This window comes from Haliotis asinina, chromosome 13 (genome assembly GCF_037392515.1).
Source record: "Haliotis asinina isolate JCU_RB_2024 chromosome 13, JCU_Hal_asi_v2, whole genome shotgun sequence".
Taxonomy (NCBI): Eukaryota; Metazoa; Mollusca; class Gastropoda; order Lepetellida; family Haliotidae; genus Haliotis; species Haliotis asinina.
In genome coordinates this window covers 38,991,141-39,057,260 of record NC_090292.1, presented here as the reverse complement: position 1 = coordinate 39,057,260, position 66,120 = coordinate 38,991,141, and the positions used below count along the sequence as shown (strand labels likewise).

General features: G+C 40.6%; 3 protein-coding genes across 5 annotated transcripts; all 3 read right to left on the bottom strand.

Moving 5' to 3' along the window:
- Positions 1-6,809: 6,809 nt before the first annotated feature.
- LOC137259895 (short-chain collagen C4-like) lies at positions 6,810-13,218 on the bottom strand. The gene is made up of 3 exons (XM_067797541.1): positions 13,143-13,218; positions 7,749-7,826; positions 6,810-7,346 (listed from the first exon to the last, which is right to left on the bottom strand). The coding sequence occupies exons 1-3, from the start codon at positions 13,210-13,212 to the stop codon at positions 6,874-6,876; spliced, it is 621 nt and encodes a 206-aa protein (XP_067653642.1). The 5' UTR covers positions 13,213-13,218; the 3' UTR covers positions 6,810-6,873.
- Positions 13,219-22,469: 9,251 nt separating this feature from the next.
- On the bottom strand, positions 22,470-28,462 carry LOC137260461 (uncharacterized). The gene is made up of 5 exons (XM_067798123.1): positions 28,138-28,462; positions 24,092-24,267; positions 23,858-23,943; positions 23,315-23,510; positions 22,470-23,044 (listed from the first exon to the last, which is right to left on the bottom strand). Exons 1-5 carry the CDS (start codon positions 28,433-28,435, stop codon positions 22,928-22,930), a joined length of 873 nt encoding a protein of 290 aa, XP_067654224.1. The 5' UTR covers positions 28,436-28,462; the 3' UTR covers positions 22,470-22,927.
- Positions 28,463-33,229: 4,767 nt separating this feature from the next.
- LOC137260241 (atrial natriuretic peptide receptor 1-like) lies at positions 33,230-51,178 on the bottom strand. 3 transcript variants are annotated; one of them, XM_067797934.1, is made up of 8 exons: positions 50,854-51,178; positions 49,254-50,011; positions 45,847-45,958; positions 45,248-45,446; positions 42,525-42,660; positions 40,639-40,730; positions 37,975-38,128; positions 33,230-37,447 (listed from the first exon to the last, which is right to left on the bottom strand). In XM_067797934.1, exons 2-8 carry the CDS (start codon positions 49,921-49,923, stop codon positions 37,320-37,322), a joined length of 1,491 nt encoding a protein of 496 aa, XP_067654035.1. In that variant the 5' UTR covers positions 49,924-50,011; positions 50,854-51,178; the 3' UTR covers positions 33,230-37,319. The 3 variants fall into 3 exon arrangements, with proteins under 3 accessions (XP_067654035.1, XP_067654036.1, XP_067654037.1); XM_067797935.1 differs by having other exon boundaries at positions 50,895-51,178; XM_067797936.1 differs by having other exon boundaries at positions 50,936-51,178.
- Between the last annotated feature and the right edge of the window lie 14,942 nt (positions 51,179-66,120).

The window sequence follows — 66,120 nt, the reverse complement described above, 5'->3', positions numbered from 1 at the left end:
AGTCTCCAGGAAGTTGGCAGGGTGAGGGTGAGCAAAACGTGGTATACGCACTAGCGGAAAGGGATAAGGGACTGATAAAAGCTGTATTTAATAACTAAATCTTTACGAAGGCTTTTGTCAAAAGTGATCTCATACCACGATTGTATTCACTACCAATGCTGACAATCACAACAATACATATGTTCATCCGTGTGTCGAATTTCCGTCATCACTGTTGAAACTAAATCTATTTAATGTACATTTAAATATGTTTAATGCATTTCCTTATTTTTGGCGGGGTTTCATGTTGTCTTTTACCGAAGAGTATAGATACTGAAACATTCCACACATATACTGGACCAAAAATATTTAGGGATATACACAAATGTTGAAATTTTGAATAGTGATGTATTTATTCATTGGCACTCTGATAAATTGTCAGTTATAAAAAATGTCAATATCCCTAACATATTTTGTCTAGTATAGCATGATATTCACATAGAGCATATATTTGAGCATACAGTGTTTCCTGTATGGTAGGCAAGGCAAGGACATCACCACGGACATCTTCAACAAGATACAAGAGTAGTAGGTTTGCCCCGTGGTAGGTAAATACGGCCTGAAAAAAATAAATTATTTTAAAAATTATATGAAATGCACGTTTCACACTGTGATTTGTGACTGCATTAGTGCAGTATCACTGTGTTTTGCATGGGTTAATGGGGACCCTCCGGAACCAGTTTACATGTCTCCTGGTACACCAGAGGTGTGAACACTCAGCCTCAAATGTGCAATGAACTACTTGAATCAAGTTGTGTTGCAGTGGATACGTACGTTGTAGCTAAAAGGGAACTGAAGTCGGTGTGGTAAATCCAGAAGTTGTTTTATCACAAGATACTTCTAAGTGATGTCACTAAAATTGTTAAACCCAACTCACTCACTCACCCACTAACGCACTGAGGCGCGCACGCAGGCACGCAGGCACGCAGGCACGCAGGCACGCAGGCACGCACTCACTAACAATAATCATTCGTGATAGTGAAAATAATTTGCGAGGAGTGGTGTTGCGGTAAACGTTTCTCTTTGCATTACACACCCACGTACAAACAAAAATAATTGTTGAAGGTGTATAGTGAAACGAAGAAAATCGGTGAACTGAATATAATTTGTGATGAAAACGTGTACCTTTTGAACAACACTTTCTGTTTATTAACAATGATTTACTTACTTTGCTAGAAATGCATTGTCAACATGTGTGCATGCGTGGGAATACCTCATACACACACACCACAACTAAAGGAGCGTAGTTATGTGTATACTTGTGTCTCCTTTATAATTTCATTCTCAGTCTAATAATGTATCCACATTTTACGTTTCATAAACCACACTTGTATAGCCTAATCCAGAAGGCAGTTTGTCATGAACAGGGCCAGAATGCTATGATAATAATTAAAACAGTCCACATTTCTTTGATGCACCCGAAACGGTTTTATTCACGTGCATGACAGTGAAGCATCACATCTGTGCTTTATTTCGAGCACACAGTGCATGTCAACTCCCAGTGATTCTTGTAAGGAGGACATGGCAGAGAACCACAGACACCTTCAACAAGATACAAGAGTTGCCCGTTCTTGTTTTCATGGCCACTTCTATCCGCCTCTGCATCTCCATTATTACTCCAAAAGCGACATTGATCTCGCGCAGATGAACATCATGGTGGATGCCAAAGAAGGTACCCACTTTCAAACACGATTTATCAATGTCTTTAAAGAATATGCTTACGGTCATGAAAGTTAAAACAGTGCTCACTTGGTGCGACAACCGATGCAATTCTGGCAGAGTCTGGTCAACTTTGCCATGTGGTGACGTGATGTTGAAGACTTGTATGAACTGAGTTGGTCCGTGTTCATTTTTACGCTTACTACCAGAAGAGATGTATCCTGAAAGAGATCGGTGCACCGCTAATGTAGGACAAGGGATGGGACATGGTAAACAACCCTTATGATCGGCGTGTGTATGAACGCATTAGCTGCGAAATCGATCTACAAATGGTCAGTTGGCGTTTGTCAGGTCCAAACATGGTTTGGGCATTCCCGTCGTTCACAACGAGACTCTGGTAAAAGCCAACAAAAAGCTGGTGATAGATCGGGTTTACAAATCATATAATTATCTCACGACAAACGAGTGTAACAACGATTACATGGATTTTGACAACAGTAAGGATTACTGCATTTGCTGACACTTCGAAGGTGTTTACTCACATCGGCACCATCCCTTTGAATGATTCGATTCGTACGTGCTGTATGCTCAGTTGCAAATGTGTTCTGTTATCCTCAGTCAGGGAAAGGCTTGCATCGCACAGAAACAGTTTGTGGTGAGCATCGAGGATGGCATCTCTATACCAGTGGATTTACCAACAGCCATCTAACGATACCAAGACACCTTGCAATATGCTCAGTCTAAAGTCAACTACATGTTCAGCGTGGGACTGACAATAAATCATCATCATGGTCGGTGATTGAAACCAATGTGTGAACTCCAAAATCAATGTCCTGAAGACGGCTGTGACCAGGCAAAGTGGGAATCAATTCACCACTGCCAGAAGTACACCCATGATGTTGGCAGCCACCGCATCCTCGACATTCTCCACAGGCAATCAATCAGTGGCACGTCGATCGCAAAACAGTATGGTGGTCAGTTGGATTATGGTAGGGCTCATGTAGTTAAAATTCCAGAGCAGTGACACACACAGCGACTACAAAAAGCCATAGGCTTTAACCAAGCCGTACCATCCTAGGATTCCTGGAAGTGGTCTGGCGGTTTTGCTTGCAAGGTTGCCCAAAGCTTAGCCCGACTATTGCAGGCTTTTTTATATTTTCATCCAGTCTCTGGGGTCATCTTTGCCTCCTTGTGTTGTTAGCACTGGGACTAGCACTGGCGTTGTTGCTGGTGCTGGTGCTGGTGCTGGTGCTGGTGCTGGTGCTGGTGCTGGTGCTGGTGCTGGTGCTGGTGCTGCTACTGGTGCTGGTGCTGGTGCTGGTGCTGCCACTGGTGCTGACGTCGTTGCTCCCCCTCCTCTCATCAGGGATATGACCAAGGTCAATGATTTGGGAACAAAGGGTTGCTTTGTTGGTGGAAGCAGCTTTCATTCAGGCCGTAATTCCTCATGCAAGTCACGCAACCTTTTCTTTATATGGCGTCTGCTGATCCCATCTTTGTTGTCGTCTGCTTGTTCGAGTTTCATTTTCTTGCATGTGATGCGATCATCAAACGCATTCAGTTTGGCGAGGTTGTTGACCAGCATGATTTACATGGTTTTGTCCATCCCCACAGTTTATGAAGGTCTTAAGGGGCGGTTTTGTTCATCAAGTACAATATGTCGTTTAGTCTGTCCAATGCTTCATGAACGCATTGCAGAATGTCTCTCAAATTGTCTCGATCCAGCACGCTTGCCTTGGCACTGAGTTGAGATATGCATGGATTGCAGGGCATCAGCGGTCTTCTCGGAAAGACCTTCATGGTTGAAATCTTGGAAATTCAATTTGTCTCAGATGAAGCTGAAGCCCAGCCAGTGATGGCAAAGCCAGGGGTTTTCCTGAGTAGGCACTCATGAAAACATCGTTTCAGTGCAGTGTAACAATAGATCAACACTAAAGGCGTTGCCAATGAACTAGGTGTCTGCAGACACTCCCTTTCTACGCCATCCATCAGAGGCTGTACATGGAGGGTGTGCCCAGCCAGCTGTTCAGCCAAGGTTGTCGGCCTGTTCAAAAGTTGCCGGCGACCGAACGTGCTCTGGAAACCAACTCGGTGGCCAAGGCTCTTGATCTTGTGTCAATCGGGAGTACCTGACCACCAAGTACACCCTGAGGCTGGCATATGATCCACCAACAATGACATCACATCAACCATGGCAGCGAGGGTTGCACTGTCCAAATCACCAGGGAGCCTCAACCCGAGGGTCAAATGAATTTATAATTGCATATGATTAGGGAAGCGCCACTCAACACAGACAGTGCAAGATTCACGCAAACAATCTATTGATCTGCTTCACTTTCCTAACTGAGCGATCGTGTGTGGTCAGACCAGAGGTGGCAAAACGTCATTTATGCAGGACCTGCTGGAAAGTTACTATTGGGACGCTTTCGACCACTTCATTATCTCTTTTAGAATAAAACTGCAGCATGCAATCTATAAAACATCCAGCCAACTCAAAGTCGCACCTACCTCCCGCGATGGAACAACATCAACGACAGCAAAAACAAGCTGTTCATCAGTGGTGTCTGCAACTACATAACTAACAGTTACTACAGCATATGCTCACTAAGCAATGACGTCTTCAAACTCGTGGGAGCTGAACTCAAAATGAATCATTCAACAGCACAGTCGTGTTAACCAACAACAGAATAAACTCATCGAAACCCACAACCACTGTCAAGGGTTCAAAATTACCCGACCTCGTTCCGAACCATGAACTGTCCATTCACTTTGAACAGCTGAATACGACAGACAAAATTCAAGGGGCATGCCTTTTCATGCTGCTGAAAGCCATACCGGTGAAAACAGAAAAGTATAACGGCAGAACCAAATCGTTTTCATTGTGGCAGTACAAGAAATTAATGCGAGGCACCGCCTTTGAATTGAAGGTATCAGTTTTAGATGTAAAACGTAATTCTGTGAATATAGGATACCTCAGTGGGATGCTGCGCATAGATGGCAAACTGTATGCCTTGCAACTGAAAAACAACATTTACAAACCCTATCAAAGTCCCCGTACCCCCAAGTGACATCGTCGATACCTCAGGAGCAGACAACGACACTTGACAACGACCAATGAGGAGGACGAATGTACCATATACCCGGCCTTTGGTGGCAGACTGGTAGACCTACACAATATCAAGCAGATTTAAGATGATTTAGCCAGCATCCTAGAAAAGGTGCCTGCGTATTCCACGATGGTCATCCACGTCTACCTCGGAAAACCATCGTCCTCATTGTACGAAGTCAAAATAATGACAGGTATCAAACACCGGTGGGACAGACAACATGTACGTGCAAATTACATCGTAAAGCATTGAAACACAATTAAATTCGAATTCTAGCCGAAAGCAAAGTTAACACAATAGGTTACCACATTTCCACCGCACTCTCGGACAGTAAAATCGTAGAGGAAGAGTTTTGTTTAGTACTCTCTGAACTTGGAAAATATCACAGAATAAAGCAAGAGATTCCAACCAAGTCTCGGAAAAACCAAACCATCGGTGAAGACGAGGAAGCACAACAAGTCTTCATTGTGAAAAACAAAGAAATCATAGGCAGTTCACATTAAATTGTTTCGCTGAGACCAACATAATCCAGTGACCCGGAAGCTGATTTTCGGTCGTCATAGTCTCCAGGAAGTTGGCAGGGTGAGGGTGAGCAAAACGTGGTATACGCACTAGCGGAAAGGGATAAGGGACTGATAAAAGCTGTATTTAATAACTAAATCTTTACGAAGGCTTTTGTCAAAAGTGATCTCATACCACGATTGTATTCACTACCAATGCTGACAATCACAACAATACATATGTTCATCCGTGTGTCGAATTTCCGTCATCACTGTTGAAACTAAATCTATTTAATGTACATTTAAATATGTTTAATGCATTTCCTTATTTTTGGCGGGGTTTCATGTTGTCTTTTACCGAAGAGTATAGATACTGAAACATTCCACACATATACTGGACCAAAAATATTTAGGGATATACACAAATGTTGAAATTTTGAATAGTGATGTATTTATTCATTGGCACTCTGATAAATTGTCAGTTATAAAAAATGTCAATATCCCTAACATATTTTGTCTAGTATAGCATGATATTCACATAGAGCATATATTTGAGCATACAGTGTTTCCTGTATGGTAGGCAAGGCAAGGACATCACCACGGACATCTTCAACAAGATACAAGAGTAGTAGGTTTGCCCCGTGGTAGGTAAATACGGCCTGAAAAAAATAAATTATTTTAAAAATTATATGAAATGCACGTTTCACACTGTGATTTGTGACTGCATTAGTGCAGTATCACTGTGTTTTGCATGGGTTAATGGGGACCCTCCGGAACCAGTTTACATGTCTCCTGGTACACCAGAGGTGTGAACACTCAGCCTCAAATGTGCAATGAACTACTTGAATCAAGTTGTGTTGCAGTGGATACGTACGTTGTAGCTAAAAGGGAACTGAAGTCGGTGTGGTAAATCCAGAAGTTGTTTTATCACAAGATACTTCTAAGTGATGTCACTAAAATTGTTAAACCCAACTCACTCACTCACCCACTAACGCACTGAGGCGCGCACGCAGGCACGCAGGCACGCAGGCACGCAGGCACGCAGGCACGCACTCACTAACAATAATCATTCGTGATAGTGAAAATAATTTGCGAGGAGTGGTGTTGCGGTAAACGTTTCTCTTTGCATTACACACCCACGTACAAACAAAAATAATTGTTGAAGGTGTATAGTGAAACGAAGAAAATCGGTGAACTGAATATAATTTGTGATGAAAACGTGTACCTTTTGAACAACACTTTCTGTTTATTAACAATGATTTACTTACTTTGCTAGAAATGCATTGTCAACATGTGTGCATGCGTGGGAATACCTCATACACACACATCACAACTAAAGGAGCGTAGTTATGTGTATACTTGTGTCTCCTTTATAATTTCATTCTCAGTCTAATAATGTATCCACATTTTACGTTTCATAAACCACACTTGCATAGCCTAATCCAGAAGGCAGTTTGTCATGAACAGGGCCAGAATGCTATGATAATAATTAAAACAGTCCACATTTCTTTGATGCACCCGAAACGGTTTTATTCACGTGCATGACAGTGAAGCATCACATCTGTGCTTTATTTCGAGCACACAGTGCATGTCAACTCCCAGTGATTCTTGTAAGGAGGACATGGCAGAGAACCACAGACACCTTCAACAAGATACAAGAGTTGCCCGTTCTTGTTTTCATGGCCACTTCTATCCGCCTCTGCATCTCCATCAACACAAAGATACTCACTAGCAGCGTAGTTATAATGGCCACCCATCAGATACCCTGTGTACTCTACATGCCATCCAGGAAAGCAGGACAACCTGGCAGGCACCATGATGACGCTTGTCTTGGTACTACTTCTACAAACGGCACAGGGAACGTCTTGGTTGTGAAGGTGTTTAAAACTAAACGAATGCTCCTTGGTTTCATATTCTGTACCATAGATGGCACCATCAGTTTGAAATCCTGGAGTGTAGTTTCCATATTCAGGGTTGTCTGGCAGGCACAGGATATTGGCAGGTCCGGCCTTATGACTGTAATGAGTTCCTCCAGCTATACCTGTGGTAATAACACAGCGAGTATAAATGATCCACGGACATGTCCATGGATATTGGAAAAAAGACCCTTGATATAAGACATGCGGTAATGCTTACAGCATGGATAGAAGTATATACAAATCCCCCTTCCTCTGTCACCACGTCCAATGTGACGTCCAACTCAGCAATGCATGACGCACATAATACACCTCAGTTTTTAATTCCCTTGGTTTTCAGTGGTCTATGATGTTTTATTAACTTATGTAAGCAAATCTGTAATTATCAAACGAAAAGCAAAACGCCCAACACTGTAACAGTAACTTACAGAGAATAATTTTATTTTATAACTTGAATACACAGCTTCTCCTCATTTGATCTATGTAAACTACGTATGTAAGAAATGGAGGATCTTGGATTGTATTACCTTTGTATACAAGTTGAGCTCCTGACGGACATTTAGTTTTTCCCCATCGGGTGTAGACAGCTCCGCCCTTAAACCTCACTGTAACACAGATCAAGGCACAAATGGGTATACACTTAGAGTGTGGTTATTTAGAGTTTGTGTTAAACTTTGAAGAAGAATTTGATGTAATATAGAGCAGTGCACGTAAAACACATACACCCACACACTTGGTAAATAGCCGTTACAAACCTGCATGTAAGTTTTATAATGGGTCGTGCTTATAAAAAAACGTATATTGATATGTATACGGTAATGTTTTGAGTAATAATATGACACTATTTACATCACTGACATATATACTCAGTGTCATTAATGAAGCATCAAGCTCTTGGTAACAGTATTTCTTAAAAGTTATACAACCGTCGTTTTTGCTCGAAATATAAACCAGTGTGAAGACAAACAACATCAGATAGGTGAAATGTCACTATTGCGCATTATAACGTCCAATACATTCTGATACAAGTGGCACACGTTTTATACAAATTTTCAGTATGGAAGTCCACCTGTCAGTTAATGTGCGCAAGTTCGTCCTCAATGGAGGACAATACGCGTACATGGATTAATGCACTGCGTTCGCTATTCACTTTTGCCTGTTTGAAATCTCAGGTTAAAATGACACGGTTTGTTTTGCTCTTGTGTTGTTGTGACACATAGCGACAAATTTCTGACCACTTGATCTCCCAGGACGTAAATAGAAGCATGCAAACAAGGTCCACCTGTGTCTTGGACATGTGAGTAGGGTGCACAGAAAATTGAATGACCGCTTCATGTTTTCATTTTAGGTGGTTGGTCTACACAAATAGTACTGATGTTTGCTAGTGCTAAAACGTGTTATCTGTATGTCACGATGTGTCACATTTGTCACCATATCAAACACCATGATAACACTCTCAGTTCTATCATTTTATTTTTGTATATATTTTTTTTACTTTGTTGCATTTTTGGACATTTTTCAGAAACAAGTAACAATGAAAATCTGGAATACATAATGGGCAATCCACTAGTTTCAGCAGAATAGATCACCAGACTACCAGAACCCGTAGAAAGCATTGATGTTACATCTAATTATAGACGAAGTCGTTGTTAGCATATAGAATTCGAACAGGTTATGTTGAAAAACGTGGAAAGGTGTCATACTGTTGTTAAACTTATTTGGAAATATTAGTTCCTTGAACAAAATTAAGATAAGATTTATTGGATCTTTATTTTTGTCTGAATACTCAAACATTGCATGTTTCTCTTCAGTTTTGTGTTTTATTTGTGTTTTAACATATAGCCAGTTCTCATGTTTTTTTGTTTTTTTTCCATACAGGGTTTACCTTGGTGTAAGACAAGAATAGATGGATAATTGTTTCTCTATCTTCGGAGCAGAAACTACAATTACTAGTGTCTTTAAATCCGATCTTTTCTTTAAAAAAGTTTGTTGGCATGATATGATGTAATGGTCTGTAATGGAGCCATTGTAATCCAGTAGCTTTCTTTAGCATTGTTATAAAGGTAAAGTTCTTAGACATATTGTTGTCGTATATAATATTTAGTTCCCATTTCGATGCATGTTGACTTTTTAAACATACACCTGAAATCAAAGTTTTGTATGGGTATTGGGTCCCCTTTAATTCTTACAAAGGTGGTGCATACATCGAGGTAGAACAGGGCTTGGTTTGCGGGTTATTGTCGCTAAATCTGTATTGGTCTTTTGAAAGTATTTTCGACAGATGGAAAAAACCCATGATATTTGAGAAAATTTGTTTTTATATCATATTATTTTAGAAACGTTTCGAATTGAAGGAAATTACCATTATTATCAATTAAATCATTAATCCAATGAACCCCATGTTCATACTATATGCTAAATAGATACAGAGTGATGGCACGATATCACGTCAGACATAAGCCGCTATTTGTCCAGTGAAGCCTTTGAAGCTCCTTTTTATTTTCTCCTTTTCGACGACCACTTTTCGTTTCGTCTTAAATTTACTGGTTGATATAGAAAGATTTAAAAAATATTAAAAGGGTCTGTTTGTAGTCACAGTTCCCAAAGGGAGAATTAGAAATGCCCGGTAAGAGTCACGGCTCGGGGTCGACTATGACACAGATTTACACTGGCATAGAGTCGTACTTTCTGCCTATTCCCCAGGAACGCCAACTGTTGGAAGACCTACAGAAGGATCCGTTTATTGAACATGATTCTAGCTCCATTATATGATGAAGGTGTACAATATACACTGGAGAATACAAAAAGTTGGAGTTAAAGGAAAGAAAAGATATTGGAGAAAGCGATGGAGAAGTGTTCAGTGATTCGGCACGCTTGACATAAGCAGGCAGTAAATATCAAAGCAATGATGCAGAATAGGCAAAGGTCCTCGACCACCGGAGACATGTCTGACTTTAGTGACTTCAAGTAAGTGCTGTTTCTATCATTTTAGACATTTTGCAATGGTGTGCAGCGTGAGAAGTTCAGACAGATACTCTGGAGCTTGACTGTGGTGAAATTTATATACATGGCACAGTTTTTTAGGTTCACATGGTACTTAACAAAACAAGGAGCCAATGTAGGAAAGTGAGATATGGAGTGATGTGATCTCCCTTTGAGTTCAGACATACAATACCGAATTGTTCGTGTCTCTGTATATGCGTGGAGGCAATCCAGCATGTAGTCTACTGCAATAGGTTTGTCTAGATAGCAGGTGCAATAGTCAAGTCTAGAGATCTTACTAAGGCGTGGGCATATTCCGTGGTGGTGTACTGGCGGATTGAGCTGATGATTCTGTTTGTGGTTTGGGATGGTAGATTTTACTAGATGGTTAATGTGGGCATCACGTTGGTTAGATTAGAGTCTATGTACAGACCAAGGTCTTTGGCAACAGGGAAGGTTGAATGACAGATGATGTCACCTTGACACCAGATACTGATAGCTGCTGCTGCCTGTGGGTGCGGGCCATGAAAAGTTCAGTCTTTGAGCAGCAGTTTTCTAGACGCCATTCATCTCTTCATGCCAGACACATAGTCATCAACAATCTGAAGGGGTGCCAGAAGTGAGCTCCGTCCAAAGATAGTAGTGAGTTGGGTGTCAGTGTGCTTGCTGATAACTGCTGGTGGTCAGTTCACATTATGTAGGAACAGAATTAGTCCAAGGATTCTAAGCCAGGTTATACCCTTAACTGACACTTCTTGGTGCCGTTCCATTCCAGAACATTTCTCAAATTATCTACCAATATCAGAAGTTTCTGTGTGGAATGATGTGAACTATATTAAAACTGGGATCTACTGAGTTCATAATTGAGTGGCAGATTTTCTGACACAGGCGTTTCAGTGAGTTTTGATTGAAATGATTAAGTAAGCACATTTGGGTACATTTGAGTTTTAGTTCTCAACAGTCCAATTTGTTGTTTTTAATCACAGGCTAGATTGACGTTATATTTCTTTTAAAGTCACGATGCATTTCTGTGAGCATCTTGGATAGTTCATTATGTACATGTAAGTTAAACGAATCATCTTATGTTGATGCTCAATTCACGTGTATTGTAAACATATTACCTTAAAATCAATTTGGACATGTTTATTATTATGCCCTTTATATTTGCGTTTTCTACTGAAGGGATTTATGTCTAAACACAAATCCACACCAAGTCATGAATGTTGTATTACTGTGGGAAAGATAATCTGTCGATATATACATGTATACATCATATCTATTTAGAAAAAAAAAACAATATCAAAAATAGGTCTACCTTTCAAGCACTTTCTTTCCATTTGCAATGATAAAAAAAGAAACATAAACAACGTCTTGATCTTGTTTCTTTTGATTTCCACGATTGTTTCTTATCTCGGTCAGTTGTTTTCAGTTATATATATATATATATATATTCATAGAATGCAGCTTCGGAAAGTAAAAAGAGATCATTGTAGAACTGAGATACGTGACTTTTCCTCTAGACTCAATGTTTTCAGTTGTTTAGGGTTGGTTTATATTCCTGTTTTCGTGTTGAAATACTATTTGACTATGATTTACTTTCGCGAAGATTCGTTTTAGACCTGGTCTTCCAGAAAACAGTGTTTGTCGTAAGAAGGGATTAACGACTGGGCTTGCTGACTCGGTTCACATGCCATCGTGTCCCAGTTAGGTAGTTCAATGTTCATGCTGTTAATCGCTGGGTCGACTGGCAAAGGCTCGATTAATTACAGAGAGACGACACACTGCTTTAGTATTGCTGAGCGCAGCGTAAAACTAAACTCACTCACTCTATGTTAGTCTCACATACTTGTTAACATGACACAAGGATAAACTGCAATGGGCATTGTAACTAGACTCGTCCTTCCTTGTGGTCCACCTCTCACGTCTTTTTCCTGAAGAACCGAGCTTGATTACGTACGCTCGATTGTATGTGCACGAAAATATTGAACTGGTGGACTTGAATACCATATGGAGAAACCCGAACAATGATAAACATCAACAACTAATGACGACAGAAGTTTTATACATTTGGTAAACGGGACATATAGTACATAATTTAAAATACACATTGCCCTACCCTAATACTTTTAGTACATCGTAGCTTATGAGAGAAATGGTGACAGCTGGAAGTATGTACATACAGTCACTTTGAAATGGACACCTAGTGCAGCATTGCTAGAGTTTACGAGATCGGTTGAAATAGAAATATTGATTATTGCAGCTCGGAAAACATTTTCAGTGCACATTTGTTGTTTGTGTTTGTTCGGTGAGTCGTATGCTTCAGAATGAGATATCACCTGCCAGGTCTTGTAATTGGTGACAAAACCGAGGCTATTTCTGAAGAATTTACTATTACATACGTTAATGTGTATGTTCTAACATTTCAGTACATGGAATAGACAACAGACATTAATTAACTCCTCAGGCCCAGATTAGATCATTTGTACCATAATGTATACCTATCAATGTAATCGAACGCCTTTTTGAAGTCTGTGAAGGCGCTCATTAACCATTCATTAGACGTAAAACTGTTATCAGTTAACGAAAATAGTGTAGTAACACTTGGCGAGACCTGGAACTATTCGTATTGACATGTACGGATGCCCACGATATGGGTCTCCAATGATGACTGATGTAATCAAACTCCACGATAGTTATTATAGTAAGTATCACCCCCTGAATTATGTTACTCAAGAACAAGCAACGGTCCAACATATCACTTGAAATGTATTTGAATTATCCTGTCTTAAAAGCGCAATGCGACAAAGGTCTTCAGTTCCTTCGAATGGTTTGAATATAAGTCCTATGCATGCATTAATTCCAGCAGATCAATGCCGAAAAGGGGGAGCAAAGACCACTAGAAAGATATATTCCATACATTCCAATTTTGGGCAACTTACCCGAAGATACTGTAGTCAGGGAAGCGAGCAAGATGAAGGCTGTCAGTGTTGATATTCGCATTGTCGCCATGCTTGTTTAGTCAAATCAGCTAAGTCTAATTTCATATTTATACAATTTCCTTCCAGGATCTATCACATTCTTCCAGGTCACGCCAGCCTAATTGTGTCACACACATTATGATCAGTTTTAATAACATCTTCTACCCACATACTGCACACGGGTGTGAGGTTACACGTTTGACCGTCTGGCAAACACTTCCGTGTAAAGTATCCAGATAGTGTCCTCATATGGTGTCATGGTCACCTGTTACGAGGTTTCATGTTACGTTGACTATCGTCGCCTGTTAAGGATATGAAATATGTATATTTTTAAATGTTATACTATCACGTTACATGCGATGGCACGTTGCTCCTGAATCAGTATGCAAGTGTTGACTATCGTCAATCCAGATATTGACATAACACTCCATGTGTATGATCCAGGGAGATATATTAGTTGAGTGGGGTGGGGAGTGAGGAGATGGTAGGATATTATTTCAGTGCCACCTGCTGTGTCGTTGGAAAATTAGAATTTCCAGTAATACCCACAATGCCCGTTATGTTAAATTTCCTTCGTGTAGCAGAATTAAGGGCTAATTTCTAAAAGCAGGGACGTTTATGATAAACTGTTAATATTCCTTCTGCAGAGACTTTGAGACATATTCACTTTCACCGTTATTCTAAATTAGTGAAGCAGTGTATGACGATTCCACCAGAATAAAACAATATGAACAAGTAATTCCATTAAAAGACGTGACTTTCATGGTTTCACTAGGACATTATTATACGTTGTATTATTTCAACTTGGAAGGTCTCTCAGTCTTGTTACAGATTCACAACATATATACACATATTTCCAAGTTCGGATTCAAGATTGTGCACGAGGAAAAACATTAGCAGAGCAAACAGTTATCGTCAAAATCCATGCTTATATGTAGTAATATTATTCATGGATGTGTACATGTGGCGATCATTCATTTCATCATGTTCTCCCTGCTGAGTTACTAAACACAGCTGTGGAGGTTAAAGGAATAAACGGAGAAAAATATACGATTTTCTTGTAAAAAGTATGAACCGGGATACTGGATTTGAGAATGGCCACGGACAATCTGATGGGATAATTTAAAAGAGGGTACGTCTATATCTATATCTGTCACTAACTGAAGATGTGGCATTCTGTGTTTGGAAAATACACTAATGCATGTGCAGGTCCCAAGTCGCCCCAAGAGAAAATAATAGGTATGTACTCATGTGACGATGAAGTTCATTTTCCAATCAGTTGTTCGTTACTTGCTACTTATTAGAATGCAACAAAGGAACAGGTGGTGACTGACATAACCACACTTCTGCCTCCTCTTACCTGGTCACCAGAACGTTCTTATTGAGTCATAGCAAATCTGTAAGATAGATGGCAACATCCGATATAATAAGCAATTATGTACAGTTACACTATGGTATGTTTCACTATAGTGTAATTGCAATACACCAATGCTTCCACGTATAAAAAGTGATCATACCGGGTTTATTTTCTGTATATTTTGTGAACTAAGTAATTATCAATTGGAACACAATATTAAAGGTTTTAGTGTTCGTTGTTATGGGTCACATTTCCTACGGAAAGTTATTTAAGCGGTACGCCTCTAAGGCAGTACGTTTAGAGTTACCTCCCTATAGAACATATGTAAACACGAGGCGACGACATTGCTCTCCCTACGGTGTTGGCACTTTCCGTATCTGCCCGAACTTTCGGGAAATGACTGAAAGTATATATAAATGCGAGATGTGACGGACACACATGATTGGAGTAGCATCATAAATCACTGCCAACGTTTGATCTTCATAGCCGGCGTCAGACTGCTCGCTGTTACATTCTGCATAACTCTTTCTCTCTCGCACTAAGACTTTGGTGAGTTTGCTGTATTATAGTTTGTGTATTTGAAATCGGTATTATATATATATACATATATATACATACATATGAAGATCATTTCTGCTACACCCGACATGCGGGTAACCATACTCACTAACTGTAGTCTGCGATATTTAGGATAGACATTTGAAACATTATTGAACTAACAGTTAATCGTAAACATTTGAGTAGATGCAGTGTGAAACGACGCTTGGAAATAAACGTAACCACCAGTTTAATCCCAGGAAACACATCGAACCGTACAGGTGTGTAAAATTACATCAGCATTTAGAAGAAGTACAAGAAGATATGCACTCTATTTTGTCGCATGCATGGCTTATCCACAAGACATTTATGCAGACAGCAGACACAAGTAAATATACATTGCAGAAAACTGAAACAAACAGCAAGCATACAAAGTGCGACACTTTCATGAACATATGTAAAAGAATTAAATATATACTCATGGAACAAAAATTATGGGAACGCATGAAATAGCTGTGACTTTTAATTATTGAAACAGCAAGAACAAAGTTCATACAGATGAAAAGGCTTATGTCAAGTGATGAAAATCAATATCGCGTGTGTCCCCCATGTCTCTGGAGAACTGCTTTGCATCGTCGTGGCATGCTGCGAATGAGTGTACGGATGGTACCAATCAGAATTCTACGCCATTCTTCCTGGAGAGCCATGAAAAATTCATCCAAATTGTTGGGTTGAACAGGTCTGTCCCGAAAATTGCTGCCAAGAACATCCCAAAGACGTTCGATTGGGTTAAGGTCAGGACTTTTAGCTGGTCATTGCAACACCCGGACACCTGCAGCCCTCAGTCTGTCCCGACAAACATGAGCGATGTGAGGGCGGGCATTGTCACGCTGGCACATGAACATTCGACCTGCTGTACGCACAAAAGGGATCACAATTGGGTTCACGGTCTCGTCACGATATCGTACACCTGTTATCCTGCCATCAACACGCACAAGATCTGTTTTGTGGTTAAAGGTAAACCCACCCCACACCATAACAGAGCCCCCTCCATAACGATCATGTTGTTTGATGGTGCAGGCACTGTGACGTTCCCCAATGCGTCTCCAAACTCGAATTCGACCGTCGTTATGGTCTAGTGTGTATCTGTTCTCATCACTAAACATGGTGTTTCTCCATTGACGTACAGTTCTTCCTCCATGGTTCCGCGCCCACTGCAGTCTCAAGCGCTTGTGTTGTTCAGTCATGTTGATTCCAACCAATGGACGGCGGCTTTTTAGACCAGCCGATTTAAGACGATTACGCAGTGTACGTGAACAAATTCTGACGTTTGTTCAACGCCTGAATTCCGTATTGATTTTGGAGGAGGATTTGAACCTGTCTCGCAGAGCAATAAGGCGCAGGGTCCGGTCATCCCATGGAGTGGTTTTCTTTTTCCGTCCATTAACCATGCTTCCATGGATCAGGATATCTCAGGATATCTCGGCAACAGACTTGTGAAAAGTTGGTTCAACCTGTTGTAACGAGCTTCCACCATTAACCATGCCAATTGCCTCCCTTTTCTGTGCCAAAGTTAAGTACTATCTCGCCATGTTAACAATGCTTTTAACCGTTGTGTTTGACAGTGCACATACATGTATTGATTTTGGAGGAGGATTTGAACCTGTCTCGCAGAGCAATAAGGCGCAGGGTCCGGTCATCCCATGGAGTGGTTTTCTTTTTCCGTCCCCGACCACGCCTCATTTTGACGTCAGCAGTCGCTCTATAGCGATTCCAAAGTCAGGATATCTCGGCAACAGACTTGTGAAAAGTTGGTTCAACCTGTTGTAACGAGCTTCCACCATTAACCATGCCAATTGCCTCCCTTTTCTGTGCCAAAGTTAAGTACTATCTCGCCATGTTAACAATGCTTTTAACCGTTGTGTTTGACAGTGCACATACATGTAACGTGTAAATCTAAGTGCATGTAACTTTAGGAGCATGTCGTGCACGTGCATGGAAAGCATTATGGTGAGTTTTAGAGAACTGCTCTTCACGAAAGCGATAAAACATGGCGCTGAAGTTAGTAAACAGCAATTCTGAATTGCCCTAAGAAACATGCATTCTCCTACATTTTTCCATGAGTATATATATTAAGGCATTGATGTACAGAATGACGTATAAAAATCACCTCCTGGGTCTGTGTAAATGTGTAAACTGTAAAATGCAACGCGTCTAATATATACCGTAACAAAGGAAGTTCTTCATGAAATCCTTTTTGTTGAATTTTAGTATGTGTTTTTTTAAATTTCAATTGTAATCATGGAATGGCACAAATCATTCTAAATGATCATTCATGACACAAGACGAATGTTTCACAAATTTAACTTTTATATAATATATTGAGACTGAGGCAAGTTAACTAAGGAGGTAGATAAAATATTCAGATAATACGTGCCAATTTGATGATGTTTTCCGGTTTAACACTCTGTTCAAACTTGTACAGAGTAGAATAAAGTATAAACAGTAATTTTCATAGTAGATTTTGTACGTCACTAGTCCTATCAAAACTTACTAGCCCACCCGCTTTCCAACTGCAACTGCTTTCCACAGGAAAGTTAACTCAGATAATTGCATGATATCTCATTTCATATATATGACCAATCCAACTGAAACAAGTTTACTCCATGTCCTTCATCAACCCACCTATATTATGTATATACTTTAACTTCTAACAACAAATGATGTTGAATTTCATATAGTTTGGAGAGTGTGAGCTCCCATGCCAATCTGTATTAGTCGTGAAACATTTAGTTGAAGTCAGAATCTCGAAGTGCACATTTTAATGACCTATGTCTTTGAATAAAAGAAGTGTTAACATGATCTATTTCATGAATGACGTTTGATACACTTTCTCATGACGAAATGATTATGTGCACATTCTTTGGATTAAATATACACCTGGAAATTAATCAAGCAACACCCCAATTTTTTCTATTGGAGCAACTTTGAAGTGTTCTGACAATCAAAATATGCCGGGTTGATATAGTTTGACACTTTTTTATTCAACAGACGATCTCTGACAAACAACTTAAAGGGAAAAAGTATCAAGACTTTGCTTTATTGCAACGAAATCCAAATTCTTAAAACTGTCTTAAATTCATGAAAAAATGGACACAATTTACTATTCATCCACAGACGTTGTTGTCAGGTGTATTAACACAAATGTCACATGGAAAGAAAGAACAGTCATCTGAGAGTCTGCACACCGACTTTCATCAATATCTAGTGTGTCCTCCCTGCGCACGCACCACCGATTCCAGACGCCTCCTCATTCCTTGGATGAGTCTCCGGATCTGATTCTGGGGGATCCTGTTCCACTCCTCATGCAGGGCAGCCGTCAATTCGTTGAGATTATGGACTGGTGGGTCTCTCTGCCTCACACGACGGCCAATAAAGTCCCACAAATGTTCAATGGGGTTGAGGTCAGGGCTCATGGCAGGCCATGGAATTCTGTCAATTGCATTTTGCCGCAAAAAATCATTTACAGCATGCGCCCTGTGAGGTCTAGCATTGTCGTCCATAAATATGGGTCTCGTTGCCAGAGGATGGTTCTCAAAATGAGGTACCACAGCCCTGTCAAGAACCTCCTGTTGGTAACGAACACCGTTAAGGTTGCCACGGATGGTAATGATATCCAACTTGCAGTTCATGGAAATGCACCCCCATACCATAACGGAACCTCCCCCAAAGGCCACAGTCTCCTGGATGTTCCGTGGAGCCATTGCTGTGTTCCTCTGCCTCCAGACCCGAGTACGACCGTCCACCATGTGCAGCAAGAACCGGCTCTCATTTGAGAAATGGACCTTCCTCCAAGAGGCAATGTTCCAGTGCAAACGGTCATTACACCAGGCCAGTCGGGCTGCCTTATGGGCTGGAGACAGTCTGGGTCGCTTGATTGGCCTCCTTGCCCGGTATCCTGCAGCTTTCAGACGATTCCGAACAGTCCTGTTCGAGATGGGTCTCCCTGGAAGCCACTCCTGTCTCAACCGAGAGCTCGAGTCGAAGGACCTGCGCCGTACAAGTCTCAGTAAAGCTCTGTCCTCCCGGACTGTGGTCTTCCTGGGTCTTCCTGGTCTAGGCAGGTCTTTAACTTCATTAGTGACCCGGTATTTTTTCAAAAGTTTTGAAATTATGGAATGATGTCGTCCGATTTGAGTCCCGATTTGTCTTAGAGACATACCAGCATTCCTCATGCCGATTATTTGCCAACGAGTGGCCTCTGATAATTTCCTACGTGCCATGACATTGAAATGAATGAAAAACCGAATGCAATCGACAACCTGCGCTTGTAAACACCCCAGGGAAAAAGTGCATTTTTCGAAAGTTGAGGTTAAAGCAATGCACGTGCGCTGTGCAAGCTTCACGTGCGTCATATCAACCCATGAAAAGCTCATGCTGTATGTCAATACATCAAAATTGAATAATCAATCATCAAAATTACTTCGTTAAACTTTGTTAAGTTTTTATGTGTCTTTGAATTTGGTGTTGCTTAATTAATTTCCATATGTATAGAATAATGGAAAAGATTGAAACTTAGCCTTGTAAATGAAAGAAGCCAACGTTTAGCAAGAAAAAACATCAGCTCGTGAAACATTATTGCTGCTACATGTCATACACCATTAATAATTTTCAGGTCTAATCTAACCGTCGATAAATACGAAAAGGTAATTTTAACCTATTATTCAAATAGTACAACTTCAAGTTTATTTCAAATTTTCACGTTTTCACAAATACAATGACCAGATAAAACCCGTAGACGAAACTTCCTGTTAATATAATCCATTTGTAAGATGGCGTAATATCCCCTTGTCTTTTTCTTTTATATTTTCACCTTTTTCACCACAGTATGCTATAACGTTCATGAGTGGTAAAAAATCATGCATGTTGTTACGAGTGTGTATTTTCTGTATACTTTTGTTATTAATTAAGTAATATTTATCATTGGGTCACAACATTTAGTGTTTTGAATAATAATTATGATGGGTCACATTTCGTTTTAATAGCTGGTCAACACTTTTAGGATTCTGGTTTTCCGGAAATTGCGCCTAGTTTTCTATGTGTTTACTTCCGGGAGACGTATTCGAAGGCATTCTACAGTGTTGACGATGTCCGTTTGTGTCCGAACTTTCGGGAAATGGCTAAATATATATATAAAGGCTGTTTGCCGTGTTGCGACACGGACATTCATCACTGGAGTTACATCACCGTCATCATCTGCATCCGTCAACGCCTTATTTACATCATCCGTTGTCAAACCGATCGTCTTGTTTACCTTCTGCATAGAACTTTGATTCTCTCTGCACAAAGAGTTTGGTGAGTTTGCTACTAAATGTATTTTGTGACTCATTGCCTTAGATACTGTCTCACTTATATTGTATTTGAAATATGTATTGTGAAATTGACTTGTGACTTTGCATATCTTGCACTCGTTGCATAATAGTACAATTTGAATCTTTTAAACTTGTCTTTGTTCTGTTTTGCTGGTTCACAAGGGATTTCTTACATTGTTTGTCGCGATGTGTAATTGTAACAACTTCGTATTGGGGTATACTGGTGCTACTTACGTGTAGCAAAAGCGCCCTTTGTTTTAACAGTAGTACAATTTAACAAATAACCCGTAAAAACATAATCTACCCTACTCTATACAGTCGAATATTATGTTTCTTGTCTTTCTTGGAAATAGCAACACCTGCTCACGTTACAATTTTGGTGGTAGATGATTTTTGAAGTTGTAAGAGTAATGTCCCTTTGTTGACCCTATGCATATTATTAGAAGACAGTTGTAGATCGCCTTGACATTGGATTCAAATCAAACATTTAGCCTGTTGGTCGTCTATCATCTGCTAGTATCTTTTGTGCCTTTAACATATTCTGAACAAAGTATTTATGTTTCACAAAACATCCGTAATGTGCGAAGTAGTGAGTGAGTTTAGTTTCACGCCGCTTTTAGCCATATTCAAGCAATATCACGTCGGAAGCCACCAAAAATGGACTCCACACATTTTACCAATGCGGGTATCGAACCTGGATTTTCGAGCGAACGTTTTATCCACTAGGATACCTCACCGCTTCTTGTGCAAACCACTGACAACTATTCCAATTATAATGATCGCCCCGTCTTAAAATATTTAGAATCCGATACCATTCACACACGAACACATATAACCAGTATTACCATTTAAAAGTTCAAGTTGCAATAACAGTCATATATGCTTCTTGATAAAAGTCGAAAGGTGTTGGAGAAACTCGTCCATGGTATGAAATAGTAGACCACAAGTACAGCCAAAATTTTGAGATGACCCCCCGACTTGAAACGCTTCACAGAACAATGTATCTAGACAAGGCCGGACACTTCGATGTACCCGATCCCGATTGAAAGCCGATTTTGCCCCTTAACTAAACTATCTTGACAATGGCGGACGATAGCAAGGATATAAGGCTGCATAAAAGGGGTGTGGTTAAACCATGCCATCTCATTGGTCGACGCTTGCTATTGTCCGCCATTTGTGCCCAGATCGTTTACTTGATCGGCTTTGAATTGACTTGTAAAAATAACGATGAAAAACTGTTAGATGTCATGAGTGGTGATCGATAGGACAATCACCAATGATTATGTTTAGATGAAGTTTTAATCGATTGCATGCTATGTTAGCGTAGAGATCGGCAAAGCAGGCGGGTGGAGTACACCGAAGTGTCCAGCCTTGTCTAGATATATTGTACTTTGAAGTGCTCAAAATTTTGATACTTTTGAATAAAATCTTTAATCCCCGCAACGACACGAGCGCCTGTGAACTGAGCTGGGTTAGTAACTGGTTAGCAGGTGCCAGGTTAATGATCCAGCAAGGTTGAGCTGTCGGGATCGAGCCTACCTGTGACCGGGTGCAGAAACCTTGGAGTCACCTTTGTGTGCAGATTATTCCAGTGTTGTCACAACCCCTAGTGTACAGTACACAACCCTGTGCACTTAAAAGAACCCACGGATAAGTTGGTATATGACCAGATGGTGGCCACATGGATACGTGCAAGCACCTAGTTGCGGGTACAGCAACGTGCAGTGAACTTGGACAAAGTACTGTGACTGTGTATCCCAGTCCACCCAACTGTGAATGAGTAAGTCGTTAGGATGAGAATGCCTCAATAAACTCGGTGCCGCAAGTGGCAGCAAGTGTTGTATACTCCTCAGGGAGTTGAGATTGAAATGCCATGTGCTGTTGAGATTGACATCCAGTGATCGAGGGGAAAATGCCAGCACACTGAGCATGCACTAGTGCGTGGATATGTGCGCTATATAAACATCCTATAACTAACTAACTAACTAACTAACTAACTAAAAGAAAAGAAACGATTATTAACACTTATGATAACACTTCTTTACATTCACTGTGGAAAGGAGTTTTTTTTTAATCATGACTGGTCTCAATAACGTCTGGTCGATTGCCAATAAAATCAGAAAACAGAATGTAACATTCCTCTTCCCTCTTGAACAAGTAAATTTCATTATCAAATTATTGTTCTGCTACCATACTTGTTACACAATTTAACTTCTTACAATTTCAAGCACTAGAATGTGATTCAAACGTTGATTATAACGCTGAGACCAAATGTGTGTGTGTGTGTGTGTGTTATTATTTCTTTTCAGAAGCTCTCTTTAACTCAGAACAACAATAATTATTAAAGAGTCAGACCACCTGTGTGTGAAATCAGCTTTCATGAGGATTACATCACAATAAGTGCTCTTGAGTTTCAAAAGATTTTGGACAAGCTTGGCAGTTGGTGAAAGGAGCATAGACACACAGGACATGAGCAGCTATCACGGGTATTTGAGTTCCACTGACTCCAAATAACTGACAGAGATGCTGAGGGACATAACGTCTTCCACACGCTTCCTTATTGGGGCTTCGAGGAAACTATCACCGTCAATGAAGGTCTGAAATTTAAAAGTGGGGACACATCATTCATCATCTTAAACAACCCTTGCTTATCGTTTGCGGCAAATCGTTAGATTGGATGTCTAGAGTAGGTACCGTGGTCGATACAATGACGCGAAAACAACTTCTTACTTTTGAAATAACCATTGGTTCCAAAATATGTTTGAAAAGTTTGTTCTCTGTGTTCGTTAACTGTATCCAATCGCGGTGCTTCTCGAACACTGGCGACAGGGGATTTCTTATAGCTTTTGTCACAGCAACGCACTCACCAGGAAATGAGTAGGTGTTATTCTGACGCTGATGTCATGTACCACGTTAGGAGAGAAGACGAAAGTCGACGCAGTGATCTCTGTATCCCAGAGTCCACCTGCTGACCTCGTGTTGTAGACCGCTTCAGCTTTCCACCATCGGATAGAAAAGTGGAACACATGACTGCTATCGGCAGTGCGCAGATTAATGGTCGAACTGAAGTAGAGGCAGAAACAAATTGACCTTACCCAGCTACTTCTCACATGGTATGAAATAGGTCAGGGGTGGGTTCAGGTCAGTTTCACTGAAGATGTGATCAGTTTCTGTTGTGCATACGACCCGTAAATGTCCAGGTTAGAATACTGACCATCGGTAACCCAAGCTCGCTGCCTTGTTTAACAAATGCCATCGATTTCCAATTACGCAGATCGATCCTTATGCTGCTGATCACTTGATTATCTGGTCCAGACTAGATTATTTACAGACCCCTACCATATAGCTGGAATATTGATGAGTTTAAGATTAAACACCTTCACTGTTCAGTCTCTGATGAGAAAACTTACACATTTTCTCCTTCGCCAGCCATTCTCACGGAGATTTCTGCCCCACTTGATAACGGTGCAGGCAGACGAGTCCAAAATGGATAGGGCTAATGTCAACAACAAAAAAGTATATTTATTTCTTCAACGAATATCCACATTGAATGCTCAGTTTAGCACCCAAAATGATGGGGATCGTTATTATATTTCAATCACGACAATGTAGTTTATTCTCAACATATCGCAAATACAATATACCTGATTGGTCCAGCGTGTTTGTGCACACATCCCGATGTTGATGACCCCAGAGTCAAGATGACAGAGTAACTGGGGCGATGGAAAATACGAGAATCCGCTTCTACAGGCAACACTCACAGATTGGTTTACGACTGCCAGTGACACAGCATTCTCCAGGCGGAATTCGTTGCAATCAACTGAAAAGAATTAAACAAATAGACTGGACCCAGAATCACGCGAAGTGGAACTATGCACATCATGATGAATAAAAAGAACACTTAAACATGTTCATTTGGTTTTCCGATATGATTGATGAAATTGATCAGAAGATGGAAAGTTGCAACTAATAAAGCAGTGTAAAGTGTAGAGCAGCTTTGTTTTGTTCTTGCTCCTGGACAATCCCAAACTGACAAGCAAGAAACCGCCCCCGTCGGAATTACCCTTCCTTACATTGGCAAGACCTCCCATCAAATTAGCGGACTCCTTAAGCACCAAGCCGGCATCGGCACCATCTTCTCTGGCTATCCAACCATCAGGACCATCCTCCAAGCCAATGGCCGTAACCCACCCTCCAGCATGCAGCAACAAAAGGAGTGATTTACAAGATAAACTGTGAATGTGGCGATTCATATATAGGTGAAACCTCCCGCCCTGGTGACATCCGCATAAAAGAAACACAAATCCTCTGCAGCAAATCTCCAAGGCAGACAGCAAATCAGCCCTCTCAGACGATCAACAAAAATTCCCCAGTCATCGCATCAAATTCGACGAATTCGAAGTCCTGTCCATCAAAAAACATGGCTTCCCAAAAAGGAAACTGTTGGAAGCTATCGAAATCCGCCGCCAAAAACCTTCGATCAGAGACCAAGGATACTACATACCATCGGCCTATGAAGAACTAATCAAACCATCTAAGCATTGTGTCTGTTTGTTGTTACTACACATCCCACTCACTGGCTTCATCACTAGTGCTGTTTGTTGTTTTAGTTCCCTACTGGTCTCCTCCAGTTATGTACCACTTGTTTACTCTATCACATGTTGTTGTTAATATTCATCCGCTGCTAGAATATATAAGCTTCTCATTGTTTGGTTGTATTCACATTTAGCCTGAAAACGACATAAGAATCTACATCGAAACGTCGCTCAACGTAATAAACAAGAAATTGTAATCCATAAAGCTGTATGTTACTTTTTGACTCACCGACTTCAAGACTAACTATTAAACAAACATCAAGTTCAAGTACTTAATACATTCAAGGGTGTTTGGTCATTGCATTGCATACTAGTATCACAGAAACTTAGGGTCATAATTATTTTCTTGGCAAGAGAAAAACATGTGAAATACAGCTGTGGGCCGTAGGAATGATCGAAAAGACGAAATGATTTTTCGATTAACAAATCGATGAACTGTTAAATTATTCAAAACATCTGTTGCTGAAACAAAATACGCTGACTACTAATTGGAAATTTATAATCGTTGTGAATTGACTACGCACGTTCTAATCCAGTTAATGATACAACTTCGTACACAAAATATAGCTCTTAAAACTGGAATATTCCCTTCCCTTTTGTCGACTATATAGTTCGCATGATCAATATGTCATTAGTTTCTCCGTCATAAGAGCTAGGGGTAATTAATTCAATTAATAAGCTTAAAACACTTCATATAGTTTTGATCAATTGAAAAATCAATCCCCAATGAACGTATTGATGCTATGGACAATCCGGAGGACTGTAAAGCTAGTAGTCATGTGTCGTAACGCCAAAAAATGAATAAATGTTGTTAAACTCAACTATAAATATTTTTGTATGTGTTGTTTCAGAATATTCTGAACACAATGGCAATTTCCCTATAACATGGACTAAAGGACGGGTTCCACCACTACACATGATAGGCAAGAAGACACAGATTTATAATTATAGAAAAAAGATATGTCATGGGAAAGTTATCTACGTTACAAGAAGTTAATGGGCTTTTTTTTGTTTTGTTTTTGTTTTGTTGTTGTTTTGTGCATTTTCATTTTTGATTTTTTGTATTTTGGGGGTTTTTTTTGTTGATATCAGAAAGGCATTCGATTTGATTACTCGTAAATTATTGCCCTTCTCAGTTTGAAATACAGGTTTTCATGATGAAATATTTACACTATTATTGAGCATGGACTCAAAGTTTAAATCTGCTGTTAAACTTTCAAACAGTTTGGTCAAAGGATACTGAAGTTCTTGTTCAGAAAGCATCAAATGCCTTAGATTATGTTCAATAATTACAATGTGGGTTTAAGAATACTTTCTCTTTAGTTTTGTTCAAGACATTTGATTCTCAGATGTAGCCATCCTTACTCTATTCAGGTGAATTGTGGGCTTCACTAAAGAAGTGAACGCATTAAGCCTGTTGTATTAAGTTTTGTGAACATGATATTGGTGTAGGTAGTGTAATATTGTTCCACTTGGTGAATAGGGTAGATATGGCGTGTTTTCTGATTGCCATAAATGGTTAAAGTTGGTTAAAGTTGGTTAAAGTTGCTATCAATGCCTTATACAGTGTTCCCAGAAATTATTGAGAAAATCTTTGTTTGTTTTTTTTCTAATGATGCTAAGATTGGAAAAAGGGCTTTCACTATGCACTAAGCATACTAAATAAGGGAGACAACTCTTGAAGGCTTAGAAGGCAGCTCATTACGTCAAGAGTTATCTCCCTTGTCTGAGCAGACGGCTTCCTGTGTTGACATGGCAGAATTTACAGCAAGAGAGAAACGAAAGCTCATTCTAGATGATTTTGAAAGGGGTGAGGCTGATGCTAAAGTGTTAGCTTGTAGACATGGTATTTCTCTGACTACAGTATACAGAACTTTGAAGAATATTCAAACAGGAACCGGGATAGAGCACAAAGCAGGGGCAGGTCGGCCTAGGAAATTCAGTGTTGTGGATCGCCGAAGACTTGGGCAGATTGTGAGTAGGGGCAAATTGAAAAGTGTTGAGAACATTAGAAATGAAATGATTAGCAGAGGAAGTCCTCAGGTATGCAATGAAACAGTTAGGCAGGAATTACAGAGACTTAATTGGGTGAAAAAACGCGGAATTCCCTCGCCGTTGATGAAAGATGCACAAAAGGAAAAACGTTTAAACTGGTGTCAGGCTCATGAAAATCAAGATTGGGATAATGTTTTCTTTTAGGATGAAAGTTCTGTTTGGCTTTTCCCTAATTGTGTGAAAATTTGGACCAAAGATACTGTCAAACCTATCTACCAGCGACCAAAACATAGCGCGAAGTTTCACATGTGGGGTGGCATATCGGCTCGCGGAGTGACGCCATTGTGTGTTTTCACGGGAAACTTGACAAAAGAGAGATACGTTGACATTCTAAATGGTCACCTTCTTCCGACAGCACAAACACTGTATGAAGATGATTGGATTTTCCAGCATGACAATGACCCAAAACACACTGCGCGCTACACAAAACAGTGGTTGTCGGGCGAAAATGTTCAAGTTTTAGACTGGCCCAGTTACAGCCCAGACCTAAACCCAATTGAGAATGTGTGGGGAGTCATAAAGGACAGAAAAAACCAAAAGGGACTGAGAAATATTGACGATATGAAGGCCGAGGTGGTCCAATATTGGGATACCCTGTCACACGATTACCTACAAACTTTGATGGGTAGTGTGCCTAGGCGTATTCAGACATGCATTGCTGAGCGAGGAGTACTAAAACAAGACTGAGACTGTAAAAGGATTATGTTTTAACATGTTTATGTAAGTAAAACGCCAGAAGTTAATAAACGTAATGAGTTACATGACGCAACATGATTCTCAATAATTTCTGGGAATACTATATATATATATATATCCATAAAATACTTTTTTCGTTTTTTTTCACCTTCAAAGTACTAAAGTAGATACAACTGTATGTATCAAATGTATCAATGTTATTGCGGTTCACTTCTTATAATTGCCATCACTTTGTTGCCTTTCAACAGTAGTGGAGACTCATTCGATGTAAAAGCGAGACTTATTTTCTGGAGATGATATACAGTATTTATTCAAATATAGTTTTACTTGAGAATTTTGCTCACCTGCATAGTACTGCCACCCTGTGTCGTCAGTACCTCCTGTGTTCACGAAGGACTTGTATAGGCGACATCGTTGAGACACTGTGTTGTACAGCAGCATGTTACAGATGGGGTGACGGTAACAACGTTCCGTGCATAAAGACCCTCCTTCTACGACGTGCTCAGCTACAAGTGTTTCGGTATACAAGACGCCATCTAAGCCTGTGTGTCGCAGAAATTGTAAATCTCCACATGATGAAGATGCTGACATTGCCCTACACAGTATCTGGAGGAACAGTATGAGGAACACCCAATGGAACATGGTGATTCTTCAAGATTGAAGCAACGGCTGTTACAGGAACAACCTTCCAATCGATCTGCATAGTATTGATCTGTATATTACAGTGACATCACTGACAAAGCAATAACAGTATACACAAGATCGGAGGTATGATAGGATCCACAAGCTACTTTAATATATTACTTAATATAAATAGAAGTTCCTATTTCAAGAGTGTCAGGGCAAACGTTCTCTCATTTTGCATACCAGACGGATAATTCTGACCAACGTCAGTTCAGTGCCCCTCGGTGGTAAGGCTTCTCGGAGATGGCAGTCATAGAAAGCATTATGTTATCCAAAGCCCAGTCACACTTGTTACACGTATCATAGGCATATTGATGAGATGAACAAGGTAAATACACTTTTGTCGGGCTGCATGGCTGTAGTGTTAATGATTATTTTCTTTGTTCTCCTGAACTCTTTTCCAACATAAGTATGCTGGATACAGCTGACCGATTAAACACCTTTCATCTACCTTTGAATCTCAGGTGACAGTTTCCAAACATGAACATGACTAAAGGTAAATCCACATCGAAAATCTCCTGTAATGAGAAATATGTTTGGTGTGAGTCCTTATGTAACACTTTCTTTACGACACCTCTAAAAGAGAACTGCTCCTGGTTATCGGTCTTTTACATTGAGAGAATGTAGAAATGATATTGATCATTTTGTAAATATATCGATTCTGCAAGCTCTATGAAAAATAACGTGTATCGATCGCACCGCCGCGAAACAGTACACCTCTTATTACGAGGTGTAGGAAACCAAAAGAAAAAAAAATGTTATAGAAAACTGTTATGCGTGGGACATGAGGAAAGAAATGCTGAAAAGGACATCTCAAAGTCTGACCTCATTTTGTAAACAAAATAGATGTTTAAAAAGTCGACAAACACCAAAGAAATTTATATGCGATAGGCAAATGGTTAAATCATTTGTAAAATGTATTTCATACTGATTTTCTATTTAATGATCGTCTTAATAGTTGTTCTTTGCAGGATGATACAAGACGGGGTGAGTTTTTCAGATGTAAGATATCACTTGTACAACACTCATCCAAAGAAATGTCTATCGTCCTCAACATTCTAGAAATTAAGATCATCAACATAATGGTAGGGTATGGAAAACGGTTTTCGAAAGATGCAAGAGAATGTGCCGTGTATATAATTTCGGTATAGAAAATCTTCATTTTGTACGGGCAGGTCCTTTTCATGGAGAGTTGTGTAAGAATTATACAACTGAAGAGTATCAGGTAAGCCACCTTCATTAGCATTTAAAATGCGTCTTTCTTCAAATGACCGGCATGACATTGTGGTAATAAAAGTGTCAGATCATATCAATTATGCTAGTATTAAACGTAAAAATTTGATATACAGTCTTTGACATCCGACGTAATTCACGATTTGTAACGTAATGTTTTAGTACATGTATGACTCCAAGGTCTATGGACGGAACTTCTTTTTACAATAGACATATGTAGACTTCCATTGCACCTTTATTTCCATTTGCTTTGTGCTAGTTGTGCAACTCTCCATCATCAGACGTTCATACAGCTAATATGCATTCTCTCTATGATCAATTCCTGGAATCCGATTTTATCATTGGGGATTGAATAGGTACCACACAGTCTGGGCTGGTACAACAACAAATACTAAAGGTGAGTTCAAATCATGCATTTTTAATGACGGTTATAGCACGTATTCACATCCTGGTACAGGAATCTATTCAACTCTTGATTTCTCAGATATAAACTCAGACCTTCTGTATGAAACTGAACGTTCAGTTCTCGATGGTATGTGGAAATGACCATTCCCTACAGTGAATGACATTTTGTTTTCAATGCTAGTTGTAAACTGTTTTATATTTTTTTCCAAAAATAGTTTTCTGTCATTTACAAATATATATTATATTCTAAAAAGTTACAAAAGTTCGAGAAGTAATTTCATTTGCCCTAAAGTTTATTCAATTTTCATAAAAGCCAAGCAGAGAATCTGAGAAGGTACCTGGTCATTGTTTGGTGATTAAAAACAGAAACATATGCAGTTGGTGCAATCCAGCCACATGGCAGAAGGTGAAGGTGTACAGGTGTACACAAGTGTAAATGCTGAGAGGATTGTTGGAACACAAATGCATGTTTGGGTATATTTTTTGGTCATCGTTCAATGTTGAAGGTATCCTGAGAATGACTTATTTTATTTGGTATACTTTTTATCATTCCTCTGGTTGTTAACAAGGGATTTGAATTCTATTCTAGAATTCTAGACTTATTGTTTGCATTTCATTGCAGAAATACAACAATTCTGAATTCATGTTTTCATTTGAATTATGATTCAGCCAATTCTGATTCTAACCTAGCAGTAACTGTGCCTTAAAGTTCTGTTGGAAGCAATTAATTTGTTTGAGAAACTGTTTGAATGATACCTTTTATCAAAAACTATTTAGTAAAGTATATTTTTTATTACTGAACCTCATCATTTAATGAACGTTGGGCTAATGGTTAAAGGAAGACGCCAGCTTAAATGTATAATTCATGGATTTGTACAGTATTTTGCTGAAAGTTTCTATCCAACCCTTGACATATTGACCTCAATATTGTCAAGATTATGTAGGCACATTTGTTGCCAGTACATCCAAATGCCACAACGGTAATGATAGAGATATGGAATGAACGTGACAAAAATGCATTATATTCAATTAATATATATATTTTACGGTGTGAGCATTATGTCAGATCTGTAGTTCTGTAACTCTGTAATCATAAGTGATGTTTCTATTTTGAAAGGAGATTGTTTAAGCGTTGTGTTGTTAACCTAAAAAGTAAACTTTTTTTGGAATCTTCGTGATGTTATAAAACATTTCTTTGTTGAACTGAATAGCATCGATGACTAGTGTACCCCATGTCCTCTACAATTGCTTTGACACAATTACTGCAAACAACTCATGCCAGAAAGGCGTGGAACAATGCTAATATCATGTCCGTCGCCAGCCTATTGTCCACAATCTAAAGAAATTGAAAGAGTGTAAACGCTAAAACAAGGCGTACATTTAAACACAGTAAACGCTGGTTTGGGCACAGTTCTGTATCCAAAATCAGTTGACGTACGCTGACTATATATTGGTATTCAATATGATCCACAATATGAAAGGTAAGGATGCTAAATGTAGCATTCACCTTCGTAAAGAAACATACCAATCCATAATTAATAAAGCAGATGTTGCACATAAACTCGGCTACAACTGTGGAAATAACTTCCATAAATATCTTGTAAACGGGAAACGAAAAGTTTAATCCAGATAACAGGCTCCTATAAATATGTTCCACTTTATACGTACTTGTAGGTGATCATTACGATCTTTCAAATTATCGACCAATTCCACTAGCAAGCTGCGTTTACAAAACCGTGAAACGCATGGTAAGTAATGGACTCGTTTGATCCGTATAAACCAAAAGCACATTCAATGTAGTTTCCATGAAAAACAGAGGTACCGTCGATGATTCTTGGCAATTCCAACTGAAGGTAGTGCCAATTCCAAGGCAGTGTTTTGACTGTCTTTTCTTAGCATAAAGACATGTAATAAATTAGGTCTATCCTTTAGAAAGTGAGTTTGTTAAAAATTCCCTCTGTCCACCCAGCAGTAAATTGGGTACCTGGTGTGGTACAATGGTTGCCTGCATTTGAACACTGAGACCGGTAGTATTCTCCACAGGGAGTGTTCTGTTAGCGTTTTAAGCATGCATTATACATGGATAAGTTCGTAATATAAGTGGACTATTATAAATATGCACAGTTGTCCCACTTTTAACTATTCATTTGATCACTTGCTATCTGTAGATCCTGTTAGTATTTCTTATCGTGGCAAAATTATGCAACTGTCAATGTGGTACAATGAAATTAATACATGGTGTTTAGAAAATTGACTCAAATTCTCAAAATTTAAAACTATCTACATTCATTTTTGCCTTTGAGACAATACGTCCTTTTTAGGTTACCCAGCCATGCTGGGATTACTGTTCCCACAACTGTTATTGCTACGTCCCAAGCAGAAGAAAGTGTGACACCTCTCCCTATCCTAAGGTCTGACTGTAATCCTACATATTAGATGTTACACCCAGGATCTAAAGCAAAAGAAGTGAGACGCACAAGAAGGTATTGGCAAATTACACGAAACTAAACTGTAAGTTACACATACCTTGGTTGTCAGTCCAAATCTGAGGAACTAACAATAGGCCGATGTCACGTTGGCCAGTCAAGATATGCTCGTGAGTGTCTTTCGATTTCTAGCCCCTTTGTGGACAGAATCATGGCCAGACAAAGTGATCTGTAATGGTCCCGAACAGTTGTGTGGGGAAGAAGAAAAGCTTAAAAATCCATAGAATATCTTGGCAATTTAAAAGGTCTTAGTTGTTTGTTTTTGGGTTTTTTTCAAAACGAAACTGATTTGATTGATGAATTTGGATACGTATTGTAATGTTCACATTTCATTGAAAGTAGTTTTTTTATCTTCCATGATTTTAATTGTGCTTCTTTAATCTTTGGCTAATTTGTGCAGATAATGGATTAAAGCCTGGTATTAGGGATTGTTTGCTGATCACCACCGTACCAATGTCAAAGATAAACTTCCATTTCCCCGACACCGAGGTGATACACCGGTGCCGGACTAAATAATTGTTGTGTCATATCTAACGCTCGCAACACTTCTGTCATAAAACATTCCTTTAGCTGCCGATGAACAGATGTGATTGTATGATGAATAATCATTAAGTCTGAGAGTGAACGGTTTATTTCGCATCATATGTATTGCAACGTTACAGAAAATGTTTTACAACGTTACAAAGGAACATGGAACAAACGCAAGAAATACCCCGGCCTGAAGCTAAGTCTACCATTATTGCACAAAGTGGAAAAGGTTATGTCCAACATTGTATAATCGAACCGTGGAATTACCAGAAGATATTCAATATATACATGTGCGACCCGTGTTGTAATGTATGCCAGGTTGTTTATTGAAGTATTATATATTGTGTAGAACATATACAAAAGGTTGTGTAATAGTGTATAGTAGGATTTATGATAAATATGTTTTGTGTTGTGCACATGATATATATGATGTTGTGTAGACTATGTATAGTCACAAATGTAAACAGTTGGTGTCTGACCCAACTCACACGACTGGGTACTGTCCAGAGACGAAGACTCCTGCATTACCGCTGGAAGAGTCACAGATCACTTTGAGAGGCACGTTTAGAAGTTGGTGAATCAGATAAGGACAAAACTTTATGGAGGCGCAACTTCTTTATTCAGCTGGAGCGACGTTTCGATACAACTTCTTGTATCGTTGTCAAGCAAGTAAGAGGCAGATAAGATAGGATGGTATATATATCTATATATCTACCAGGTTTTATTTATATATGTATGTCTGTATGTATGTATGTATGTATGTATGTATGTATGTATGTATGTATGTATGTATGTATGTATGTATGTATGTATATGTGTGTGTGTGTGTGGGGGGGGAGATGTGTGTGTGTGTGTGTGTGTGTATTGTGGGCAGCACTGTAACAATAGACTGCATACAGAAGCCAATGGGGATGTACCAGGCAGGAGAGTGTGGACATGTTTATACAAGTGCTTAGCGTTGTAGATAGGTAGAATGGATGTACAGGAGCAATATGATGGCAAGGGATTACATGAATAGGCCAGTGACATTAGGTGGCATACTGAGGCCAGTGGGAGGTACAGGGCTAAAAAGAAGTTGCTCATCCATAAAGTTTTGTCCTGATCTGACTGGCCATATCCTGGACTGAGTACTGTCCACAGATGGAGACTATTGCACTACTGATGTAAAAATTACAGATCTTCAGGTATCGGATCATAACCTCTTCTTAATTGGGCTTGATACTACCAGACCACCTCATCCGACCAAGTCAATACGCTGCAGAAACATCTCAAAGAAAGATCAGGAATCATTTAGATAAGATAGCCAGGTTCCTTGGTGCAACGCATGTGCGCACATAGTTGACCTCTACAGCACATTTGTCCTGTTGCTTTTTGACAAGGTTGCCCCTGGGAAAGTTCAGGTGATACCCCGCAGACCATGCAGGAATGGCTTGGATATTCATCCCAGCTATCAGTGAGGTCAAGGCTGAGAGGAGAACTCTGGTGTAAGACACGGCTCCAGATACTGTATTCTTCGAAGCAATGTATAAATAGCTATCAAGTTATCCAAAACCGAATTCATGAACTCATGAATCAGAGATAGCATGTCCAACCCAAGTGCTCTATATAACCTCGTGTTCACACTAATGGTCTCTCTCCTAACATTGAATACATCGCTCAAAAGTTTTCTGTCATTTTCATTGAAAAATCGCAAAAATCTATCAGACATTTCCACACGATGTAGTCTCTCTAGTATGTATGAAGAAACCCATCCATCTTTCCTCCGAATCTGACTGTCTCGCAGAGATTGCTCCATTCACAACCAAGTGTTTAGCTCTTATTAAGAAATCCAAACAAACATCCTGTGTGCTGGATCCTATATCGACCAAGATCGTAATTGGTAATATCCTCATACCAGTGATTCTTCAAATCTCCATTTCAAGTCAGGAATAGTTCCACTAAGCATAAAGAAAGCGACAGTGAAACCATTACTGAAGAAACAAACACACTATGGACAAGGATGAGTTACAGAGCTACAGGCCAGTCTCATTCCTGTCGTTTATCTCCAAGGTGATAGAAAGAACTGTCGGAAAGTGATTGCCTGAACATCCTGAGCGTCACAATTTGTACGAGCCATTCCAATCGGTACACCGTCCTCAGCTCAGTACGGAGACAGCCTTGTTGGAATTCCCCAACAACTTTAGACTTGGTATTGACAGTGGTAATGTTGGTCTCCTGGTGTTGTTAGATTTATATGCTGCCTTTGACACCATAGACCACCAAATGCTACTCGATCGCGTCAAGGAGAACATCTTCCTCAGTGGTACTGTATTCTAGGTTCTAATCCTATCTGCTGAATCGGTATCAATCTGTGTAGATCGATGGTGTCTATTTAGTGAATTTTTCAAGCGGTGTGCCACACGGGTCGGTTTTGGGTCCACTTCTATTTACACGGTACACCAAGGCACTTGGATCAGTCATTAGGGTACATGAGATCAACAGGCATCTATGCAGATGACACTCAGCTGGCATCACTCTTCAAGTCTAATCAATCTGCAGCAATGCAGGCAGCTCGAGCTATGACAAACTGCTGTCATGACATACAGAAATGGACGTCGACCAACAAGCTCAAGTTGAGAACAGAGTGTGTTGTGGTTGGACCAAACTCCAGGCGTTTAGAGTCTGGATTCACAACCTTGTTTATTGGAGATGCTGAGGTATCAATGTATCAATATAACCTACAAATTATATATATATCTATTTAACCAACTATTAGTAATGGGACACTTATGTTGTGCATTACTCATACGCTGTCACACAAAAAAGTTCAGAGCTGTTGAAACAGGTCATAAGATGACGTTTGAAGGACACCATATCTGGAGATCTTCTGGGAGGCTGTTCAACGACACTGTCGCTGGATATGACAAGGAACGTGGGCTATATCTTACAGTCTTGATGCAGCATAGAAGCTTGGACTCAGAACGTAGGGATGGAGGACGAGAGATGGGCATGAGCTCCTGTAGGTATTACCGGACAGACACTGATGGGATAAGCAGAAGATTTTCGAAAGTAAGCCTGTGTCGCAATGAAACCAGTGTAAATCCCTCAAGATCGGGATGATAGGGTTTTATGCTTATGGACGAGTGATACAATCCGGATGGCTGTATGGTTGTACGCTGGAGACGATTTATCTGCACAGCAGGGGCTTCAACAAGGAGACTGTTACAGTAGACGATCCTTGTCATGACTAGGGACAGTGTGAGAATAATGGTTGATTCTTTTGTCGGAACTTGTCCGTGTCCAAGGCCATCTAACGGCCACTCCGTACATCGACCAGATTCTCCGTCCGCGCGTCGTTCACCTTGTTGACCGTCAACGACAGCTCTCCCAACAGGACAACGCCTGGCTCCACACAGCTCGTGCCATCATTGACTACCTGTCCAGTAACAACATCAATACCCTTCACTGGCCCTCCAGATCCCCGGATCTAAACCCAATCGAACACCTTTAGGATCAGATCGATGGACGGTACGTCGACGTCGTAATCCACCACAGAGTCTTCAACAGTTGTTCCACATTTTGCAGGAGGCAAAGAGAAGGATTCCACAAAGAACATCCAACGACTGATTCGATCTGTACCCACGAGGTGTCGAGCAGTGGTAGCTGCTGGAGGTGGTCATACGAGGTACTGACTTCAACACCACCTGGTGGACAGCAGTAATGACAGTGATGACTCTTATTCTTATGAACTATGGACAAGATAGCAATGCACTGCACCACAAACTTTCATTCATGTATCTTTGTTTTCCGCTGATCTACATTGATATTTCGGTTTTGCGTTTCTTCTTTGAAGAGTGTATGTGTGTGTTTGTGTGTGTGTGTGTGTGGGGGGGGGGGGGGGGGGGGGGGGGGCGCGTGTGTGTGTGTATCATATGTATACATCATCTACACAACATCCTACATGAGAGAGTGAAAGGGAGATGGTTGTGTAACATCATAAATACATGCAACATGTTGTGGGGATGCAGTGCAGTGATGCAAGGCGTGATGATGATATATTGTGTGTAGATGATACATAGCTGGTTGTATATATGTTCAGCATCCGCCTGATTGTCACATGATCGAGTCTTTAGAAGGCACGGTTTAGTTCTACGCATAAATCAACATAGTTGTGAGTTGAAGAGATATACGTGTGAAGTCTGTCTAGTCTGTCACGTGGAATGTGACATAGCATAATAGTTGCTGAACTTCCATCTGTAGATGAGGAAGGCGGCCACGAGCACCAGCAGCAGGATGGAACCCAGCACGATGATCACTATGCCATACTCTGGAAATCCTTCTGAAATTATTTAGTGTCAATAATAGTGCCAAACACACTTGTGGTCGACATACCCACTAAGACATTATGACCCGTTAACGGATGATTATCGAGGCTGCCTGATCTCATTAGACTCTCGTGATATCTCCGAAATTAGAGTGATTACAGTTCTATTACTAACATGCAGTCTGATGTTTGCTAAAGTTATTCAACTCAGGATAAAAGTTGCTTAACAAACGATCATGATTTCAAATCGCTAATATTGGTTTATATTACAAGGAGTATGCACATTAAACGAAACACCAAGAGCAAGTGGTGTTGGTCTAAGTTATACCGTTCATCCCGTACCGTACGTGCATTAGTATTCTATCTTCCAACTGCTGTGCTTACTCTGTACGTATGTCGCACTGTTAGATCTATCTGACCCACCTGCATTATGACTCTCGCCTCTGGACGAACAAATGGCTCCATCACACTAGCAGTACATCTGCATTAGACCACAACATAAAAATCGGCTTCATAATAGAAGCACAGCCTGACACCCTTACCATCAGACTGATCTTCGGGCTGTTGACATTTGGCACCATCAAATCCACACTTTGGCACGTCTGGTGGGGGAGACGTTCTTCCTCCAGCCCAATTAATCGCTTTCCCAACAACGGGTTCGTAGCGTTTTCTATTCCCGTAGTAGTTTGCGACAACCTGTTGAAAGATACATTAAATGTGAACGAGATGCCACCACACAGCAAGAATAGTTAGAATATTTTACGACGCATCATGTAATCCATCTTTGTAAACATGTTCACGGATAGCCTTGTACAGGTGTTCGGGTGATCTTCACAAGTTAGTACAATGGAGCTTTCTATCTAAGATCAATGTGATATATTTTACACGTAATATTGAACTATCTCAATGGGAATCCGATCCGGAGCGATTAAAGTTTCTCGGCAACAGTCTAATTGCGAAACCTATCTGCCAGCTGGTCAGTAACTGCTCCCTCGATCGTGACGCACAGGGGTACTGCTCACCTGTTCAAACCTCTTTCAAACATTCAAACATTCATCATGTACAATAAAAAAAATCCAGTTGAATTGTCCATGGGGAAAAAAAATGCAATTTCCGTTTACTGGTTGTTGCGCTTGTATTGTCTTTCTCCCATAAGTAACCGGATCATATGCCAGAAATCTTGACTGTTTTTTTGCCCTACTGCGCCAATTGCGTGCGCAATTGATCAACAAGGAGAAATATTGTTTGGCTTATAAACAATACCCTTTGAGAAATCCTTTTAAATAACACTGTTTACTGCTTATTCCTGTGAATGATGTTATAGTAATTCAGATGATAACGCCCCTCCTCAGGGCATAACATGTAATACATTTGCCACGACAGAGTTAAATTTATAATGGTTAGTATTTACCCCAAACTATATGAAAACCTTTGTCGGGTAATCGGTAATCGGTGTTACCGCTACTTATACCTGTTATAAATTCATTAATTGACAGCAAGGGTTGCGATTACGATATTGCGTGGAAATTTAACTGCCTCAATAAAAAGAATTATGTGGCGACAATGCTTGAGGACATGAACGAAACGTCATTGTTGCATAAAAATGCATAAAATCATTTGCTGTGTACTAAAGTGAAAAACCCGCTTTCTCGGAATGATTAAGTGGGACTGTTTAGTTTACGGATTCAAATAAATATATCAAATGTATTTTGTTATCTCACAGATAAAAGACATCACATTTTTACTAGACGTGAGTAAATATTGATATAAGTCGCACAGAAACCGAATCAGCCATTATACCATCCACGCATTAGAAACAAACCTACCCTGATAGGATATTATAATCAGACAAATACTGCTGGGTGTATTTCACTGGGACGGTGTATTTCACTGGGACGGTGTATTTTCTAACGGCAACGCCTTTCCCAATGTCACACTGTTTAGTTTAGATATCATGTAGACAGTAGACAGTAACCCAGTCCCAGTGTAGAGGGAGCAGGAACTGACCATCCGGCAGCTGAGTTTGGTAATTAGATTCTTGAGGATGACCATTAATCTCTCTGGATTAGTTTCCCTTTAAAGATCACATGCAACGTAAATCACAACTTAGGAGATTTTGATGATTTTCGGTATGCACTTACCGAAACAAATCATCAAAAATGCCACTTCACTCTATAAAGATGTATAAAAAACGCACTGAAAAAAAGCCGGCGAAATTGGAGGGAAAAACTGATTTCAACAGCTGTGATGCGCTGCACCCATAAAGTATGCGCAGTGAATAGGTTCGCGGAGCTTGAATCAATATGCCTGCCCAGTGTATGAGGTCATGGACAGAAGCCTAATCGTGTGTACAAAAACAAGTAAATAATCTACTCGTGACCTAAAAAACATGTTTATTGTGATTACCTGTCACAGAGAAATCTCAATGTCTGTTTTTTTACACCTGTCTGCATGTCTGCTAATGACAATATGCAATACCCAACTTCAATCATTGACCACATGCAATTTGAACTTAACACCTATCGGTCTTAAAAGCGTATCGGCATATGAGCCAGTCAATGAAAAGATTTCGTTACACATGAGTGCACATCCCACGCCTCCGACTTGGTTCGGTATCCAGGATGCTCTGTTTTGAGCCTAGTAGACCCAAGTAAAGAATGTTGGACTTGAGTTTTAATTATGCCTGATATTTTGATTGCATGGGACCTTTACGTATTTCCAGAGGTTTCTCACAAGATGTCGGCCTATCTCTTGTCACAAACAAGTAGCCTTCTACAGACTCTGCACAGCAGACCACATCAAGTCCATCATCCACAAACGATATTTCCTCTCGAAACTGAATGTTTCATGCGGTCACGTGTTTGTTGGTTAACGTTTCTCACGATGATAAGTAGAATTTTTATGAAGCATGACAGTTTCATGCCTCTCTCACCCATTTACTTTAGTTCGTGTTTTCAGCATATAGATATCTGCCGCCTCACCGAACATGCGACCAGTCATTACGGCGCGTATTTAACTGTGCTCTACTTCTGGCTTGAGGCCATGGAGTGGCGGGGTAGCGTTACTTTTCGCGCTTCCGCTGGAGGCCATCACAGGCCATTCGATTCCCAACAGTGGCAAATTGCCTGAAGCCAATTTCCGGTGTCACCCGCTGTGACATTGCTGGAATAAAACCATGCTTACCCTCTCAATATTGTATGTCCTACCTCTAGTTTACCGGTGCCAGGGTTGAGGTCCAGAAGCGAGTAGTCGCTGTCCCTGTCTCCATTGCTGTCTATGGCCACCGTCCCCGTGATCCCTGCAACAGTCAATGTTTACGTGGTTGCCAGCAGGTTTCCTTTCCTCCGTTTTGTTGATTGCAGTAACCCACACCTGTTTGACAACGTTATAATACTTGTATCGAAACGTCGCATCACCCAAATAAAGAAAATCTTTGCTCTTATCTGAATCTCCAACCCACGAATGCCCTCAAAGAAGTTGCTATGGAAGTCCCAGCTTCTCCGAAGGTCACTAAATATGCAGTTACGTTTCTGATGGGTTCCCTCGCGTTTCTCACGTTCTGTTCAAGGTTTCTGTGAAGGAAACGTGAACGCCGGCGTCCTTGCTTGAGCAGGAACAGCAGCATTAGCTGCAGAGAGGGAATGCCAGAGACATCATCTGATCGGTCCTGTCCTGTAAATCGTCACACGTCTAGATGCATCGTGATAAAACAGCACGAATCGGCTAACACAGAATCTAGCTTGCCATGAGAAGCGGGACAAAACGGACAGCAAAGTTGACACAACCGTGAGAAAAAGGCAAACCGAACGTGACAAAACTTCAACAAGTTTTGTTAAGGCCTGTTACGTGCTGTCACGTTTGGAGCGTTCCTCCCGTTTTACAACAACCTTCCAGGTTACTTAGTAATACCGTGGCTCCTGTGGCAAAATTTTGAACAGATTTAAACTATGGCACAACGTCCAGGCAAGTCAATCACAAACTGTCACGTTTGATCATTCAGCACCCCTACGCTGGCTCACATCAGTCCAGTTCTGTCCCCGTTTCATGACGTTTGGGCGGAGCATAGTATAGTGACATTAAGTGAATATTCAGATCTTCTCCTCAAATACCTATGTTTATCGTAGGACGTTGTGTTCATGACGTTGTTGACACATGTCATCGTATGCACATTGCAAAGATACTCCTGATGTCAAGTTATAGTCTGTTTGGGTCATAATGGTACCGATGAATCACAACCCAACTCCAAATAGGTCAAGGATCAAATATTCATTTCAAAGAAGAATGTAAGGAAAACATCAGATCAACTCTTGACAAAAATGTCGTTTTGATTTTCCGTGTGACGTTTTACGAGGTTAAAGTACCAGTAGCACTGATGCAGGAACAAAGTGCCCCCAGCCCTGATATTGATAAGTAATGTGTCGGAAAATAAGCAATAAAACATCATCCTGTCAGTACCATTTCTTAAACTCAATGGGCACTACATACGTTTAGCTAAAGTAGAGTAAGTGAGGGTGAGTGAGTGGGGACGACGTCTTCTCGGGGAATATAACTTATGAACTTTCGGTGAAGGTTCATACCGAAACGCCCTCGCATACATTAAATCCTTTACAACACGTCCGCATCCAGATGGGTATATACTACAGCTTGTACGAGCGCTGTAAGAGTGAATAGAAATAACTCATTAAAGATGACATGAACGCATCCATGCTCACATACACTGATCGTCTAGTTCCCTGTCTTAGTTGATACATGTCATCGTTTCTCTGTTGCGTAGATTCGATCCTCATGCAGTTGATCGTTGGGTTGCCTGCTCCAGTCTCGATTCTACACAGGCCGCCGACATATGAAACGTTGCTGACTGCGGCGTAAAATTACACTCACTCACACTCACTCACTAATACCTAACTGTGCCATTTGACGCTGTGCACCTACCTCTGCTTCCATCATAATGCTGCAATCATCTTCATCATCATCATCACATGAAAGTCAAACTCATCTTTCACTTCTGTATATAAAATTGAAAATGACTCATTTTATGATAGTTTCTATGCCAGGTGATGATAGCATGCAGTTACGGCTCCTGTGTACATACCTTGAAATGTCCGGTTCCACATCCTGTTGGTGACAGCTAAACCGTCAGTTACGTTCCCACCAGACTCGAGGGTTTCATGCAGGGCGATAGCGTACAGAAAGACAGCGTCGTGGAAGGCGCCAACAAACAGGTTCACCTTCAAGCAAACAAGAGTTTTCTATAGTGTTCAGTGGGATGGTCAGGTGAGTGGCAGGTGAGTGAAGGAGTTTAGTTGTACGCCGCATGCAGCAATATTCCAGCTATATGGAGGCGGTCGGTAAATAATCGAGTGTGGATCAGACAATCCAGTGATCAACAACATGAGCATCGGTCTGCGCAACTGGGAAGCGATGACATGTGTCATCCAAGTCAGCGAGCCTCACCACCCGACCCCTCTTATGACAAGCATAGTCGCACTTTTATGGCAAGCATGTGTTGCTGAAGGCCTATCCTACCCCGGGACCTTCACGGGTCAATGTGGCAGTTAAATATGGAGACAAAATTACAACGTGAAACTGTCACAAACAGACAGACGTTTCTTGAATCAAACTCACAAAAAAGATAGAAGTCAGTCAGTTACTATCACGTTGCGTATAGTTCTCGACTAGCAACAGAGCAAGGGGTAAGGGGTATACATACATCTGTGCACTTGAACGTCAAAGGCATAGTGCCATTTTAAAACCATTTTGGGTCTGTATATAGAGTGGAAGCTGTCTAAAGCGACATGAATGGGACTGAAGAAATAAACCGCTTAAGACAAAGGGCTGGATTGTAGAGCTGATGGTTAGTGTACAAGCCACATATGTGGAGCTGAGATTTTTTGACGGTGTTGACAACTTGCCGGATTGGACAGATGCCAGTTTTGACAGCTCCCACTCCATATAGGTCTTCATACACCACAAACAAAATGGATGGAAACACCCTAAAATTATCTCACACATGAACTTGAACGTGGTAAGGCCGTTTACTCTCTAAGGTAAATGCAACGTTTTGTGTGCTGAATTGGCACATCACACAACCTGTTAGAACCTGCCTTGACGCAACTGATTCAATATTCCCTGAGTTTGAGTGAAATCAAACAGTGTCAAAAACAGCAAAAACCAAAGTCGCTGAAACAAACCAGCATCATGCTTGATTCAAACACCAACACACAACAGACTAGTACATGTGAATGATGCAATGTCCCTTACGACTTACCTAAAACTTTGAGGTCAACAGCTTCCAAACAAAGGACACTTGTCACATACGAAACTTGTCCAACGCAGTGTTGTCAGTGTTTGCCGAACTGGTTTCAGTCACAAGTTGTGCGGAGAACATTCGTAAAGAGCTCTCCTGGGCACATAACACTATCATGTTTGTTTGAAATAATGTTAACCCGTAGATGACGGGAGAGTTGCTTTGACGCAACTTTGCATTAATTCATTCGAACTTTATAATAGGACACTGTACTAAAACGACATATGTAAAGACATATACTGAGCCACAAATGAAACACACTGGTAGAGGTTTCTTAAACCAAAAGCTTTTATTCGCTGTTATTCACAATCACAACAGAGGATCGCGTTCACATTTGACGGTTATGGTTAACACATTTTTCTTAAATTTTTCTTAGAGTTCACACAAAATCACCAAATTGTACCACTAATATACCTCAAAGCGATGGCCTCCATGGGCATCGATGACGGCGTTGTGTCGCCTGTACATGACATGACTGAGCCTGTTGATGAAGGCCATATGCACTTTGGGTCATAACCTGAGAAATACATGATCGAGTCCAGCCGTAGTTGTCGGCCTTGGACGGAGGTCATTCAGCCTTCTTTGAATCTCGTTCCAAAAGTGTTCTAATGGACATAAATCAGGACTGAGGAAACGCGGGGTTTTCTAACTTGGCCGGTACGACGAACATTTACATGATCGAGTCGAGCCGTAGTTGTTGGCTTGGATGGAGCTCATTCAGTCTTCTTTGAATCTCGTTCCAAAAGTGTTCTAATGGACATAAATCAGGAGTGAGGAAACGCGGGGTCTTCTAACTTGGCCGGTACGACGAACATTTCGTCCTACGGACCACGATGTCATGGACCGCGATTCTGGAACCCTACTGGGCATTCAGACCGACTGCATCCCACATCATGATGCTTGGACCACTCCACGAGTCTCCTTCAACAATACACGCATTGGAAAACCGTTTCCCATGCCTTTCTGTCGAAGCATAATATCACCAGAAAGAAGGCACAGCTTCCATTGTTGGCAAATAACGTCAGCAGAGGTTTCTTTCGCGCAAAATGACGACGCACTGTTTCCGTGGCTGTGGTGAAGTGATCTTGCAGATGGTTAAGCATAATCTGTCGGTCATGACATTATGATGCTGTGGAAGGTCGTTCTTTGTTTGGACGATCTTGGATGCTGTTAGTAGTGTGATACCCTTCCTGCAGTGTTTAGACTGTCTTGACTTGAAGATCGTCCCAACTCTCGTAAGTTGTGTCATGCGATTGCGTCAATAGAAAAATGAGTTTAGGTGAGTTTATGACTCGATTTCATCGGTAGGGTTGTCACTATCTGCACTTGCTCTTTCATTTTCACGACTGTCAGACCGAAATTTTAGCACGTCTGTATTTGTACGTTTTTATTCAGATTACTGCTACAATTTAGTCTTCACTAATCAGAATGAAGCCCATTACCTCAGTGCCTGTTAGGTTGCTACTATGGAGAGCAGAGTCGTGACCTGCCAGAATGACACCGCTTACCTCCCCCTCGTCATAAACGTAGTCTGGGTACAAGGTGGATCCCCGTCTTCTCACTTCCTTCGAGAACATGGCGAACTCTGCACTTGAGGGGCGCCTGTGGGTAACTGTCAGCACAGACTCAAAAGCCTTCTTTGCTTGTGTGTTCCTCTCTGTCGTGTCACCTTCACGGAACCAAGGTACAGTGCTTTCACCTTGCCATCTGTAAGTATAAGTGGATGTAATGCACCTTCACAAATATGCTCCTATCTTGCTCTTATCAAACCCTTAGTGTATGTGTGTGTGTGTGCGTGTGTGTGTGTGTGTGTGTGTATGTGTGTGTGTTTCTCTGTGTGTGTGTCTATGTCTGAGTGTGTGGGTGTGGGTACGTGCGTGTGTTTGCACCGACTGTTCTTTACTCTGCGTCAAAGTTCACTTTGGGAGTGCACCGATGTTTTGAAGAATGGTGGTAGTGTATCACTAGAGACAATTGTATCTCTAAGTTTAATTTAATCTTCTAAAAAGGGAGATAAAATATCTTTAGCAACTAATATATCACAGACTGCCCTTCGCCATGGAGACCTAATGAGTACAGTAGCTCCAGATATTTACATTCTACTTACTTTGAGAACATGTCCATGTTGATGACTACATACTCTCCGTTATCAAGTCCAAGGTCTGCAAACTGGATCATGATGTTCCTCACAGTGTCGTGGGATGCACACAGCACGATGACTAAACAAAGGAAATAACACAGCACAATAACTAAACAAAGGAAATAACACAGCACAAGACAACTCGTAACAAACGCCTGGGTAAATTTACATTCCATTGTGTGTCCATGACTGTCGATGTGAAATCACATATCGTAAGTTATACGTAATAGAGAACTATTACTGTTATACGAGTTAAGCTTCCGGTGAGAGTCCTCTATAAACTCGTGTACATATTCTCTGAACCCATGAGATCCTGCCTATCTCTATCTTCTTAGCACATTCGGATGAAACAGCAGGTGATGACCGCGAAGATTTCAGATACCTCTGGGTGGAAGTAAAACTTATAAGATGTGGTACACTGTTGTGGAAATATGTAAAAATATATATGTAAAGATGACACGACGAGCTCTAGAATACTTCTAATATTTTTGTGCGAAAACGTATATCAGATAAACAGCGAAGAACACAGAAATAATGTCTCATTAGAAATAGATAACACATATACAGTACACTCAGATTTGTTTATGGAAGGAATGAATACCCACTGTTGGGTTGGTCACCAAATGACGACGCGCAGGACTAGTGAGTGAGTGAGTGAGTGTGTTAACATTCCGCGTCACATCGGCAATATTTCAACTATATTGTGACGTGTAAGACTCGTGGAAAATGATATTTTGTAATTGGTTTGGAAAACACATGATATTTCCGTGGCTGAAATCGGATATCTACACTGTCAAAGTCTAATTCAGTGTGAGTGATAGATAGCGGATATACGTCTTCATGTGCCTGTACACGTACTACCGCAAGAGCAACTATGACATGAGACGAAGTCAAGCCACTTGTTCTCTCGATACTACGTCAAAACAAGTACTGCCACAAGACTTCTGTCACATATCACAAGCAAATGCTCTCATTTCAAGGGCTTCACATAGCAGGTCACACGCCCTCCGCCATTCATATTCGATTGCACAGTTTTACTATGACTTCTTCGGTTTGAACAATCAAGTGTTTGTTGTTTACACCCTGCCAAACATACAGAGCATGGGAGGCGATATTGGTGGAGCAGAGTTCGTCACTGCCAGAAAAGATTATCATTTTTAAAGAGGGTATAAGGCTCCTGCGAGTGAGGAATATTTTCAGTCTAACACATTCCAATGAGGGTTGACAATGAGTCTAGTCTTGGTGTAACGACAGCTATCATTCACTGTCCTTGTGAAATGATTGTTATCACTGATTGTCATTATGTAAGCAGGATTGTCCCAAATGGAGTTGTGTTATGACCATTATCACAGATCATACTTGTTTAACGTACGTTATCACTTTTGTAGTGGTCGTCATCACTGATTTTGTGTAAGGACGATTATCACCGACTGCGCTTGTGTATGGAGAGATAACTCTGATTGTCCATCTGAAATGAAGATTATCACCACTTGCCCTTCTGTAACGATCGTTATCACTGTCCTTGCGTAATGACGGTTATCGCTGATTGCCATTGTCTAATGATGGTTATCAATTACTGTTCCTGTGTAATGAAAGTTATCATTTACTACCCTTAAGTTATAATTTCCATAGCGGTCATATTACGTTACAGACATATATTGACTGAACAATTCATAAATTAACAATAAAGACAATTAAGTTACATGTCGGCGAAGGACATTGAAATAAACAGATTATTACACGAAGATATTTAGGACTAGTAATTAGATCTAAAATATTTTAGCTGCAAATGACACTGCAATATAAAACAGGCAATAGATTGTCAACAACTGAGGGTAGATCACCATACACGGGACGATTGAAGCTTTCAGTGAATTTGCTGCCTGCATGGGCCCTAGCTAGAATTTCATTATCCCTACAGCTGTTAACAATTTAGACACGTCTAGCCATACATTAAACATACACATATTCAACGGTAAAAAAGTGGAAATTTACTTGGAATATTTTGGGACTTACGCACCCTCTCAGGAGGACAATAATTTTATAGTACTTTAACTCCCTCGAGGATACAGACGCTAACAATCTTACCAATACAAACTTCCGACCATACAATATTTACCTATCTACCAATCATTTAACAAATCCAGCTCTTTCCAACATGCACTAATTAAATGAGAAGGTGTTATGACACATATGACACATATGAGAACTGATATTATAACAAAATATCCTTCATAGTTCGTGATTTGAAATAGTTATCCCCTGTGCTGGAATACTGCCATTGTGTAATGAAGGTTATCATTCACTGTCTTTGTGAAATGTGGGTTATCATTTACTGTCCCTTTTTAATGTGGGTTATCATTTCCTGTCCGCGTGCAAAACGGGTTAACATGTACGGTCCTTGTATAATGCGGTTTATCACTCACTGTCCCTGTATAACGCGGGGTATCATTTACCGCCCTTGTATAATGCAGGTTACCAATTTCTGTCCCTGTATAATGTGGGTTATCATTTACTGTCCTTGCATAATGCGGGTTATCATATACAGTCCTTTTATCATGCGACTTATACTTTACGGTCCGTGTATCATGCGGGTTATCATTTACTGTCCTTGTGTAGTGCGGGTTATCATTTACTGTCCCTAGATAATGTGGGTTAGCATGACTATCACTAGCCTTGTGTTATCACTGACCGAGATTCCTTCACTTCAGCCAGTGTTGGTCGTCCACTATACTTGATGGTCTCTGCTTGCGGAAATGTCCATTTATACAATATCCGTGTAACAGTTAATTCAGCGTTAAGCTTGGTGTAAGCAGTTTAAGTAGACTCCACTTTAATATGGGGTGCTTGTCTGCCTTAATACTCCAGCAATATCTCCAGCCGAGCCGAACCCGAATCTTTAGATTGAAGAGCAAGTGCATTAACCGTAACACCTCGCTTCCTCTCGATTTTTATGTTCCATGCGACTTTCACACTTGCTGGAATATTGTAAAGATATATTACAACAGACTGACTCAAACTCCAAGTGCCCAATGGTAAATACACCAGTTCCACTTTGAGAATGTGTGTGAAACTGTCAGTAACACTGGTATTAGTATCAGACACAACCACATATCTATCTCCTCGCTGTTTAATATATAGATCCAATACGCTTATGTTTCACTTTTACATGTACGTACAGGGATATGCGATGACCATCGAGCTGGGCATCTGACCTGGGACTGATGTAGCATGATACAGTATCAGCTGTGAATATTAGACCAATTACTCAAGCTAATATATGAAACAGGTAACTGTATTTGTCGCATCCATTGAACGGGCGACACATCGTGCCAACAGCGTAGTCACAACAAACAGGCAACTGATTCACTCACCTCTTGTTTTGTTCATTGCTTCCTGTAGCAAAGCCTTCAACTGGTCATCTCCAAGGGTTGGGAGGAAGGACTTATGCCAAGGTCTTATGGGAAAGGATTTCTTCACTGCCAGGTAAATTGCTTCCATTTGGAAGAAGCAGTCTGAATTTCCTTTATTTGCACCGTATTTATGGTTCGAGTATAGTATGCCGACATGTTGCCACTTAAAATGTGTCAGAATGTTTAAGACGAAGTCGCCTACTTTGTTATAGGGACCTACCATTCGTGTCAACAGATTATATTCGGATTTATCTTGGAATGCGCTGACCAGTGCCCCCGCGGTCAACACAGGTATTCCCCATCGTTCGCTGAATCTGGCCACGGGCGCCACTGCATAATCACAGGCCGGTCCGATAAATACATGAGCATTGCTATGTTTATATAAGTCTATGGCTTCAAGTGGCCCCTCTGTTCCTGAGCACTTACTATCTCTGATAGCAAGTTGAAGTACGTGGTTCGGTAAAATATCTTTGCTCTTTGATAATTGTTCTATGGCTATTTGTAGCGCTGGTAGTGTTTTCTGAATGACCCAAGGATATTTTCCGGTTGAGGGGAGTAACACTCCAACCTTGACCACATCACTGCCGAGGATACTCGTGCACATGCCAGTGACAATGAATGCTGCCCACATGTTTTGTTTGTCTTGGAAAGGTGAAGGTAGAGGCTATCCGGGAACACTGAAATGTCCACTATGTCGTCTGTTCATCAACATACAGCAGCTGGAAATGAATAAAATTTAAAGCAGTCATAAAAGTGGATAAATAGACAGCACGATTTAAACTAACTGAATATACATTCCACAAATACAAATGAGTTTAGGTCTGTTCTGTATACATAGGATATCATACTCACTATGGAAATACTTAACAATTTCGCTCAGTCAGCAAAGTAGCACATTTTGATATTCGAATTTCTTCAGAGAGAACAACATCTTTTCTACTTTCAAGTGAGGTTTGTTAACTCCTCACAACTTGAAAAAAAGAGTTGTTGGTGGTGTATGTTATCGGTTTAAATCGCTGGTTATTCCATGGATACTACGAGTGGAACACATTTCAAGTCAAGTCAAGGTTTGATGTCTGATTATTTCAACAAGCGGCGTGAAAGAGTACTCGATTACGTATAGTAACAGTAGTGATATAAATGTACCACGTATGGGCATATCTGACAAACGATCACCTTGCAAAATTTTGCGGTACATCTATGTCAAAGGTTACATGATGAGTTCGTCACACTATTGACCCGGGTCCAAATCCTCACATAGGTACCATATTTGAAGCCTGTTTCTGTTAATGATACACCAATGTGTACAACGATATTCCACCTTCAGTTTATGATCCATCTATGTGGACAGCTACAACCAACCTTCTATGATCCACACATATGTATAACTACAACCCAGTCTTTTTATGATCCACCAACGTGTGAACCTGCTGCCAAATTTCAGTTTATGATCCACCCATGTGTACAACTGTTATTCAACTTCCGTTTATGATCCAACCACGAGTAAAGCTGTTATTCAACATCAGTTTATGATACAACCATATGTATAACTACCACTTACCTTTAGTTTATGATCCAAGGATGTGTATAACTACGGTCCACTTTCAGTGTGTGATCCAAGGATGTGTATAACTACGGTCCACCTTCAGTGTATGATCCGCTGATGTACAAGACTATAGCCCTCGATTTAGATACGATCCACCGATCTGTACAACAATCCGACGTTCGTTTTTATTCCACACAAGTGTATTGTTCTACACACAGTTTCAGTGAGTGTCTAGCAAGTCATTCAGCAGCAACCCATTCCATGCGTGGTTCAGATTCCACGATCGACGGCCATTATATCACCAACGACCATTTACTAGCTCCGCAAAGACTACTTCACAACAATGATATTTTGTGGAGCCAGCTCTCAACCCAAACCGCATTTCCGATGAATGGATGAAAGCGCCCGCTGGTGTGATATTAACTTGACGTGTTTCCGTTCCAAATTACAATATGTAATGCAAGACGTAGGAAATAACACTTGATTTCTGTTTCAAATCCCTTCCACTTAACGGCGCCTAATCATCTGTATTATGAACATGTGACTGACTGCCGTTAGTATTGTCGGCCTGTTTTTCTTGTCCCTGTTGATACATTTGTTTATAACTGAACTTAACTTGTGAGCAAGTGAATGAACTATGTTTAGTGCAGATATGAACAATATTACTACCTGAGGTCTGAACATTGGAGTATCGCACTGGAGTGTGACCTATTGCAAGTCAGTCGCTTGCGAATAAGCAGTTAATTATCATTATTTTCTTGTGTAACAGCAATCTTTTCAAAACGTGAGAGGTTTGTATGTTAATATAAAAAAGTAATTCATGTGTTTGAGACGTTGTGTCCTTGTATTCCAGGTAACTGGCGATGTAGCTGTTGAGTGCACTGTCAGAGTAAATGGACATCTGTTTGTATGTGATCTAGAGCAGTCTTTGACAAGTACATCCCTAAGGTCAAGAGCAGGCAGATAACTATTTTGTTGATGACTAAAGACTCCACCTTGAGTGCCTCTAGTGAGGACATTGCTTTTTGTATTTGTTCAGTGTCTATAAACATTTACACTCTAACATTTCTCACTTCTGACTTTAAGGTGTTCTTATTCACCTTCACTGTAAATATCCTTGAGTCAGACTACTGTGTCTGTGGTTATTGCTTTAACATTGAGTCACCGGTGGTGCAGGATTTACTCATCTTTTCACGAACACCAGATATTATCACTGCTTCACAGAGATTCACATGCTCTGTCACAATATCGAATGTCTGGTGAAGGCTCGATTTGTTTACAACTAAGAGTGAGTGAGTGACTTTACTTTTACGCCGTCTTTAGCCACGTTCCAGCAATGTCACGCAGGGGACACCAAAAATGTTCTTCACACGCTGTGCCCATGTGGAGAATCGAACCCAAGTCTTCGGCGTGCCGGGCGAACGCCTGAACCACTAGGCTACCCTGCAGATACATAAACATCTACAGCTGAAACGAATATATACTCTTGATGTAGTTGCGAATGTCCAACCGACTCTGCTTTTTGCATAGCTTTGTTCTGAATGTAAAACCTTTTGGGTATTTTTGCATTTTTTCACTTATTTATTAATGCAGGTTAATATTTGACAGGTGCCGTATATGGGCTGGGATAAATGAGATTTACGCGCTATTTGCATTTTGTCATGTACTTTGACGCGTATATATTGATATGCACTGCTTACGATGACCTACGAAATCGCTTTATCCCTGCTGATGTTTTCTGCCCACCTTGTGTAAATTCAACTGACTGATGTGTAATACCTTTTGCTGGCAGTGTTGGTGTAAATGATATATATATTTGGGGTCACCACAACCAGCGTCGCATGTTGTATTCGGGGCCTTGACGGTCTTCTTTTAACTGTTGGAAACAAAGACAGAATTTATATCTTTGTCTCTCAGCAAAAGAATAAAAGTATTTGGCCTTCTGTCGTGCCCTGTCTGCATATAAAGCCGTACAACTTGATTTAAAATGCCTTCAACCTGTTCACTGTGTTCACGTCAGACAGTAACACGTCTCTGTTTTCAGAGGCTAAAGGTTAGTTTCCTGTGCCGTTATGTAGTCCAGATTACCAAACTACGTTTAAGAATGGGCTATCACTGATTTTGCTAGCAACCGATGTAAGTATAGTATAGTATATTAGCGACGAATGTGATGATTTTCTTACCAGCACTGAAGTATGAGATGTTCATGAAGACAAACATTTACACAAGTGAATGAGTGAGTGAGTTGAGATTTACTCCGCACTCAGCAATATTCCAGCTTTATGGCGGTGGTCTGTAAATAATCGGTGGACCTCCATCCAGTAATCAACAACATGAGCATCGATCTGCGCATTTGGGAAGCGATGACTTGTGTCAACCAAGTCAGCGAGCCTGACCACCCGATCCCATCAGTGGCCTCTTACGACAAGCATAGTCGCCTCTTATGGCAAGCATAGGTTGCTGAAGGCCTATTCTACGCTGGACCTTCACGGGTACTCAGTTATATGTCATGTGAGAGGAAAGAACTTGGAAGAATAACGATTGTGGCATTACGTTTGTGCGTATTCATGGTTTCATAAACAGTGAGTCAGAGATAATTCTTGTCATCGAATGGCTTCTGTTGATCAAGATTCATCTGACAGTAAATAATCAGAGGAAGATCCCGACAAGTGGTCTTTGAACTTCGTCTTTGACCTGTTTGACGTGTTCATACTTGAATATGAACCGAATTAAAGGAGTAAGGTTCAGCAGGGCTTGCTTGGTACTCCTGCTCGTCGTCTCGGATCGCGCGATACATCGCAACATTCTCAAATATTAGTTGTGGTGATTAGGCTGTAAGAAACGACGATTCTGGGATGCAAGCATCGAGCACTCGCTTTATAATGGCTTTAGTACCCTTGATTTGTTCGTCATTCTTGCGACGAATATCGCGCAAGGTTTCTTCGTAACCATTCAATGAAAGAAGTTGTCTGAAATATGTGTAATGTCTCAAAACTTTTTCTCGCCATGATTGCTTCCTGTGGTGTCACTTTCGAGAAAGGTACGGACTTCTTCAGTCTTAAATAACCATGAAACCACATAGCCCTACAAACAGTTTGATCTATTGACGCTCTGTAAAATCCCGAAAAGCCCCTGTAAATTCTGTACCTTTATCCACTCTGATTGTTTGCAGCTTGCGATTTGGCAATAGTATACTTTCTGAATGCTTGGACGACTGAATCGGGTTTCTTGTTTTGTAAAGGTTTTATCCACAGAAAGCGAGACAGTACGTCAATAGCGATCAACACAAGTGAATACCATCGTTGACTGTAGCATAGCTATACCTGTCCATCATATCCACATCCCACTGCTGATCTATTTGGTTAACGAGCACGTTAACGAGTCATTGAAATTTATGCTTCACCGGTTTATGAGTGAGTGAGTGAGTGAGTGAGTTAAAATTTAACGTCACGTCGGCTATATTGCAGCCATATAGTGACAAGAAATACAAGTAATTAAAGAACCAGTCATCGAAGGACTGTAAAATAACTAGAGTATCACGAAAAGAGTTAAAACTAGCTAGAATGTAATTTAAAAAGCAGAAAACTATGTTAGACAATACCACGTAAAAATAGGCTATTGATCACCAACTACTGAAGGTAGATCACCATACTAGGGGCCATGGGGACTTACAGTACCTTAGCTACCTGCATGGTCCCTAGTTGGATTTACACCATCCCATCAGCTATTGGCAATTGTATGCAAGTTTAGCCACGAATTAAAATGACAATAATATTACATCTAAAAGTGTGGAAGATTAAATTTTACTTCAAATGATTCGGGACTTACGTACCCTCTCAGGAGGACAATAATTTTACGGTACTTCAACCTCCTTTGAGGGTACTGCCACTAACAATCTGAGTTATTAATGTAAAGTTACAATCATAAAATATTGATACATTTACAAATCAGTCAACAAATCCAATTCTTTTAAAAATCCAATAATTATATGAGAGCTTATATTGTTAAAAAGATCATTCATAGTTCGTGATTTGAAATAGGTATCCCTTGTGATGGAGTATTCTACACAGTCAAGCAGGATGTGATTCTTTCATCACAAGGGATGCAGAACGGAGGATCCTCACCTTTCAGTAGGTAGTTGTGGGTATATCTGGTGTGGCCAATACGACATCGTCGCATGATGACCTCTTCAAATCTGGACTGACAACCCAAGTAGGTATAACCGATATAGAGTTTTATTTCATGTAATTTGTTGATACCTACTTGAGTGTCCCACCTCTTCTGCATCAGATCACGGATGTAAGTTCTAATGCTAGCTTTGAAATCAGAGTATGGAATAAGAAGTGGGGTCACAGATTTGTTGAGTGCTGCCTTGGCAGCAAGATCGGCCATTGCGTTACCGGAAATGCCTGCGTGGCTTGGTAACCAACAGAAGACGATGTCGTATTGGCCAGTAGCAAGATTATTATACAACTCAACAATGTCAATTAAAAGTGGATATTTACAAGAAATGTTTTTAATAGCCTGAAGGCAAGAAAGAGAGTCTGAATAGATTATGTACTGTTTATGTTTAGGGTGTCTTTGAATATATTTAAGAGCCGTTAGTATGGCGTTAGCTTCTGCTGTAAAAATAGAACTTTTGTCTGGTAATCTAGAAGATATTGTTCTGGATCCAATGACAGTGGCACAGGCCACTGCGCCACCGTCCTTGGAGCCATCTGTAAATAAGGATTTATAATTGCTATATTTACGTTTCAGTTGATTATATTCTTGTCTATATTGTAGTTCATTAGTTTCTGATTTTTTAAATGAAGTTAATGTTAGGTCGACTTGTGTCCTAACCAACTGCCAAGGAGGAGAAGAAAGGAGAAGAAAGGAGACGGGAGGGAGCTATATTTTCCAGCTTAATGCAGGCCGAAGAAAGAAATGGTTTAATTCTATGTCCTAGAGGTGGAACAAGAGAAGATTTTGTGTTGTACAAGTCCTCAAAAAGGGGTTTAAAGACACTTTTATAGGCAGGGTTGGACTGATTGGAGTATAGTTTTGTTATGTATTGTAAAGCTAATTTTATACGTCGTTGGTCAAGAGATGGCTCATCAGCCTCGACGTAGAGGCTTTCAATGGGTGATGTTCTGAAAGAGCCGAGACAAAGTCTTAGACCTTGATGGTGGACAGAATCTAAAAGTTTAAGGTTACTTTTGCAGGCTCCACCATATACGATTGAGCCGTAATCAAGTTTAGAGCGGACAGGTGATCTGTATAAGCGAAGGAGAGTAGTTTGATCACCTCCCCATTTTGAATCAGAAACAACCTTTAGCAAATCGAGTGCCTTCAGGCATTTTACTTTTAGGGATTTAATATGTGGCAAAAAGGTCAAATGTGAATCGAAAATTAGACCCGAAAACTTAGCTTCCTTGACAACTTTGATGGGGCTGCCACTTAGAAAGAGTTCTGGGTCTTTATGGGTTTTGTATTTACGGCAAAAGTCTATACAATTGGTTTTGGACTTTGAAAATTTAAACCCGTTTTCAAGACACCATTTATTTATTTTGTTTAAGCACAATTACAGCTGCCGTTCAATAGTATACATATTTTTACCCCTACAAGAAATGTTAAAATCATCCACGAAAAGTGATCCATCTACTGAATCATTTAGAACCCTGGATAAACTATTGATCTTGATACTAAAGAGTGTCACAGACAAAATACTGCCTTGTGGAACACCCTGATCCTGATTATAATAGTCAGACAACGTTGAACCTACTCGGACTTAAAATTGCCTATCTTGTAAAAACTTTGATATAAAAAGGGGTAAACGACCCCTTAAACCAAAATCATGTAAATCCTTTAAAATGCCATGCTTCCAAGTGGAATCGTATGCTTTCTCTAAATCAAAGAATATCGATACTGCATGTTGTTTATTTATTATAGCATTTTTAGCAAAGGATTCTAAACGTACCAAATGATCAATGGTACTACGATTTTTCCTGAAACCACATTGAGTATTTGTTATAAGGTGATTGGTTTCAAGATACCATGTTAATCTATTGTTTACCATTCGTTCCATGGTTTTGCAGACACAACTCGTCAAAGAGATTGGTCTGTAATTCGAAGGATCAGTATGATCCCGGCCAGGCTTCGGTATAGGAACTACAATGACATTACGCCATGAAGTTGGGGAATCTCCTGTAGTCCATATCTTATCAAATATATTTAGCAATGTTGTCCAGGCATGTTTCAGGTAAATGTTTCAGGAGCTGATAGTGAATATCATCAGCCCCTGTTGCTGTATCATGAGCTTTCTCAAGTGCTGTATAGAGCTCATGTAGTGATAATAATTCATTGTAATCTTCACCATTGTCTGAGGTAAAATTGATCATTTTCTTCTCCTGTTGTTTCTGGTATTTCTGAAACTCCGGGACATAGTTTGATGACGAAGAATGTTTGGCAAGAGTTTCACCAATTTTATTAGCTATGTCAGTTTTGTTAGTTAAGAGATTAGCACCATCCTTAAGATGGCATACAGTAGATTTAGAACCTTTGCCCTTTATTCTTTGGACCATGTTCCACACTTTAGACATTGGTGTACGTGAATTTATTCTGGAAACATAATTCTTCCAAGACTGACGCTTATTCTGTTTAAATGCGCGTCGAGCCTTGGCATTTAAAATTTTAAGTTTATCTAAATTATGGACTGTAGGGGGTTTCCGAAAATATTTTTCTGCTTTCTTCCTGCACTTTCTGGCCTTTTTACATTCATTATTAAACCATGGTTTACGAATGTGTGGAGTTGCAGAGGAATGTGGAATTGCCCTGTCAGCAATGTCATTCAAAATATCTGAAAAAGACTGTATGGGATCTTCATTGTCCCTAAGAAGATCATGCTTCAGGTGTTCAACACACAGAGTCGTATATAATGATCAGCCCTGGCAAAGTTCCTTCTTGACACAGGTGGATCATTACTAGGGTTAACTGTTTTGAGAATGGTGGGGAAGTGATCACTCCCACACAGGCCATCATGAACCATCCATTCGAATTCATTATATAAGGTTGACTCGATGAGTGATAAATCCAGGGAAGAATATGTTCCCGTAGCTTGATGTAGGTAAGTGGCTGAGTCGTCATTAAAAATGCATAAGTTATTGTTGGAAATGAATTCCTGAAGTATTGCACCTTTAGTATTAGTGTGAACACTTCCCCAAAGTGGGTTGTGTCCGTTAAGATGAGGCATGGTTTTCGAAGTTGATCATATAGGGTTTGAAGATCTGCTTGTTGAATGGTAGAAGAGGGAGGTATATACAAACTGCAGAGTGTTATCGCAATGCTCAAGGTCAGACGAACAGCAACAGCCTGGAGATTGGTACGGAGAGAAACAGGGCTATGGATAATACCCTGCCGTATCAAAATTGAAGCACCTCCAGTTGCTTTATCTCCTTGGGGAGAGAAATAGTGATAACCATTATACTGCCGTAAATTAATAGCGTCTGTAGATTTTATATACGTCTCCTGGAGACATAACGCTACCGGTCGAACATCCTTTATTAGTAAAAGTATTTCATTGAAATTATTTGTCATACCTCTGCAATTCCATTGAATTAAAGAACTAGGACTCATGGTGATGGTGGAAGCACTGGGGACATACCTTTGCCAACCCGTGGCGACTTACTGTTGTCGCGTACACGTGGGTGAGGAGACACATCCATATCTTCAAGTGTCTCATATGAATTGTGAACCTCAAGAGAGGAAACTGGAGAATATTCCACATTCTGGAGTGCTCTGATTTTTCTTAGTCTCTTTTTCTCTTTTGCAGATAACTTTACTGTATCAGGTTCAGTTTCTGGTTCAGTCTGAGATGAAGCTGTGGAAACTGATTGATTTCGCTGAGGTGAGGCATCAAGGATAACCTGTTTATCCTTGACCCACGAGATGTCAGTCTGGCACGATATTGAAGAAGTAATAATTCTAGAGGTTGGAGGTGGGGAAGAAATTGTTGCCGAGTACGTTTTAACTGAAGAAGACGGAGCTGTTGTAGATTGGACAAGTTGTTTTGCTTCTGAGTAAGTGATGTTTTTGGTATGCTTTAGTTTCAAGATTTTTTACTCAAATTCAAAAGTTGGACAAACTTTGGAGGAAGCCATATGTCCCCCTTTGCAGATGGCACATTTCAAATCATGTGTGCACACTGAGCTGTTATGTGCTCCACTGCAACGGCAACATACTATCTCCTTGCTACGACAGAACTTCGCCCCATGACCAAGTTTTTGGCAGTTGAAACATCGAAGTGGCTGTGGTACATAAACATCAACCCCGATATTGAAGTAACCTGCTTTGATACATTTTGGTGTAACTGGGAGAGAAAAGGTAAACAGGTAAGTATACGTTTTAACAATATTGCCATCTTGAGTTTTCCTTGTGAAACGTTTAACATGTGTTACTCCTTGCTTTTTCAGTTCTGCAGCAATCTCTTCCTCGCTCATGTCAGACAGACAATGAGCTAAATCTCTTACAATGCCTCTGCTTGAGTTCAATGTCTTGTGAACTGCCACAACAACCTGAGTGTTGACAAACTGATGTAAACCCAGCAGATTGATCGACTGCTGTCTCCTTACACATTCTACTAGAATGGAGCCATTTCGAAGACGTGTCACGTTTTTCACTTCACCAAAGGCACTTTGAATGCCTTTGGAGATAGCAAATGGATTTAATTTTAGTGGCTGTCCATCCGAAGATGATATCACAATAAACCGAGGTCAAGCATCTGTAATTTCAGGCGAAACATCTTCATCCGATGAAGTAGAGTCTACATGTCGGCGTTTAATTGTCTTGCCAGAACCAGAAGAATTTGTTTGAGACATATAATTCAGCATCCCTGCTCCCCACCCGCCATGGAGTGTCAACAAGGACGATGTCGAAGTGGAAGCCGACTACAAACACCAGGGCTACAGAGATGCTATACTCCAGCAAAAGAGGCACAGGTAGCTACAATTGCCAAACAGAGAAATTGCAAGGCTGGTTCCGCCCTAGACACTTACCTGAAGACACATAGAACCCGGAGGTCAATAATGCCAGATTGGCCCATGAGCCACCCCCTTTTGGCATAGGACTCTAGGCAGAATGATTACCAACAGAATACATCCGCTAGAACATTTCATGATAGAAACACATAATAAATCATTGGAAGTAATATAAAGATACTTGGAATAATAATATTTCCCATGCAAAGGGCATGGCGTGACCAGCCGATTGATAGAATCGGGCCGATTCTACCACCCGTCTAGGTGAAGTAAGGGCCAAAGTGGTGTGTTGAGCAGATAGGAACACGGTTCAGGCTCCTACTGCCCTCAACCACCAGGATCCTGTCCTCCACCCACACGGGACGCAACCCACGGCAAACGGGTTGCCCAATTCGACCGCTCCTTGCGGCCAGCAGTGGGGTGCTATGGACACCATAGGGTCCACACCGGGGTTGGCGAGCTCTTGGCGTTACCCAGCACCCACCACAAGGAGGTGGCTCGCCACGGGTGCCACCGGTTTATGAAGTGTAATAGCATCATGCTTACTCAACTCGGTTTTCACCTTGGACACGACAACCCTTTTTAAGCTTTGACGAAATTTGGAGCCACTGTAACATGCACCCGTAGACTGGGGATTAAACTAATAGAGCTCTAACACTTTACGGCGAGATGCTGACATGTGTCTCGTGAGCTGCTTTCAACTGTAAACCTCGTGAAGGCCTACTCTCTCTTTCTTATACACATCAATGATCACTGACACATCAATGATAACAATGCTTTCATTTTATTGCATACTAGACAAAGAAGAGAGTGCAGCTATTGAAATAACACTATGTGTGTGTAGAGCTACTGAAATCCAATTTCGGATGATACACAGCAGGATATACACGTATACCGTTCACCGAGATGCTCTTTCTAAATACGACATTTTCCATACAAGGTCTTGCATGTCTGTTAACCAGTCATTGGTTTTAAAGTGAGTGTCCAGAAAGTCCTTATACCGATACTGACAGACACGCTGCTCAAAATTTGGATCGTCATGAATCTGTCTAACCCCACTGATCCATCACGCGATCGTCATTCACTTCGTCTAAGGCGGTGTTCGTGTATTGGAGCATTTGGTGTCGGTCAGACAGTCCTGACACGTATGGTACTGACTGTCAGCTTGTTCGAACATGCATCCGAAACACAATTAAATGCTGCGTCAGTAACGACAGTATTTAGTCAGTCATGCCAAAGGATTGTACTTCATCTACGATGATAGATTTCATCATTAACTTCTCATCCTCGTTGGGGACTTTCATCTCGGAATCTTGTATGCAGTGTTCCCGATGTTGAAACCAGTGAGTCGACTGTATGACGACGGTTTCGTGGATACGATCAGCTTCGCGTTGCACGTACTTCCAGGTGAAGAAAGTCATTCTTTCACTCGACATTTTATATAGGATTAATAGATTTTCAAAAACTACAAATCGTCCTTGCGTTTCTTTTTAGGGATAGTAATATATCAAACATGTAAAAAACGGGACTCGGGTTTGACTTACCCTTATATACTAGTTGAGCGCTAGGCGGGCATTGAGTTCTCCCCCATCGGGTGTAGACAGCTCCGCCATTACCATTAACTAAAACAGAGATCAATAGTGACACGCACAAAATGGACATGATAATTCATAACAAATAACAACACAACCAAATCTTGTACATCAACTTCAATCTAGAATTTTAGAGACCAAGCACAATTAAACTTTAATTAATTTAATTAAATATAGCACTAACAAATAATACCAAATTACATTTTTCATGTACTTTACATTTCGTAAAGTGAGCTCATTATATCCGGATGCTGTGGGCAACACAGTGCCGAAAGTCCACTGATATAATATTTGGATCGTCAGTCGAGATTGCTTGCAATCTGTTCGTACTATCAGAACCGGGAAGGTCCAGGGTTATGTAGGTCTTCAACAACCCCTGCTTGCAATAAACGGCAACTACCCTTGTCGTATGAGGCGACTAACCTGGATCGGGTGGTCATGCTCGCCTACTTAACTGACTCATTTCATCAAACTCTCAATTGCGCAGGTCGATGCTTAAGTTGCTGATCACTGGATTATTCGGGCTTTTGCACCAAAGTCAAAATTACGTCAAGGTTAAAGTTGATTAAAGTTTTAATATCAAAACACCCGAAAACATTGGATTTTTACCATCTTAAGTTTGTTGACAACCTGGGGATAAGATGTAATTGATATCATATTTGGCTTTCAACTAAAATGTACAAAATGCAAGTAAACATTTCATCTCGGAATCTTGTATGCAGTGTTCCCGATGTTGAAACCAGTGAGTCGACTGTATGACGACGGTTTCGTGGATACGATCAGCTTCGCGTTGCACGTACTTCCAGGTGAAGAAAGTCATTCTTTCACTCGACATTTTATATAGGATGGTTGTTGTCTTCCTGGACTAACATGGGTCGAGTCGTTCGGAAGTCTCACCCCTTAATAATTCGCTGTGCGTGTTGTACGTTGTTTTTATATCTGCTATATTTAGAACATCTTCTGCACAGCCAGAGAACACTATAACATACTCACATTCTGCGGATGGTAATTATGCTATACAATCATCCAATAACTCGATGAAGAAATGACGACATTCCGAAAGACCTATTCCATTCTTCGGCATGGCTCTAGGGTATAGTACACCTAGATGTTTATTCAGTGATGACACATGTCTGTTGAGAGCTGTCTGGTCAGTAAATGTAGGTGTTGCTGGTCAGCTAACTCGTGACGGTTGAGACTTAATTCTTGGGTTGGGAAGGAGATATCCGAGAGAGGAATGTACAAGCAGAGTCCAAAATTTAGTGTTTCCATTTTCCAAAGATAAATTCACGATGTAGATAATAAACATTTGAGAGAAAAACACTGAATAGTCTCCAAGGTTCTCCAGAGCTACTCCTCTTCAGAGGATGTGCCTCCCCGTGCTCATCCATTCTTATGAAGTGATTGTATTACAACATCTCAACAAAGTCGAGTTCAATACACTGTTGGCTCATAGCTAAAACATAGCTTTCTCGCTTAGAAGCTACGCTATCGGTTTTCCCTTCTGTATCATGCTTAACTCATTACATGTGCACCACATACTAGCTCTAGCAGTTCCATTTACTACTAGGAATAATTAATCATCTGTAAAGTGGAATAGACCAAGAAATATAGGCAATGGCCAGATCAGGCGTTACATGTATAAACCACGTTTTCATCCAAATATTCGCGAACCAATCTAGACATGTTCTGCACAGTTCACTATATATTAACATACACACACTCCCTGAATTACACTACCGTATATCCACGACTTTGTTAGGTGAATTCATAGTTAGGAAAACGCTACTACCTAACGCTAGACAGAAAAAGTAATCTTACTTGTGTAGGATTCGAATTAACGAGTCTGGCACAGTGTTCTCAATAACCTTTAGCTATGCCCACTGTTCGAGAAACAAACAAATACCTGTCTTCGTGGGATAGAATATACCTTCCGCACTCCATTCGTACTTACGTTCTGTCTTCCAACATCCACTCCACTGGTAGTCTTGATGTAACGACTACTGGCGATATGAAACATAGGATTACCCTCTCTGTGTTCTTCTGATGTACCCATTGCTTGCTTTGAGCATCCCTGAGATGATTCTGTACTGTTCGTTGCCACGACTGGATGAAAGTGTTGTGATCTTCTACGTAATACGCGATAATACTGAGTGAAGTGAAAAGCATCCCGTGTGGTGTAGAAGGCTTCTGCGCTGTAAATGATTCACTATTCGACTAAATCGGTTTCATATGCCGTGGGTCAAGTCACCTGATGCATACGAGACGTGATAGACGCGTTCAAACATGTCCTAACACAAACTGTATAGTCATCATAGCTATGAATAAATAAACCCGCTTCAACATATATTATCAGTTGTCTACTGAACACAGAAATGGTTCTATCCATGCGTATTTCGAACTATTTTCGAAATACCAGGATCTGATTTAAAGTGGATACATAATGCTGTTTTCGCTTAAAGTCATTGTCCTCTATAGTTAAATTGTTTGTTTTAGATCTAATCACTAGTTTTACATTCTCTGTGATATTCTAGTTAGTTTTATTTTCCTCTTTTGACAGGTTTTTACAATGTGCCATTAATTGATATGTGTTTTTGTAATTCATTGTTCTCGTCACGATATTGCTGAAATATTGCTGATGTGACGATAAATTTTAACTCACACACTCACTTCGCTCAAGGTCAAAATGTTTCATCGCGTTACACGTAAACGGGAACGTTGTCACTGACACAGCATTTCAACATCAACTTTCCAAGTCGATACAGGGCTGAATAATATTCAGTACTTTTACTTCGATAGCACTTTCTTTACAAAGGGTGAAGAAAAGACGTTGCTGTGCCGAGCCCGGGAGAATTGAAAAGACGGGAAAGGACATAGTTGCCAAGCGCGCTCAATTGTGGGCTGGAGGGTACTCTTTGTCTGTCTATTCAGGGTATTCATTCATTAATTTATCACCCTTCACTTTTGGTTTTCTGATGAAAAGGTTTTCTGCATTTATTAACAAACACTCGCTTTCATATCCCTTTCCTCGCCTTTGATGAGCGCACATGGCGGTGATCACGTGACTTGGCTCTGCCAATCAACATCGAATCCACCTGGATCAACCGGATCAACCAAAATGGGTATCTGGCGACCCTTATAACACTACCCACGTATACACGTGGAACTTAATCAAGGACTCCCCCTGTTTAGTGAGTGAGTCTATCAGTTAAGTTTTACGTCACTTTTAGCAGTATCCCTGCAATATTATGGCGGAGGACACAGGAAATGGGTATGACGCGTTGTGCCCAGGTGTGGATCTTCGGCTTGACGAGCGAACGCTTTAACCAAAATCGCAGCAGAACCTTGATAGCACAGCGATGCCTGATTATCTGGTCAGTGACTCGGTTCAAAGTTAGCATTTGATTGCATGAAAAAAGTACAAATAGAATGAATGCAGAGGAAGTGGTATTGGGACAAAGCATGCGTCCTTTTAGAATTGAAGCAATCAACTACGGAAGAGGCAGCGTGTTGGTGATTTTTCCACTTGTGACCATACACAATTCTAAACAAAGCAAACACTTCAGAAGTTATTTACCAACAAAACCACAGGCGTTTCAGCGCTTCATTTTGATATATTGGGACAGCAAATGTCATTAAGACAATGCATATCTTTGAATCTCGTTGGAGATTGTGTACTGCGCGCAAACGCATAGAACTGGAAACCTACAAAAACAACCCCGCATCTTTCCACTACGAAATATCCCCAGTGGAAAAGTCAGTGTCCTTCCCTGGCTTTCCTAATCACCTGACCTGAACAGGATTGAGCATCTATGGGACGTATTTGATAGACCTGTCCGCAAACGTCACTATCGTCTTCAGATACCTGTACCAACGTGTTGTAGGAGAAGTGGCGAAAAATTCCCAAGCATAAGTCCATCGACTTTTTGCAATCCGTTAGGGGTAAGTGAGTGAGTGAGTTGAGTTTTACGCCACACTCAGCAATATTCCAGCTATATTGCGTTGGTCTGTAAATAATCGAGTCTGGACCAGATAATCCAGTGATCAACTGCATGAGCATCGATCTGCACAAACTGATGACATGACTTGTGTCAACCAGGTCAGAGAGCCTGACCACTCGATCCCGTTAGTCGCCTCTTACGACAAGCGTAGTCACCTTTTATGGCAAGCATGGGTTGCTGAAGGCCTATTCTACCCCGGACCTCTACGGGTCCAATCCCTTAGTAAGGTAACTAAATTCATGTTGACAATGAAAACAATACATGTGGTCAAGTTCAATGGACTTTTGTACACTTAAATACGTTTAAAGACATTTCTTTATTTTTGAACTGTGCGGGATTGCTTTTGTAGCTTGGTTTAGATACTGAAGTATTCCACATATATTTTGATGCAGCCAAAAATGCCAATAAAGCATGCAGAGCAAGCAGTGCATCCCAACTCCAGGAGGTTCGTGTACGGTAAGACACAACGCACAATAATCATTATGAATTATGACATTAACGTGAAAAGCAAACTTCACACTTATGATATATGGGTGTATTAGTGCAGTGTGAGCGTTTAAAATGTGCATTCATGGGAATCCTCTTGAACAAGGATCCTTGTCACCTGGCACACCAGGGTTCTGAACACGTAAGCCTCATATGAGCAGTAGATTACAGGTATCAAGCTCTGTTGTG

What these genes read in the sequence shown, in the direction of transcription:
- LOC137259895 (XM_067797541.1), bottom strand. Translation starts at nt 13,212, where the DNA reads ATGGCGACAATGCGAATATCAACACTGACAGCCTTCATCTTGCTCGCT. An exon ending in CCTGACTACAGTATCTTCGG is followed by an intron (nt 7,827 to 13,142) that starts GTAAGTTGCCCA and finishes TCTGTGTTACAG; the next exon opens with TGAGGTTTAAGGGCGGAGCT. An exon ending in AGCTCAACTTGTATACAAAG is followed by an intron (nt 7,347 to 7,748) that starts GTAATACAATCC and finishes TTATTACCACAG; the next exon opens with GTATAGCTGGAGGAACTCAT.
- LOC137260461 (XM_067798123.1), bottom strand. Translation starts at nt 28,435, where the DNA reads ATGTTCCATTGGGTGTTCCTCATACTGTTCCTCCAGATACTGTGTAGG. An exon ending in AGGGTGGCAGTACTATGCAG is followed by an intron (nt 24,268 to 28,137) that starts GTGAGCAAAATT and finishes AATTCTTTTCAG; the next exon opens with TTGATTGCAACGAATTCCGC. An exon ending in TAACACCTACTCATTTCCTG is followed by an intron (nt 23,045 to 23,314) that starts GTGAGTGCGTTG and finishes TTTAAATTTCAG; the next exon opens with ACCTTCATTGACGGTGATAG.
- LOC137260241 (XM_067797934.1), bottom strand. Translation starts at nt 49,923, where the DNA reads ATGTGGGCAGCATTCATTGTCACTGGCATGTGCACGAGTATCCTCGGC. An exon ending in AGCAATGAACAAAACAAGAG is followed by an intron (nt 45,959 to 49,253) that starts GTGAGTGAATCA and finishes TCCTTTGTTTAG; the next exon opens with TCATCGTGCTGTGTGCATCC. An exon ending in AACATGGACATGTTCTCAAA is followed by an intron (nt 45,447 to 45,846) that starts GTAAGTAGAATG and finishes TTATACTTACAG; the next exon opens with ATGGCAAGGTGAAAGCACTG.